The 63,374-nt window shown below is 47.7% G+C and overlaps 2 protein-coding genes across 6 annotated transcripts; both read right to left on the reverse strand.

Annotated features, from left to right (window-relative positions):
- Nucleotides 1-5,892: 5,892 nt before the first annotated feature.
- TPM4 (tropomyosin 4) lies at nucleotides 5,893-38,554 on the reverse strand. Of its 5 annotated transcripts, none has more exons than XM_006898288.1 (9): nucleotides 38,441-38,554; nucleotides 30,528-30,653; nucleotides 22,734-22,867; nucleotides 18,244-18,361; nucleotides 17,066-17,136; nucleotides 15,647-15,722; nucleotides 11,883-11,945; nucleotides 11,732-11,801; nucleotides 5,893-5,975 (listed from the first exon to the last, which is right to left on the reverse strand). In XM_006898288.1, the coding sequence occupies exons 1-9, from the start codon at nucleotides 38,552-38,554 to the stop codon at nucleotides 5,893-5,895; spliced, it is 855 nt and encodes a 284-aa protein (XP_006898350.1). The 5 variants fall into 5 exon arrangements, with proteins under 5 accessions (XP_006898350.1, XP_006898352.1, XP_006898354.1 ...); XM_006898289.1 differs by lacking the exon at nucleotides 5,893-5,975 and adding an exon at nucleotides 10,438-10,520; XM_006898290.1 differs by lacking the exons at nucleotides 30,528-30,653; nucleotides 38,441-38,554 and adding an exon at nucleotides 30,047-30,251.
- Nucleotides 38,555-52,479: 13,925 nt separating this feature from the next.
- On the reverse strand, nucleotides 52,480-53,421 carry LOC102867786 (olfactory receptor 1361-like). The gene has a single exon (XM_006898328.1). The coding sequence runs from the start codon at nucleotides 53,419-53,421 to the stop codon at nucleotides 52,480-52,482; it is 942 nt and encodes a 313-aa protein (XP_006898390.1).
- Between the last annotated feature and the right edge of the window lie 9,953 nt (nucleotides 53,422-63,374).

Below are 63,374 nucleotides of genomic sequence, written 5' to 3' on the forward strand. Positions count from 1 at the left end.
GAGTTCACTCCTCTCCTTGAAAAGTAAAAAAAAATTCCTTCATTGGTATACAGTCCCCCCACTCCATGCTGTGTACACACCACTAAGCAACCTTCATTCTGGACTCTTGTCATAACCATAATACCCAATCATTTATTGCTTTTAAACTGTTTTCTCCTTCATCTGTTTCAGTGCAGTATACATAATTTATCCAATTTTTCTCAGTCTCATCCCAACCCTGATGTCAGTCCTGTTTTATAACAGTGGCACTATACAGTATTTGTCCTTTTGTGACTGAGATATTTCACTCAGCATAATGTCCTCCAGGGTCACTCATTTTGAATAATATTGCATGCGTTCCTTAAAAATATGGAACACTTCACAAATTTGCGTGTCATCCTTGCGCAGGGGCCATGCTCTGTATCGTTCCAATTTTAGTATATGTGCTGCTGAAGCGAGCACTGGAGATATATTTTTTCAAAATCAGCCACTGAAACCTTTGTGGAGCACAGTTCTACTCTGATACACATGGGGTCGCCATGCATCAGAATTGATGGCAACTAGCAACTTCTTGCTCCTTGAATGCTGGTGTTCCACATGGTTCCATCTGTCCCAAGTCCCCTGTTGTCACACTGGTATCTCCATGCCAACTCTCAGTGCTTTGTCCATAGCCCAGCCATGCTCAAATATGCAACTGTTTTATGAAAACCTACCTCTGGGTACTGAGTATCCTGTGACCTGCCAGAAGAACCTGCAGATCCATCTTGGAGGAATGACAACCAGGGTGCTTCTAAGAGGCAAGGATAGTGAGACTCCATCTCACGTTGGGCATGCTGTCAGAAAGAACTAGTCCTTGGAAAAAAGACATCCTGCCGGGAAGGAGGGAGAGTCCGAGGAAGAGGCTGGATAAGATGGATTGACACAGTGGCTGTAACAGTGGGCTCGAGCATCTCAGAAACGGTGAGGATGGCGCAGGGTAGGGCAAAGTTCCCATATGTGTTCATAGGGTTGCTAGGACTTGTCTACTGGGCAGCCCCTAGCAAAACAAGCCTGTGGGTTTGTCAAAGACAGTCGGAACTTCACATGCCTATGCCATGCAGTGGTGGCTCGGTGGTGTTCATTCTCACCCTCCATGGGGGAGATGCGTGGTCCCTGACTCCCATGCACAGCCAGTCACTCAGCAGAGAGGCCTGCACGTTGCTGTGGTGCTGAAAAGATTAAGCAGCACGCCCGGAGCAAGATGGGCTAGGAAGAAGGCCTGGTGATCTACTTCCCCAAGTCAGCCCTTGAAAATCCCAGTCTTTGGGATTGCAGTACAGCTTCTTACCACTAGGCCACCAGAGCTCCGAATATATATAGGTTTCATAGTTCATCTATTTGTCTTTCAGTAGGAAATAAGCCATTTATGCATTGGTAGGTAGAGGTACAGACTTCAGAGACAATGTGTAAGTGCTTTTGTGGTTCGATAAACTACTACTCAAAAGTGCTGGACCCACTTTCTCCTGGTAGCAACATTAATAATGTGCACACATAGGGAGCTCTGGTGACCTAGTGACAAGAAGCTGCACTGCAATCCCAGAGATACGTGGTTCGAATCTACCAGATGCTCTGTTGGAGAACGAGGGGCAATCTTTTCCTGTACCAGTCAGATCTGATTTGACGGCACACACACAAAAAATAATAAAATAAAGAATGTGCACACAATACGAACAATATAATCAATTTCATCGATCTGTATATATATAAATTTCTAGTTAAAAAGGAAATTCCATTCGTTGACATCTTTCATTTTTCACATCTTGGAGCTACTAAATAGCTCTTCCCCACCATGCCCCTTGTTGTGTACTGTCGAGTCAGATCCGACTGGCATAGAAAAGATTGCTCCCCTTTCTCCAGTAGGGCATCTGGTGGATTCGAGCTGCATGGCTTTGCGAGTGCAGCACAACTTCTTGCCACTAGGCTGCCAGAGGTCCCTTGTCTAAATAGCTCTTGAATGTGCTTCTCCATTTCCATTGCCACAGTCACTCTGGTTTTCCTGCTGTCCCTCTAATCCAGCCTCCACCCTGCAGAGTGCTGACTGGAAAATACTCCTCTAACTGTGTCCATCCCTTGCCCAACATCCTTCAGCGAGCCCTGGCCACCACTCTTTCACCTAGTGTACACCCTCACAGTCTGGTCCTCACCTCACCCTATGATTCACACACACACACCTCATGGGACTGGGAACTCCCCAAGAGCTGAGACAGGTTAAACAAGCATGGGTCATTCATGTCAAGTGCTGAGGCACAAGGTGACGCAAACCATGTGATGACCTGTGATGAGCCCAAGGAGGGAGAGCACTGGCCCATCAGGGCTGACTTCGGCCAGTAATGGCCGGATGCTGAGAGCTGGGGCTGGATGGCACTTCATTCATTGGTATGCCCAGCATCTAAACAGGCCAGGAGCTAACCAAATGCCCACTGCCATTGGGTAGATCCCAACTCATGAAGGAAATCGCTCCAGTGGCTTTCTTCTTTTTGGTGGCCACGGTCTTTACAGAAGCAACTCACCAAGGTGTTCTTTGGTGAGGCTCAATGGGTTCAAACAGACCACCTTTTGGTTAGCTAAGCACAAAACGTTTGTGCCATGTCAGGTTAAAAGGAGGAAACTGTCTCTAATTGCCTCTGATAATAGACACCTGCTTGCAGAAGCACTTCCCCTTCTAGTCTTTCACTTCTCTGTGTGGTTCCCTCCTCCATTTGCCAAAGTAACCTGTTGCTGTTGATTACTACTCATTGCAACCCTACTGGGCGAAGCAGGGTTTCCGAGGCTGGAAATCTTCTGGGAAGCAGACTGTGATGTAGCCAGGGGAATCTGAATTGCCAGCCTTCTGGTAAGCAGTGGAGCACTTTAACTACTGCATCACCAGGGCTGCTTTCCCTTAAAGGAGATTGCAGGTCAGATGTCTTTGACATTCCAATTCCCTGCCATCCTCTGTGCTCAGCTTTGAAGCTGCGGTCAGCTCGTCTCTTCTGTTCATGGTAACCACTCAAAACAAAACACCACCTCACACTCATTTCATTGCTCTGAGACAGAACCAACTCCTAGCAGACCCTCCAGGAGGCTTTTGGAGGTTGTAAATAGCAGTGAAGAAAAGTGCTGGGTTTTTCTTTCACAGAGGTGCTGGTGGATTTGAACGGCCAGAGAGGGAGGCACCTTTGGGTTAGCAGCACAGATCCCAATGAAATACTGGTGGCTTAGTGGTAAGGATTTGGGCTGCCAGCCCCAAGGCATGTGGTTTGAATCCACCAGCTGATCCACAGGAGAAAGAGGGCAGTCCCCTCCTGTGTGACTAACTGCCTCTGAAAACCTGCTGGAGGCTCAGCTAGGAGTTGGTATCTCAATGGACTGTGCCATTACCCTAGATTATTCGAAACACCTTCTCAACTTTCCCCACCTTGCCCCATTGCTGGGCTTGTGTGGTCAAGTCCTACTCATGGTGACCCTGTGTGAGAGTAGAACGGGTTTTCTCCTTGGAGAATATGATGCTGGAAGGGTGGAGAGTTGGCCAAGAAGCCCCTTGACCAGGAGGACTGACATGGTGCTGCTACAATGGTCTGAGGATGTGAGGATGCTACAATTGTGTGAGGATGGCACAGGATAGGACAGTGTTTAGATCTTTTGTTCATAGGGTCGCTATGAGTCGTACTCAATAACACCCAACAACAATCTTTATAGGAGAATGCCAGGTCCTCCTCCTGTAGAGTAGCTGGCTGGGTTCAAACCACTAACCTTTTGATTAGCGCCCAAGCTCTGCACTACTAGGGCTCCCCACGCCCTCAAAATGAATTTCTTAATATGTAATTATGTGCTATTGAGTTGCCTGAGACAACAGCCCTAAACCCTGCTCTATCATGTGCCAACCTTATTATCTCTGACAAATCTACCCCCACCACCCTGGTGACTGAAATCAATCCATCTGAGGGTCTTCCTCTCTTGCGCTGTCCCTCCACCCTCCCAAGCATGATATCCCTCTCCAAAGACTGGTCCCTTCTTGCTACATGTCCAAAGTATGTCAGCCTGGTTTCACCCTCTCTAAGACAAACCTGTTTGTTCTCCTAGAAGCACATGGTATATTCAATAATCTTCTCCTCCAGCCCCACAGCTCCAATGTAGCATTTTATTAGTCTCCCATGCCTTTGTGCTCTTGACTAAATCCAATTAGATCTAGGCTCGCACCAGCCTGGACCCAGCCAACCTGCCAGCTTCCAGACTTCTGCAACACATCAAAAGCCTTGTCCAGGAGGCCTCATGCTTTCCTGACTCGGGCTTCATGAACCATCTTCTCTGCTCCCCTCTACCTACTGGGATTCTCATTTAGATAGCCAGGCTCAGTAATACTAAGGACAGAATAGTTCTTATCAGTAAGTCACGGCACAAAGCAAATAAATAACCTTTGCTGGATTCTTGGCAGTCATCTCCCCCCTCTACATCAAATATTGGCAACAAACTTGCCGGTGTATCTCATACCTCACACATTAAAAAACTGACACAAGCTGTCATTTATGTAAAAATTTATTTGACCAAAATGTAGAAAAAGAGATACTATCACATATGATACAGTTGCAAGAGTCTAAAGGAAAAGTGTGGGTTTTAATCAATTGCACGATTTGCTAGTGTGTCTCCTGGGTAGTGTGATGCTTAATAAATAGGAGTGAGGGGCAGGGGATGTGGAGAAGCTAGAAGCAGGGTGATTCTGGCCAGAATTGTAAACTCGGAGTTGGCCCCCATGCGGCTGGGGAATGTGGAATGTTTGAGCTCTGAGATGTTAACTGAGAAAGCAGAAATATAACAAAGCCAGCACGTGCAGCTGTCTACAGAACACTCCGTATCCAGTTCAGTCAGGAGTTTTGTCTTTTATCAACTTGGTCCCGAAGAAGGAACTGAATGAGTAACTCTTCAGCTACATACATTCCCTGAAGCATGGAGGAGGTGAAGTCAGGCCAATTACTTTTTCATCTTTATGCTGCTGCCAGAGAGGTCCCTTCTGCCTACTACTGTGGGTTAACAGAAAAATCTCTTTGGTCCAATCTGTTGGCGGCTAGCAGTCTCTTTGATAGGGAAGGTACCTGGGTAGGACTGGACTCCACCATATTCATTCTTGCTGAGTGGAAGGCCTCCTATCAGAGCAGACAAGCATGGACCACTATTGGAATAAGACATCATCTCAAAGGCCAACTTTAGAATGAAAGAAACTCACAGAAGAGCACAGCATCAAGCATCTTCCAGAAGGCGTCTGGAGTAGCATGACCGTCCCAGGCAGTCTCCTGCTGACTGCTCAGAGGATGTTTGCTCTGCCCGGTGGAGTGCGGGGAAGGGCCAAGGTGATTAAGCTTATCTGCCTGTGGCTTATGACTTCCCACTTCAGTCCTTTCTCACTTACTCTCCGTGGAAAATCCCTGCCCAGATCAATGTGTTGGTCTCTTGTCTCCTGTACTGTGACCCACTGTGGTCCAGAAGGCTTTGTTTTTCAAACCTTTTAAATCAATTCATAACTAGATATTCGAGTCTGTGCTCTTAACAAGGGTGGAGTCGCCTATTCTCCCAGGAACTAAATGCCCCTCCTCTGAAGAGAGTATATGCTCAGTATGAAACGCCCTGCCTATCTCAGGAGTAAATACAACTTAAAGGTAAAAATAGAGCCAGAAAAAACCAAAAGCTGGAATCATTTCGGGGAGGGGGGGGGAAGGGAAAGAAGCAGATTTAACTGGTGCTCAAAGCTTCTCTGATACAAAATATTTGGTCATGTGTTCATAATTCGCTTGCCATTTCCAGCAAAAAAGAAGACGCAATAACAAAAGAAACTTCTTAAAAAAGAAGAGAAAGACACAGAGCCCTGGCATTTTCTGTTGGAACAAAACTCTTCTGCTTTGTTCATATACAGTTAAGTTCATTTAGCGTCTGATCCAGTGTCTGATGTAAGCCCACGTTCTCTTCTTTGGCCTGGGCAAGTTTCTCTGGTGAGGGTTAAGAGAGGAAGGGAAAAAGAAATTAATATACATCTTTGTTAAAAGGGAAAAAACCCCCAAACAACTCTAAATCCCAAACTGCCAGAATGAAAGTCACATCAGAGGAGGAAGACTGTGTATTAGTTACAACACCACACCACGGGACACTAGAGACCAGGTTCAACGTTTGTGAGCCAGAAGGGCCGTCAGACAAAATACGGGGCACTCAAGGTAAATCCAGGGAAAACTGGTGGCTTAGCAGTAAGGAGTTGTGCTGCTGACCCATAAGACATGCAGTTCGGATCCACCAGCGTCTTCTCCTGTGTGATTTTTACTGCCTCTGAAAAACCTGCTGGAGGATCAGCTGTGAGTTGGTTCTGACTCGATGGCACCCAACAACAACAGTTAAGTGTAGGGTGCTCTGGTGGCTTAGTCCACTGGGAAGTGCACTGCTGACCCAGAGGCTGGTTGGAATTCACAGCAGCCTCGTAGGAGAAAGATGGGCAATTGCATCCTGTGTGATTTAGAAACCCGACGGCGGGTCACCTACTCTATGGCAAGGAGATGTGGGCTTTCCCCCTCAGTTAAATCTGAATTTCAGACAAACCAATGATTTCTTATTGTCATTATGTCCCAAATGTTGCTAGAGACACACCAAAAATTATCCACCAATTTACCTAGAACTCCAATGTCACTAGATAGCCTATTCCCTACCTCCACCCCGTGCCCGATTTGCTAAATCTGGCAAGTGCAGAATCAGGACACGTAGGTGTAAGCCTGGGTGATTCTCTGAAGTGAGCCATCTTAACCTGTCAAGGTCTCAGTTTTCCCATCCATCAAGTGGGGATGCTGAGACCAAAGTGTGATTCTAGGTCTATGTGGTACGAGGCACACATGAGAAATGCTACACAAATATTAAGATCTTCAGTCCCAGACGGGGGTCACTGAATATTCTGTTGACTTAATTCCAGCTCAGCCACTCCACACGCTAGAGACCACCTGCCCCTTGGCGTTTCCCAGGCTTTATGGGAATATATTACAGGGTCATTTCTCTCGCGGAGCAGCTGGTGGGTTTGAGCTGCTGACCTTTTGATAATAAAGAAATACTCCTGCACCACCAGGGTCTCTAAGCTATTCCCGCTAATGCTAGTCAATCATTCTCAAGCCGTGAGTAGGAGAATACACTCCCCATAGTCCATCTTTCTTACAGTTTCTGACAATGGCTGTTTGAACACATTCCAGTCCTAATTGTGCTGTTTTGTCTGTGTGTATGGTGCCATGAAGTCAAGCCCCAGGTCAATGCAACATGACTGGTATTGAAACTAGACTCTGGCCAGTGGGTTCAAGGAAGAAAGGGCTGGTAAACGGTTTCCAGAATGATTACATCCACAATGACCTCATGGAACACATTTATTCCATTGCACGTGGTCATCATGTACTGGAATGGAACCGATAGCGACGGAGTTGTTTTTTTTTCTTTTACAAGCATGTTATTAAGCAGCTGTTGTTGTTAACTGCCTTCCAATCGAGCATGACTCATAGCGACCCTATGAACGAAAGGCCTGAAGCCCCTCTACAACTACTGACATTTATCAAAGTTCATAGAGTTTCTGGAGGCATGTGGTTTAGGAAGTGGACGAGCTGATGAAATAAAAACAAAAGCAAAATGCCAGCTCGTGCCATGCGTGACCGAGTATGGCAGGAATCTTCTGTAAACTGAGAGATGACTGATAAGGGCCTCGGCCGAGACGGATTAAAATCCTGGAGGAGAGAGCTACATGCCTCATAAAATGTGATAGGATCAGCTAGGAAATTTCCAGAATGGGGAAAAAAAAATACAGAAAATAACAGCCCTTCTTCTGCAGCTACAGCCCCACTCACTTGACAAGGCATGTAAAAACAACCCCAAGAGTGATCTGAAAGAATTCATCGGAGAAAGACATTGGCCTGGGCTGATCAGCTCGGAACTGACCAGTTTTAGCATATGTGGGCCATTTTCTCTATTTGTTTTGTTTTTATTCCTTCTATTTTCTTTAATGCTCGTATAACCTGTAGTTTGCACAAAAGTATGCAGTTCGAATCCACCAGCTGCTTTGTGGGAGAAAGACGGGCAATCTCTTGTCAGATTAACTGCCTCCAAAATTTTGCTGAAAGGTCAGCTATGAGTTGGTTCTGACTTGACAGTTCACAACAACAGGACGCAGCTCACTCCACGCTACACACGATAACAGTAGTAGCGTGTGTGGAGTTTGGATTCAAACCCAGGTGTCCTGACTATGAATCCTGCCCCCACTTCCCTTTGCTATCTACATTCCCCGGCATCTACTTTGTTCTTTGCTATTCTTTGCTGTCAGGCTGGGTCTGTTCTGGTGACCCCAAGGGGGACAGAGCAGAACTGAGCTCCCTTCAGAAGCAGATCACCAGGCCTTGCCTTCCGAGGGACCACCGAGTGGGTTCAAAGCCCCAACCTTTCAGTACGCAGCTCAGTGCTTAACTGTCTGTACCACCCAGGGACTCTGGCTGAATTAGAACGATTTTCCCTTAAAGTGCTAATCGCCCATGTGAGTTTTGAGTTGTGAATGGGTGTGAGCAGGACTCTGCACAGACCTCCTCTCTGGAGAAGTCGCACCTAGGTGCTTACCGGGGCAGAATGACCGGACGGGCAGGGCTGTAGTTATGTCAAAGGGCGGAGGCTCAAATCGTCTCCGGAAAAAACCCCAGGAGCAAATATGTAGAGAGCAAACCACCCAAAGCACCCACCCACACACGGTCAGTCATTTTTCCCACACTCATGTGCACGAGGGCAGAGGTTCTGGATGGACAGTGAATGTCGGGAACATGGAGAGGTGGGGTGGGGTTGGAGGAGATGTACTTGGGAGGAATAACTATAAAGAAAAATTGGGACAGAAGTTCTCACCTAAATGAAAGGGGGGAAAAAAGGCCTAGGAAGCATAAGCTGCTGTGTTGCTGTTAGTTCCTGTTGGGTGGGTTGTATCTCATGGTGTCTCTGCGTGCAGAGGACTGAGCCATAGGGTGGTCAGGGCTGGGACCGTTCAGAAGCAGATTCCCAGGCTGTGCTTCTTGGGCACCTCTGGATAGGTTTTTACCATCACCTTTTCAGCTGGTGTTCGGGCACTCCATGTGTACCATTCATAGCCAGCTAGCTACCCAATCCCACTGCCCTCTGACGTGGCGACTCTCCCTCAGACCGCCAAGGATAGAAATCTCTGAGGGAGGAGACTGCCCATCTTTCTCCTGCGCAGCAACTGGTGCATTAGAACCACTGACCGTTCAGTCAGCAGCGAGCATGCACTACAGCATTGCTATCAGCTGGTGACTTCCGTGCCAGTTCTACCTACGGGGTTGGGGGGTGGGGGGAGTGTGGAAGACAGGCTTTAGGCTTTGTTTGGAATGTCAGTGTTTCTGGAACGCTGGGAGCTGCTAGTGAGATACAGAGGAAAACTGGCGAGGCTGGAATTTGGGACCATCTGGAAGCTTGACCATTAGCATCCACAGGTCAATTCTGAGTTGTTACTGAAATCAGTACAAGATCCCTGAGTATAGATGTTATGAGGAAAGGAAGGGGACAGAGCCTCAGTCAGCTCTGCCTGGGACTTGAGAAGAACCACCTTGTGTCCTTCTCTGGCACCAAGCAGCTCTCCCACTCCCTCTCCTTTCTCTCTCATCCTTTGGGGAGGCTTGTGTCAAGAGCAGAGTATAGAGTTGAGCTGCTGTGTGAATCTTCTCTAGTGTCTGAACATTCTGTGAACAGTGAAGACACAGGGAACCCCAGGGCACCACTCCCAGAGAAGGTAACATGCAGAAGACACACAAGACAAGGAGGAGTGAAAAAGGAGACCAGAATACCACTGCCGCTATTTGAATTCGCAGCCCCAATCTCAGTGAGGACAACCTCCTTTCAGACCCAGGCCTGCTGGTCTTTGCCAGTTTGGCTGAATCTATTACGCTGCCCAAGAAGTCTAAAAGGATGCGCTCCATTCAATCAATTTCTATTTAAGGAAAAACCAGTATTGGCATGCAGCTGCAGTGAGCAAGACACCTGGCTCACGCCAACTTGGCTTTTCTTTCCCAGTTTTCAGGAGAGCATCACGTGGGCATACTTTGAAATGTCATAAATGACAGCATTCTTCATTTGTGAGTGCAAGAAGGTGAATCACTCCAAGTTTTGTTCCGGCCATGGTCCAGGGCATCAGAGTTCAAGCTCAAAAGCGGCAAGTGGAGAATAAGGAAAATGAGAAGGTGTGAAGGCGAGAACCGCCTGTCTTTATTTCAGTCACACAGCCACAAACACACACACATCAGAAGAAGGCTTGAGAGAGCAAACCAGGAGGCAGGACAGCGCAGCTCTCAGCAGCCTTCAGGAACAGAGGCACAGAGAGAGGAGAAGGCCGGCTTCGGCACTGCCAGACCGCACCGAGCCCAGCACCGGGGGCAGCAAGCCCACGGGCCCTCAGAGAGAGGTCATGTCGTTGAGAGCATGGTCCAGCTCCTCGCTGATAGCTTTGTACTTCAGCTTCTGAGCATATAACTCGTCTAGAGCGGAGATTCGCCAGGGAGAGAGTTCAGAAGAAGAGGTACAGGGGACAGAATGGGAGAATGTCAGGACGGAGGGCCAGAGATGAGCACCATGAAGAAGGAAAAAAGAAAATAAGTAAAAATTAAGAAAACAAAACATGAACTGAGAGAAAGAGAGAGAGAGAGTTGTGTTCCACGCAAACAGAAACAAAAGGTCTGAGGAGTGGCTGCTGTGTGGTTTGAGGTTCGGCAGGGGATTAGCCGTAATGACACAGCAAAGGAAACTTGAAAAGTGCAGTGACCAGAAACGGCCAGGACTCCGCCAGCCCCCTTGTTTATTTTTGACTTCCAGTGATGTCACTCAGTCCAAAGGTTAGACTTTGGAATGGGGCATTTTGCTCTTATATGGAAACCTCACTTCCCCAAGCAGTGGGGCGTCGGCACTGATCTGTGGGCCCTTTCTGGGCGGGACGTGCCATTCGGGTGATTTGTCTGAACCCTAAAATTTTGGAATTTCCAGGCTAGTCCAGAAAGAACATGAGACAACCTTTTAAAAACTGGACATCAAGCTATCCTGTGACACGTGGGCACCCAACTTAGAGCCTTCATTCGCGTCTCTAACTACAATGAGGTGTTGACAAGTTGATTTCAATGCCAGGGGGCCCCATGTGTGCAGCCCAGAACTGCTCCGGGGTATTTTCAAGGCTGTGGAAACAGCTGGGCTTTCTTGCCAGGCATCTCTCGGGTGGGCTTGAACTGTTAACCTTTTCATTAAAAAAGCATTTAACCATCTGTGTTACCCAGAGACTATTCTGTATATTTCCATTTTCTCATCTCATGATCAGCTTTGATATCTCTGGGAGAGCTAGCATCTATTTAAAAAAAAAAAGGCAACGCATTGCTCAGACATGAGCAATCTAAAAGCATTTCTAAGGACTTATAGGGAAAATAAAAATAGCCATATTTGGGTCTCTGGACTCACATATGGAGCTAATTATACAGAGACGACTTTTTTTTACCTCCCGAAAACAGCAACTCAAGCCTGAGCTTGACATGCCCCTATCCTCTGTTCCCATGCTTCAAGCTTCCAGATGTGACATCATGCCATCCTTTACTTTCTTAAAGGGAAAGAAACCCAGTTCAGCCCGCTCCAGGGCCCTCCCAACTAACTGGGGTTCTGGCGTCTACAGAAAGGCCGAGCAAAGATATTTAGATGATTACGTTCATACCTTCCAGGTCATCAATGGTCTTTTCCAGTTTTGCAACCGTTCTCTCTGCAAACTCAGCACGGGTTTCAGCCTGGAGAAGGGAGAGGGTCACTTTTGATGCTTCAGGACCAGCGCCCTCCCCCCTCCGAAATCTGAATGTGACCACGCTCACCTCTTTCAGCTTGTCTGACACAAGTTTAATTTCTTCTTCATATTTATCCTCCTTTTCAGAATACTGGGAGAGAAAACAAAAGAGAGCTTTAGAAACAGGGGATAGAAGCATGCAGGTTCCAAATGCCTCGGAGAAAAGTGTCCTTCAGGCCCGTCAACATGCCAAGCGTCCCGAAGAAGCAAAGCAGACAGAGGCACTTTTCCAGGGAGAGCAGCCAGCGCATGTGACACTCGGGAAGAAATCTGTGGGAGGCGCCTCCAGAGTGGGATTGACCTGAAGATCTCTGCTGAAAACGTAGATGAAGAAAGTGGTACAGCCACTGTGGAAAGCGGTCCGTGGTCCCTCAAAACTGGTAGCCAGAACTAGCACGGGACTCAGCAGTGCCACTCGGAGGTGGACACTCAGAAGGTATCAAGGCGGGAATGCAAGCACAGAAATCCATACACCAATGTTCAAGGCAGCGCTAGTTACAAGAGCCAAAGGTGGGCATACGTGTCCATTGACAGGACCTACATATTGCCTGGAATACGACTCCACCGTAGTGACAAGTGACATCCTGGTGCATGCCACAGTGCGGACGAACCCTGTGGATGTCATGCGGAGTCAAAGAGGTCAAGTGTGAAAGGAGAAACAGTGTTATGATCTCACATGAAATAGGTACACATCCTTACAGAATACTTGCCAAACTCAAGATCTGGTTACCAGGAGTGGCAGGAGCTTGGTGGCTCCTAACAACGGTAAGTGTTTAGGCTGCTAAGCGAAAAGACTGGTGGTTTGAACCCACCCGACAGCGCCGCAGAAAGACCTGCCAACCTCCTCCTATAAAATTTAAAACAAACACAAAAATAACCCCGCTGGTATCTAGCTTATTTCAACCTAGGGCAACCTTCCACCAAGGTGCTGAGGCTATAAATATTAATAGGAGTAGACTGCCTATCTTTCTCCCTGGGAGCCGCTGGCAGTTTTGAACTGTCGTCTTTTGGTGAGTGGCTCAATGCTATGCCACCAGGCCTTCTTCCTACAGAAAATCCTGGTGGGCATGGGATTTTAGGGGCAGTAAATCACATGAGAGGAGATCGCCCTTCCTCTTCCTATGGAGCAGCTGGTGGATTTGAACTGTTGCCTTTGGGACTGCAGGGCAGCTTCTAACTAGTAGGCTATCAGGGCTCCCTACATTCATGGTAGGAGGAGGATTTGGAAAAAGATAACAAAAGGAATGTACTCAGTGTTACTAAACTAGAAACTGCTGAGAAGACATGCTATTGGGCATTTTTAACACAGTGAAAAAAATGTTTAAAAAAAGGTGTAATGGGGGAGGTATCTGAACAGAAAGGAGACACTGCTCAAGGCCCTTCTCATAGCTGCCCTGGTCTGTATTGGCAGCCTCATCTCTTTCACCAGTAGTATTTCAAAGACCAGCAGAGTCATTTGTTGTAGACAGATTCCAGTGGAATTTCTAGACTGAGGCAGACTAGGAAGAAAGGCCTGACGACTGACTTCTAAAAATTAGCCAGTGAAGATCCTATGGATCTCAATAGCACAGTGCTGACTCTTGCTTGGGACCCATCACCAGGAAGGCCAAGTTGCTGCAGGAGGACCTTGTGTCTGCTGAGGTAGAGGGGAAGGGCTGCTCCTAGTGAGATGGACCCACACTGGATAGTGTGGCTGTTGGAGGACTGGGCAGCATTTAGTTCTGCTGTGCACAGGCCATGATGAGTCACAGCTGACTCAGCCACAGCCAGCAAGAAATGAGGAGGGTTTTTATCAGGAGCAGGAAGGTGGTTTCAAGACTGAGCAAACAGCTGGAGGAAAGAGATGAGAAGGGGAAACACGGAACTTGTGTGAGACTGAAGCTTTCCAAAGCAGATGGTGGACTTGGGTGGGAAGGAAGAGGGAGAACACAGCGGCTGGGCAAACGGCAGGGTGGACGGGCAGTTGCTGAATTCAGCAGTGTCCATGGCTCCTGGCATGGTCTGTCTGGTAGGGATGGCTTTGGGGACAGCTTGAATCTAAAAAGCCCAATTCCACCTCTGATACCAGCTGAGGTGAGCCAAGCCAATTCAAACCCTGGGAGAAGGTACTTCTGAAGGAACCTGGGAATCAGATGACCGTGTATTCTGTACTCAAAGGATTGGGACCCCATCTTCCTAAAGGGGATCTCTGGTGGCCTAGTGGATAGAGAATTATACTGCTAACTTAAACATGGAGCCTCTCCGGCAGTTCGAACTCACCAGTGGCTCCGAGGGACAAAGATGGGCAATATCCTCCTGTGCAATTTACAGCCTCTAAAAACACGCTGGAGAGTTAGCTATAAGTCAGTTCTGACTTGACAGAACTTGCCTTAGTGCAACCACTATGGAAGGCCATATGGAACTTTCTCAAAAAGTTGGAAACAGAAATACCATTTGACCCAGCAATTACACTACTGGGAATACACCCTAAAGAAACCAGAACTGCCACCCAAACAGATTTAGGCACACCCATGTTACTGCTGCATTGTTCACAATAGCAAAGAGATGGAAGCAACCTAAGTGCCCATCAAAAAATAAATGAATAGAGAAAGAGTGGTGTATTCACACAATGGAATACTATGCAGCACTGAAAAATAAGGAACTCATGAAATATTCTACAAAATAGGTGACCCTGGAGGACATTAAGCTGAGTAAAATATCTGTCACAAAAGGACAAATATTGCATAATGCCATTGTTGTAAGGCAGGACTGACATGGGGGTTGAGGGGAAACTAAGAAAAGAGAGGATAAATAATGAACACTGCATTGGAACAGATGAGGAAAAGAACTGTTTAAAAGGAATATATGATTAGGCATCATTTGTATGACAACAGTCCAAAAGAAGAGGTGCATAGCAAAGTGGACTGGGGTGGGGTGGGAGAGGGAGGAAATTGTGCAACAATAAATTATTTTTTCCAAAGAGAAAAGCAAACTGGGGTTGGGGTAGAGAGGAAAAGGTACAATAATGAATGAATGGAAATCCAAGTTTTCAGTAAACTTTTGTTGAAAATGAATAAAAAATTCTATCTATAGATAAAAAACCAAGCCTACATTCATGAAGTTAATTTTGACTCATAGTAATATCACGTGTGTGTAGACCAGAACAATGGATTTTCAAGGCTGTGCCCTTTGGGAAACAGATTTCCAGGACTTTCTCCCAAAGACATCTCTGGATGGGTTTGAACTGCTAACATTTCAGTCAGTAGTCAATGACTGAATGATTTGCACCACCCCAGGGCTCTTTAAGCCAAAACCAACTGACAAAAAAAAATCCAATTAAAACTGCTGTTTCCAAGTCAATTCTGCCACATGGTGACTGTATACATGTTAGAGTGGACTGCACCTCATGGAGTTTTCAGGACTGTGACCTTTCAGAAGCGGATCACTAGGCCTTCCTTCCGTGGCACTGTGGGGTGAGTCTGAACTGCCCATTTTTAGGTGAGCAGTTGAATGCGAACCATCTGCCCTGACCAGGGGCCTATGTGCCAACCTCAGAGTTCATCTCCACTCTAATTTGAGGTCGAGATAAAAGATGGTGCCAGGACCCCACAGGAGAAGCCCTAAGAGTCCAGGTGAGAGATCAAGCCACCGGGTCCCTCTCTGTACTGGAAAGAAATTCAGCTGCTGGGCACCAGAGCAGCTGTTAACAACTGAAGGTCAGATTCCCGATACACCTTGTCATGCTCACGTGTCCCTCCGGGGAAGCAAAGAACAAGGCCAGCAAGTCACCCCCAAACCCAAGCTGCCACCAACCTTTTCTGAGGCTGCCTCGAGTGATTTCAGATTGTTTGTGACATTCTTGAGTTCTTCCTCCAGGTCGCCACATTTTCTGTACAAAGACAAGGCATCTGGGTTTGTATGTGTGTGTGGGAGGGAGACTCGTCCACCCTTAGAGCAAGCAGCAGCACCCCCCTGCCCCCGAAGAAGTTTTCACAAAGGCGCCTTGGAAGGAATGTGGGAAAACATTTTTAGTGGATTCTTCCAGGAGGGCAGGCTGTGTACTTATCACACTCGAGCCATACCAGGGCGAGGCACGGCGGGCCTGGGAGGATCTGAGAGGTTCCTGAAGGGCTCCTGGGCCCCTGCCAAGGGTGAGGCCACACGGCCTTGTGAAATCTGTGATTGATGAGGCTGGCTCCGGAAGGTGGAGGAATGAGACCGAGGGCAGGGGGTTGGGAGACAGCACTCGGGAGTTTACACGGGCCAATCAGGCTGGATCAGTGAAACAAGATCTCTCCTGGCTCTGTGGGAGTCTCTCAGACCTGGATTCCTCAGCCATCGCCAACAGAGGCAGCTTTCCAGTTTTTTTCAGAAATGCTTTGGATCCCGGTCAAGCTCCTCACCTCTCTCCTCCCCAGGAACGTGTCACAGCCAAACACTGACATCAGGAGCTGAGCATTTGGATGCCACGGGGAGGCACTGCCTCCCTGGGAAAACGGGACCGTGGGATTCTCCCCACCCACCCCTCTCTCACAAGATTCCTGAGGAGGGAACTGTGTCCCCCACCTCAAAGAAATGTTGGAATTCTGATCCCTCTGTGTCACTCTCATCCCATTTGGGGGAGGGAAAGAGTTGTTTTTTTTGGGGGGGTTGTGTTATTTTATTGTTAGGCGCAGGATGGAGGCCATAACTGGTAGAAGTCCTGACTGAAGTCAATCTCTTTTGAGAGAGAAAAGGACATCAGACCCAGAAGCACTGATGGAGAGATACATGCCACATGGAGATGGCCAAAGACCCTCGGGACAGATCTTAAGGAGAGACAAGGACCTTCCCTAGAGCTGACAGAGAGCAAGGCTTCCCCTGGAGGTGGCAATCTGACTTCAGACTTCTCGCCTCCTGGACTGTGGGACAATACAGTTCTGTTTCTTAAGCCTCCCACTTGTGGTATTTCTGTGACAGCAGTTCCAGCAAAGGAATGAACACATACACACATACTACCCCTCCCCCCCCCCCCCCCCCCCCCCAGTCTCTTTGTAAGGCACAGTCCACATGTGGTCACCATTTCCCAGAGCAGGAAGGACACACAGGCATCATCTGTCTTTTGTCTCCCAGGACATAACGAGGAGGGACTGAGCAGGGCGTCTGTCCCAAGTGCCCGACTCTGGGGGCAGAGCTGCTTCCCGCCTCCCCTGAGCCCAGCTGGGCCCCAGCCCGTCTGGTTCTGCCACTCACAGTTCAGACACCTCGGCACGCTCCTCCGCTCTCTCCAGCTCACCCTCCAGGATGACCAGCTTACGAGCTACCTGCAGAGACAGAAAGGTTGGGCTGAGCCTGACCCTCAACACCCCAACTTGTAGGAGGTCTCCCTGCAGACAGCATAGCCTCAGGCCCAGACCATCTGCAACCAGGATGTCTTGCTGGTTCCTCAACTCAGGGAGTCCTGGGGCTGGGTCTCCCCCAGCCCCATCCTTTGTTGCATTGCTATCATATTTCCCTTGAGGTCTGAAGTCATGGCAACCCTATGTGTGCAGGGTAAGACTGCTGCATCAGCTTTCCAAGGCTGTGACCTTTTGAAAAATGGATTGCCAGGCCTTACTTCCGTGGCACTTGTGGGTAGGTTTAAACTGCCAGTCTTTCCGTAAGCCCAGTGCTTTAAACCATTTGCACCACCCACGGATTCCCTTCCATAGGGCTTTTAAGGGGCTAATCATTTGGAGTACTGATTGCCACATCATTCTCTGAGCTGCCTCCGGGGAACCTGAAACCTCCAGGTGGCGGCCAACCGCCTGCCATCACTAGGGACCCTTGGAGAAAATGAAATTCTGGCCAAGGGAGAAGAGCTTGCCCAGGGAGGCACAGGAAGAGGGGCTGGGTTCCTGGTCTGCAGATTTGTGGCCGAGGACAGGGTGTCTCAATTTCCGTCACACTGTGCTGTCAGAAGAAGATCTGTGGGTGCAAGCGGTTTGTGGTCAGGTGTGAAGGTGAAGGTAGGCAGTTTGAACCCAACCAGAGGCTTGAGGAAGAAAGGCCTGATGATCTGCTTCCATAAAGCCAAGAAGACTCTCTGGAGCAGTTCTCCTCTCGAATACATGGGGTTGCCATGAGTCAGAATCAGCTGGATAGCCCCAGTCTGGTGTCTTTGGTTTGGGCTGTTGAAACCTCCCGCTGATGCACATGAGTGATCTGATCAGTTTGTTTTCCCTAGCAGACAGAGAGCTGCCCCGGACCTTTGGCCCCATGGAAGGTACAGTTTTCCAGCCAAGAGGCTGACTCTGGAAAAACAGATGTAGCCGCAGAAGGACAGCTGACCTCATCAAGAGCTTCCGACAAGAGGCCCAGGCGTTCCCTATCAGCAGCCCCGTTTCCTCCCCACTTCCCCGCTGTCCCCGCCATCTGCTGGCCCAGCGCACCTCCTCGTATTTGCGGTCAGCCTCCTCGGCGATGTGCTTGGCCTCTTTGAGCTGCATCTCTTGGATCTCCATCTTCTCTTCGTCCTTCATGGCCCGGTTCTCTATCACCTTCATGCCTCTGCAAGAAGCAAGTTCATCAAGACCACGGCCACCCCACACTGCCCGTGCTCCACAGGCCTGAGAGCCAGGCGTCCACTTCACGTTTGCTGTTTATGGATTGAATGGTGCAATCCCCAAACATGCTGGATTCCTTCCAGTTATGCCTGTGGATGTAACTGCGTTTGGAAACACAGGGTTTTCTTTGTTACCTTAACAGGCCGCATCAGAGATTGTATTAGGGTGGGTCCTAAATCTCATCAGTCCTGAGTTGTAAGGAACAGCACTGACCCTTTGTTAGTTATTGCTGAGTCGGTTTAAGTCCTCATGACCCTACACGTGAAAGAACAGGACTCTGTTCTGTCAGGTTTTCAGGGCTGGGACCTTTCAGAAGCAGACCATTAGGATGATTTTCCAAGGTGTCTGTGGGTGAGTTTGAACTGCTGACCTGTGGGCCAGTAATCAAGTGTTCACATGTTTATGCCAACCAGGGATATTCCACAGTCTAGACACAGAGACAGGCTAATGGGGGGAAGCGAGGTGCTACGTGAGATCACCAAAGAAGCAAGAAATATGGGGGCTTCAGGACCTCCCCCCAGTACAGAGACAGGCCTTCCCCTAGAATGGGGGCCCTGAACACTGATCTCGATCCTCCAGAACTGTGAGAAAGTAACTTTCTCTAAGACCAGTCATTTGTAGCATTTGTGTGACAGCAGCACTGGGAGACTGAGATGCTCACCACTATCAGACACTGTTTTATGTACCTTCACTGCCACTACCGCCCTGGGAGAAGGCACACTGGCTCCATTTCACAGATGATCAAATTGAGGCTCGGGAAGGTTACCCTCAGGCCTTGTGGTTGTTGCCAGCTGCTGCTGAGTTGGCCTTAACTCCTGGCAACCCCATGGAGACAGAAGAAAATGCTGCCCGGGCCCGAGCCATCCTCTTCATCGGTCTTGAGCTCGACCTTGGGGTATTTCATCACCAGACCTTACTTCTGATGCACCTCGGGGCCTGCTTAAACTAACAATCTTTCAGCTTGCAGCCCAGCCCTAACCACTTTGCCACAAGTGATGCCCCTTCAGATAGCATCAGAGAGCGCTGAAGAGGCTAGCCTATCAGAATGTGTGGAGCACAGAGCACAGGAACACACACTTCCTGCCATCCAGGACGTCCCTTTGGGCTGTCACACAGCGCTCAGGAAACTGTCAGCACACCCTCTGGTCTGGCACGAGGCCTCACTCTGAGAGCAAGCGAGTAAACACGCCAAGATGTCTGTTCTCGACAAGCCCTTTGCAGGGCTCAGATATCAAAGTGGTCTGTCCACACAGCAAGCAGTGTGGGGTGCTTGAATCTCAATCCGCCTCTTCCAAGTGCAGCATCCTTTGTACCAAACCCATTTTGCCATCATACCAGTTCCAGCTGACAGCAAGCTTCTATATTCCAGAACAGAATAGCTCCAAAGGCTTCTTATCTTAATGGAAACAGAATGTCAGAACCTTCTCCCGTGGAGCCGCAGAACGGGTTTGAACCACTAATCTTTAGAGTGGCAGCCAATGACAAACCATTGTGCCACCCAGGGACCAACTGAAGACAGCAGTCTCCAACACAGCTGTGTTCCCTGTGGTGACAGTGTGCAATTTAGTGAGTGGCCTTCCTAGGATGTCATTGGGATATCCTTCGAGTGAGACATTTGGCTGGACCTGTTGGACTGACACCATGGCCAGCAGCTAGGATACCAGCCAGCACAACTGTGACCTCCCTGTTCTTGGGTCCTCACATATTAATTGCCAGGCTGCCCTGCTAGCCACCATCTCCCTCTACCGAGGCGCTGAAGCGGAATCTGCACTGGGGTTCGGGTCCCTTGCCCTGGCTCATTCACTATAGAAGGAATACTTTATTTTTTAAAAAAATTGTTATCGGTTGAACTGTGTCCCCAAAACATTTGTTCTAACTCCTCTATCTGTGGAAGGAGCCTTGGTGGCACAGAGGTCAAGTGCTCCACTGGCACTCACAAGGCTGGTGGCTCAAACTCAACAGTTGTTCCAGGAGAGAGACTGGCAGTCTGCTGAGGTAAAGACTCGCAGCCTTGGAAGCCCCATGGGGCAGTTCTGCTGTGTCTTTTAGGACCAGAACCACTCAATGGTGATAGTGACTGAAGAGATCCCATTTGGAAAAAGGGGCTTTTCTTTGTTATGTTAGTGAGGTCACATTTGTGTTGGGAGGGCCCTAAGAATCCATTAGACAGAGAGAAATGGGCACAGAGTCGAGGTGCGTGCACAGAATTGAGGAACTCTTCCTTTTTAACAGCTGAAAGCGACAAGGGCCTGCCCTTAGATCTGATACCTTGAACAGGAATTCCCAGCTTCCTGAATTTGAAGTACATAAATTTCTGTTCAACAGGCCACCCCCCTTGTGGTACTTCCGTTACAGCAGCACTAGGAAATTAAGACACCAGGGGAACAACTCCACCAGACTCCAAGAGTCTCTACTTGCTCTTTTATCTCCAGCTTACAATTCCAACACCACAGTCAGAAAAGATTCCTTCCTTCTAGAAGAGGTCAGGCTTGATGAATTATGTCTTAGAAAAGGGGCAGCACAAGCGCTCCCTGGAGGCAAGGATGGCAAAGCTTTGGAGAGGCTATTCCTTGGAAAAGGACATCATGCCTGGAAGGGCAGAAAGTCAGTGAAAGAGAGCAAGACCTCCATTAGTGACTACAGCAATAGGTTCAAGGGTATCTATCAGAGATGGTTAGCCTGGCACAGGATAGGACAGGGTTCAGATCTGTTGTTAATAAGGTCTCTATGAGTCTGACTCGATTCAATGGCCCCTGACAACAGGCAAGGTGACTGCAGAGACAGGTCCAATGAGAAGTGTGGCAGGGTCGCATTTCTGTCAAGTCCTCATACTTCCTGATACACAAGAGCATGCTGCAACAGTCACGTCAATCCACTTGGCTCAAGGGTCTTCCTCTCCTTCGTCAACCCTCCACCCTTCCCAGCATCATGTTCCTTTACAAGAAATAGTACCTCCTAGCAACACGTCCAAAGTATGTGAGGTGAAGTCTCATCATCCTTGCCTCCAAAGAGCATTTCGGCTGCACCCTCTCCAAGGCATATCTGTTTATCTTTTTGGCCACAGGGTCACATAGTGGATACAATTTGCTACTGGCTGGCCCACATGTTACCACACAAGGACCCCACTGACCACCAGAAACAGTTCCCACTTACAATGATCTTAGAGGACACAGCTGAACTGCCCCACATAGTGTTTCCAAGGCTGCCATCTTTAAGAAAGCAGGCTACCACGCTTTCTCCCAAAGAGCAGCTGGTGGGTTAGAACTGATGATCTTTTTGGTTAAGAGTCGAGCGTGGAACCACTGCACCACTTGGGCTCCTTATGGTGTAAACCCGGCCCCAAAGAGGTGCTTGTAAATCCAAACTTCTTCATCTATGGATGCAACTGGCATCTGAGAATATGATTCTCTTTGTTATGTTAACAGTGATGCCATAGCTGTTCGGGGCATATTCTAAATAAACCTCATCATTTCTGGAAAAGGAGCAGAATGGACACAGTAAAGAGTAAGCATAGACGGAATGCCTGATGCCTCTGGGAGATCAACAAGGGACGAAGGAGGAGAAGCGGAAAAAGCAAAGACCTTCCCCTAGAGCCGAGAGTGAGCCTTTCCTCAGAGCCAGTGACCTGAATTCAGATAGCCAGCCTCCTGACCAGTGACAAAAATAAGTCCAACAACTTTGAAGTCACTTTAAAATTTGTGTTATTTGTTACAGCAGCACTAAGAGCCTGATCCATTCATTGTCTAGCGGCCTAAAGCCCAGCCCATGTGGAAAGTTTTTCCCTCTTTGCTTTCAAGCCAAGGAGCATCAGTCATCACACACTTAACCTGTTGTCATTGAGTAATTCATGAAAACCTCTTTCACTGTTACCAACACTGTGGATGAGTCTTCTGTGTACAACACAATGAGGTGGAATGGACATTAACACCCATACCTTGGTTGGGATTCTCATCTCAGCCACCTGGTGTTTACTTGGGAACCAGACTCAGCCTTGAAGGCAGCCCATGTGTGTGTGTGTGTCAGAGAACAAAATGTAGATCTTACCAACTTTCATTCTGGTCAGCCACACCAACCCAAACCTTTCCATCAAGTGGATTCTGACTCACAGCAACCCTCGATCAAGTTTCCAAGGCTGTAAACCTTTTCAGAAGACTGCCCATCCTTCTCTCTTGGAATGAATGATTAATGGATTTGAACCACCAACCTTTTGTTTAGCAACCCCATGTTACGCCTTATGCCACCAGAGGTCCTTAGATCAGACATATGATTCGCATTTTCTGAAAGCAAAGAAGCCACTGGATCCCAAGGGGTCTTACCTCTCACTCTCATCAGCAGCCTTCTCTGCCTCCTCCAGCTTCTGCAGGGCTGTGGCCAGGCGCTCCTGAGCCCTGTCCAGCTCCTCCTCCACCAGCTGGATGCGTCGGTTGAGAGCTGCCACATCACCTTCAGCCTGGGTGGGAGGAAGGCAGCCAGTTAAGAACAGGACAGTCAGCAATGGAATCCCTTCTACCCTGGGCAAATTCGCTTCCTCCCCAAAGCCCATCCAGCAACCCAGGCAGTCACACTCTTTTCTAGAAAGAGAGTATGAATTTCCAGAATGATTATCCTCCCCAAATGCCAGGAAACATCTGTCATTTAAACAACAAAAGGTGTGTCCTAGTACAGGATGGGAGGTCAGGTCAACAAAGAGAAAAACAAGGAGCACACCACCGGCTCAAGACAACAGTGCTGACTTTTCCAGTAACTTGTAACAGACTCAAATAGCGGTCATTTCCCTGTAAAGTGCATGGTGGGTACAGTGTTCCTGGGTCCCTGGAGAGCAAATCCATTGGCGATCCAGTTTACCCTGCCATAGAGGGTCTCTTCACAACTATTTGAAGGACAAAGCAAATGAAAAAATATGAGATCCTTATTCTATAGAAGAATTCTGACCAAAAGGGTGGAAATGCGGAACAGAACCTCATAGTCTAATGGAATCCAGACTTCCTAGAGCTATTGAGGCTGGATAAACCCCCAAACTAATTCCTAAGGGATTCTTTCGTTTTAAATGGAAAGATTTTTATCCCTTGAAATCATCTATAAACCAAACAAATAGTTTAACTGAATTAGAAAAGAATGTCTGTCGTGAACATTACACTCTCTTAAAGAATCTACATGAGCACAAAACTTCGGCAACAGTAACTTGAGAGGTCAGATGAGAAGCTGACAGGAGCAGTGAGTTTGTGCTGATGATGGTCAAACAATTTGGAATAGGATGACAAGTGGCATAACTTAAAGAAGGAATCAGTATCAGGGAATCACACATGTAGAAATTGCTGAGTTGATGTATGCTCTGCTGCGTGTATTTTCATAAAATAACCAACCAAAAAAGATCATTGAGTGGTTAAAAAAAAAACAAACATTATGGGAAGCTACTATGAGATACCACTGAAGGCGTATCAGAGTGGCAATGATGAAAAAACTAACAAAAACCAGTGGAAAATGGGAGTCGATGAGGTGGTGGAAAAACCGGGAACCCTCGCCCGCTGCTGGTAGAAATACAAAATGGTGCAGCCACCACAGAAAAGAGGTTGGTGGTTTCTCACACAGCAGAACACAGTTATCATATGAGCTAGTGATCTTGACTACCCAGAAGTGAAGGCAGGAATGCAGACTGAACCAGGCTCCGCCCAGGGTCAACGCAGTGCTTGCCACAAGGGCCAAGAGGTGGACACAGCCATACTGTCCACCGAAGGATGAACTGATGGATAAACACAATGCAAAATACTCATCCAATGGCATATCACACAGTTGGACAGAACAGGAGTCCTGCTGTTGACCCCACACGGATGCACGGAAGGCATTACACTAAGTGAAGACAGTCAGTCGCAAAAGGACGTACAATTTCACGTACATGAAAAAATGCAAATAACCAGAATCCAAAGCTTATGAGTGGTTTTCAGGAGTGGAGGGAGGGCTGCAAGGAAACACTTTGTCGCTGAGAAGGGCACTGCATTTACGAAGGAGAGTCGTACAGCTCGGAGGGTGTAATCAAGGCCACTGGAGCGTGCAGACCCCATTCCATTGGCGAGTGTGCTGTGCACCAAAATAAAACTGGTGTCTCAGTTAAATCTTGGCCATCGGGGGCCAAGAGGAGAGAGGTGATGAGACAAAAAAAATAGACAAAGGAAAGACAGCCCGTTCCCAGGCGGAGAGGAGGTATCTATCTGGTGTCTGGAGGGTGTTGGTTGGTCAGATGTTTTCACCCGCAGGATAGACGACGCGGCAGAGTGCACCAATGCAGAGACATGGATCAGGACCCTGGCGTGGCTTCTCTGAGCCCATGTGGCACTGGGCACACTGTTTTTGCTTGAACGACTCTTCTTTCTCAGTAGAAAAGGCGTACAGTGGAAGGCGTACTATGGTGCCTGGTCCACACTCAAAAACCCCCCAACAAACCAAACCAACACACACACACACACACAAAAGGCGTACAGTGGAAGGCGTACTATGGTGCCTGGTCCACACTCAAAAACCCCCCAACAAACCAAACCAGCTGCCAGCAAATCAGCTCTGACTCATCAGCAACCCCATATGTGTGAGCACAAAAGTGCGTTCAACACGGTGTTCCCCGGTGTCATCTTCTCGGAAACAGACCTTTCTCCTGAAGGGTCTCGGGGTGGTCTGGAACTACCAATCTTTTGCTTGTTAACTGAGTGTTTCAGTGACTGTACCACCCAGGGATTCTTCCTGGAACACCAAAGGCAGTAGCTCCTATCATCAGTGTTATAGTTCAGTTCACGTATCTCACCCCTTTTGCAGACAGGAACAACTGAAAGACTCAGCTAAATGAAGGGGTTTGTTCACGACCACAGAATTGGTCTCCTGCTACCCTCAGCTTAGGGTGCCTTTTTCTGAACCTGCACCCTGAGTTTGAGGGGGTTTGAGACTAGATGAGTTAGCCACAAAAAAGATGGAATATTAGGTATTAATCAAACGAGAGTCCGCAGACATGAGAAGAGAGGGTTCTGTTCAAGTCACAGTGCCCATGGCCATCAAGCCCACTCTGACTCATGGTGGCCCCACCCACGGGTTACAGAGGACAAGGGAGCACCAGGAACTTTACGGATGCACATTTCCAGGCTTTTCTTCCATGCAACATGGAAGGGTGTATCGTACATACCAACACTCTCCCCCCAAAACAAACACCACACAAGAAAAGAAAAACAAAAACTCCAGACCAGTTTGGCCAACAAGGTAACTATTAATTCATAGAGGTTTGAACCCCCAACCTTTAGGCTAGAAGGTGATTTGAAATCATTTGTACCACTAGCTTTTTTTGTATCAAGACAAGCAAGAATCTCTCACAGATGAGTGAGGAAACTCTTCTCTCACCTGCCCTTTAAATTTATAGAGCCCTCCCCGCAAAATAGCATGGGCTCAGAGCTGTTGAAAACCAAAGGTGGAGAATCAGGGAACTACAAGTCAGAGGACAGGTGTTCTGAATCAAAAACTCCTCGAAAATATCCATTCGGAAACTCCATTAAAACCACCGGCTGACATGTAGCCAACCCAGGGATTCCTTCCAATAAGGGTGAAGGGAAATTTGGGCCGCTGATGGTCAAACAGCATGGTGAACGCATTTAACGTCCCTGAGCCGTAGTCAATGAGGACCACTGAAATGGTCAACGTTTTGTTACCAGTGGCCTAGTATGAAGAGCTGCCCTCCCAACACAAAGATGGGCAGTTCAAATCCACCAGCTGCTGCTTGGGATTAAGATGGTAAATCTCCTCCCTTGCAATTCACAGTTTCTGAAAACCTTCCAGAAGACCAGCTATTAGTTCCAACTCCACAGCAGTAAGTGTGGAAGACCAGCTATTGTAAGAAATAGCCCCCCATTTCCTCCTGCTGATGAGTGAGCGCCTTTTAAAAAAAAATGATCCTTAAGTCTGCCCATTCAATTGCACCATCAGGGGGCAAGAATTCATTTTTCTCCTTCCAGAGGTTTTTGGTATAGCCACAAGGTTGTGCAACCACTATCGCTATCTAATTTCAGAACATTTTTACCACATTAAAGAGGAAGCTTGTCCTTTTAGAAACGGATTCTTAAGATCACACACTAAAGTGCTTGATAAATGAGTTATCTTAAAAAAAAAAATAATTTTAATGAGCATTTACAGAGATTTTGGATTTCCATTCATTCATTGCTGCACTTCTCTCCCCGCCAAGCCCCCCCAGCCCCCAGTTCGCTCCTCTCTTTCAAAAGTAAAAGAAACACTGCCTCCCTGGTACACAATCCCCCCGCACCCCTCCGACCGCCCCAAGTACATTCCACTATGCACTTAATTGTGGACTCTTGTGATAACCATAATACCCTATCATATATTGTTTTTAAATTATTCACTCCTCATCTGTTTCAGTGCAGTATACACAATTTATCCAGTTTTCCTCAGTCTTACCCCCACCCTGATATCAGTCCCATTTTGCAACAGTGGCACCATACAATATTTGTCCTTATGAGTTATCTTTAAAAAAATAAAAGGGAGCTACCTCTTCTGGAGGCAATTCTGAGGTTTGGCAGCTCTGTTTTTGGCATATTTTAAACCGTCTGCAATCTCTGAGATGAGTGTGTGTGTGTGTGTGTGTGTGTACACTTGCGCTGCTGGTACAATTGTTAAAGAATCTGACCACCTACCAAAAGGTTGGCAGTTCAGATCCACCCACTTGCTGAGGCACAGAGAAGGATGTGGCAGCGTGCTTCAAAACACACACACAAACACACACACACCACTCACAAAACAAATAGCTATTGCTGTGTGCCACCAAGTTGGAACCCACTCATTGCTGACCCTTCAATGTCTTTTTAGAGGCAGGAAATCGCACAGGAGGAGACTGCCCATCTATCTCCTGTGGAGCAGCGGGTGGATTGGAGCAGCGGATGGATTGGAACAACATGCCTTTGGGATTGCAATGCAGTTTCTTACCACTAGGCCACTTAGATACCCTAAGGCCTCTGTCCTCCAGGTTCGCTATGCATTGGAATTCACTAGATGGCAACAGGTTTTGTAGGTTTTAGAGAGAGAAAGTGTGTATGAGCGAAGCCTGTGAAAGCCAGAAATTGAAGAGACTGCCTTGTTTTTCCAAGTCTTGAAACTTTCCTGTCACTCTCTATAGTAGAAAATACTTGTTTTCTTTCTATCTTACCCAGGCTGGAAGGCTCTACTCTAGAAGTGTCATCACTAGATACCACTGAGTCAACGGTGACTCACCAGGACCCCAAATGAATAGGCTAAACCTGCTTGACTTTTCAGGGTTCTGACCCTTCAGAGGTAGACCTTGGTACCTTGCCTTGGGAGGCGCATCTGGATGGATTCGAACCGCTAACCTTTCCGCTAATAGTCAAGTGCTTAACCATTTGTGCTGTATTCTCACACTCTCCCCTTCTTCTCAAACTGTACATATATGTATTTGAGAAAAAATGCTTGTCACTGCTAGTCACTCCAGGCCCCGCCTCTTCCTGCAATCAAAGCCTTCCACAGGCTACAAAGGATTTCCCTTATAAGGTAAAAGAGGCTTGCTAGATACATGTGGCAAAGGAACAGGAAGATGTCGGTTAATCACACAAAAATCTAAACGAAACCAGCTGCTGGGAGGCCGCCCCAGAAGTCTGCCACACGCCGGCTCACAGGGGTTTTTTTTGCCTCTGGCCTCAGTTCCTTTGCCCAGAAACCTTCTCCCAGCTTCCCCTCTCCTGCCCAGAAAAAAGGCGTCTTTGTAGAAGGAAGTTTTTAAGAAGTCCTAAACTTTCCAAGCACTTCTTTCCTCCCAACTGGCCTGTCCCATTACTGAGCTTTGGCACACAACTAAAGGCCATTTTTAAGCTGAAGTAATTGTCCTCCAGCGACACAGCTTGGGATGAGATCAGACGGACGCTGTGTGTGTGAGGCCAAACCAGCTACTGTTTGGAGGTGCAGATGACTTTCTAAGGCCTCTTCTCGCCAAAACGGCCCTTATAGGATTAACTGCCCAATAATTTTGGGAAGAGAGGATTTATGGCCCTCTGCTTTCCCAAGACCTGTCCATACTCCTCTGCAACGCCCATTTTCCCTTCCTAATCCCTACCAGGAATTCCAATATCCCATTTCCAGGGCTTCTAGGCTTCCAACTTCCCAGCTTCCTTGCTTTTGAAAGCATTGCTTGAGTCACTCCCTTGACTCAGCAAACTCCTAGTCATTCTTCAAAACCCTACCCCAAACGCCCATTCTGAGACCTCTTTTCCTGTTTTGGTCCCATAACAGAGCTTAGAAACATCCCCTAACATTAACCACACCCCAAACCTCATCTGTGCACCCCTCCAATTAGGTTGTGGGCTCTGAGGTAAAAAAGCACTACCTGAGCATCTACTTGTACCTGCCCCCAGGTATCTATGGCCCAAGAGGTAGGCACCCCTACTTTACAGGAGGGGAGCCGAATATGATGTGAGGGGAGGATACCAGATGGGGCTAACACCCAGCTATGTCTCCAGCACAGGTATGACCCTCTGTGTAGAGGGACAGTAGGAATAGTGAGCAGAGGTCGAGGCCCCTCACTCAACCCTTTTCGTCTCTGGCACACAGGAGGGGTTCAGCTGAGCGTGGGTGGAGGATCCCAAGCTAGTTACTGAAAATCCTCCAGTCCTAGTCCCCGCAGGGACAAGCCAGGAGGGGACAAGCTGGCTGGTTGCTCGGGCAGGACTTCCGCCCCCCTCCCGCCAGCCCGCGGAGGACACGTCGCCGCCGCCGCGCCCAGGAAAGTTCCGCGGGAGCCGAGGCGCGCGCGGGAGAGCCCGAAAGTGAGCCGCCCCCGTGCGCTGAGGCCGCCCAGCCCCACACAATGGCGGCGCGGCGTCCCCTCTCCCTCCACCCTGCGCCCCAGGCTGGGAGGGGGGATCCCGACGCGCTTGGGGCGTCCCTCCACCCCGATCATGCATCCCACCCCTCCCCCCACTTCCCGCCGGCCGGCCCTGCCCTGCCGGACCGCGGCGCCGGCACCCTAGGCCGGGAGTGAGAACTGTTGCGGACTAGGGGTCTCGCTGCGGCCCTGATGGGCGGCTGCCGCGGGACTAAGGGGCCCGGCGAGGCCCGGGGTGGGGGGAAGAGCGCACAAGCTGGCGGTGGGGGGTGAGCGCGGGAATCGGGCGAGGCCCGGAGAAAGGAAGAAAGCAGGGGCGTGGGGTAGAGCGTCCCGGAGCCAGGGCAAAAGGAGTCACCAGGGGACAAGGGGATCTGGAAGCACCAGGCTTCGGGTGCATGAGGGCACTGGGAGGGGTCCCAGGTGGGGGCATCGGGCGGTAGTTGGTGCTCTGAGAAGGGGTCCCCAGGCACAGAGAGCCAGGGGGTGAGGAGTGCGCGCAAAGAGTACGAAGGGAACACCAGTTGGGGGCGCCAGGGCGGGGATCGAGGGGCCCCCGGCCCGGAGGCTCCAGGTGGGGAGCGCAGGGTTGCAGACGCAAAAAGGGCGCAGGGACGGGATCGCGGGGTCCTGGAATGCGCGGTGCACCGAGGCCTGCGGGGATGGAGGAACCGGGACAAGGATCCAGAGGTGGTAGGGCCGGGGCCGGGGTGGTGGGACCAAGGAGGGTGCAGGGATGCCGGAATCCCGCGCGCTCACTTTCTCTCTCCGCTCGCGTTCGCCGTCCAGCTCGCGCTGCAGGCCTTGCGCGCGGTCCTCGGCCTCGTCAGCCTGCTGCTGCAGGGCCTGGATCTTGCGCTTCACCGCCTCCAGAGAGTTGAGGCCGGCCATGGCGGGACGCGGCGGGACGAGGGGTGCAGGCTGGGCTCGGCGACGCTGCAGCACCGCCGTCCCGGCCGCCAGCCTTTGCAACGCCGGCCACCCCCGCCCGTCCCCGCCCCCCGGCCGGGCCGCCGTCGGGGTGAGGTCAGCGCGGCCGGGGCGACGTCACACCGCGGGGGCGGGCCTGACGTTTGCACCGCTGGCCGCAGCTGCTGGAGAAGGCCCCGATTCGGGACATATTTGGAGAAAGCGCCGGGAAAGCTCCTCCTTTCCCTCGGGCGCGCCCTCCAGGCCTGGCCCCGGCCGACCCTGCCGCGCGCGCCCCATTACTGCGCGCGCCCCATTACTGCGCACGTACGTCGGAGGCTTTCTTCTCTGTCAGCTCCAGCTTCTCCTGAGCGTCCTTCAGGTTCTCGGAGTACTTGTCCAGCTCGTCCTCTGTCCCCTTCAGTTTCTTCTGGAGGTGCGTCAGCTCCTCTTCCACCTGGTAACAGATGGGGGAGCGTGTCAGGCGGGGGGACAACTCTCTGCCGCACAGAAATGTCCCCCATGTTCACAATCCCCCAGTCTCTCTCACTGGGCCTCAGTTTTCCTCGTCTGTAAAACAGGGAATCACAATAGAATAACAATAACAATTGATTGTTGCTGTTAGTTGCCTTTAGAGTGAGCCTAATTCTTACAGACCTCACGTCGCCAAGGACAACTGTGCTGCCCAGTTTTCAAAGTTGAAAACAGGTCCCCAGGTTTTATTTCCTCTAGGTACCTCTAGGTAGGTTTGACCCGCGAGCCTTTCATGTGGTAGTGACACGCTTAAGCACGTGTAGATCTAGGGACTCCTACTTAGTCTGTGTTGTGACTCAAATCAATTTTGGCCCTTAGTGATGCCTGTGACAGAGTAGAATTGCACCAGAGTTTTTTCTTGGCTATAAATTTTATGCAAGCCAATCACTAGGTCTTTTCTTCCTCAGGGTCGTTGGGTGGGTTTGAACTGCTGCCTTTGTTGGCAGCATACCTATTATGCCACCAAGGCTCCTTACAGTAATGTTTCTCAAACTAAACCCACTGCCATCCAGGGATTCTTTCGCTTGTGAGCAGCCTGGTGGATTCGGACTTTGGACTTTTTGTTAGCCCCACACAAGCCACCACTGGCTCCATGCAATAGTATCTCTTGCCAGCTAGGTGCCATCCAATCAGCTCAGACTCAAAGCAACCTTGGGTACAATGGAAAGGAGCTCTGCCCCAAACCTGTGCCATTCTCACAGTCTCTGCTGTGCCTAAGCCCATTGTTGCACCCCACTGTGAACTAGTCCCTGTTAATCTTATTTTTCAAGCTCCCTGTTGTTGTTGTGTATCATAGAGTCAGAACCGACCCATAGTTGACCCTTCAGTGAGTTTTCAGAGGCAGTTAATCACACGGGAGGGAGGAGATTGCCTGTCCTCCCACAGAGCAGCTGGTGGTCTTGAACCATGTGACTTTGGCATTGCAGCACAGCTTCTTGCCGCTAGGCCACCAGAGCTCCCTAGGTATCAAAAATTGTTTGATCTTCACTGTTGTTGTTAAGTGCCATTGAGTTGTAGATGACTCATAGCGACCCTATGAACAAAAGACCTGAACACTTGTATAACTTTGTTTCTCCAAGTTCATAGAGTTTCAGGAGGCAAGCCATTTCAGAAGAGGATGTTACTCCTGCTTCCAGGCTTCTTTTAATCGGGGAGCTCCACCAAACACTGTCCACTGTGGGTAACCATTATCACATTTGACACTTCAGTGTCACAGTGTTTAGTATCACAGCAACCATGAGTTACCTCTGTACAGCAAATGGACAGACCAGTGCTATGCCACTTAGGAGAATGTTTGACTAAAAACAATTAAAAGGACCACAGATTAAAATCACCCACCTTTGGCTTGATAGCATCACTTTCTGTCCACTAGGCCAACAGAGCTTTCACTATGTTGTTGTTGATCTCCACTGCTAACTTAAATTATCAGTTCAAACTACCCAATGGTACCCTGGAAGAAAGGCCTGGTGATCCACTTCCATAAAAACCCTATGTGGTGTGATGTGGCTGTGGGGACTGATGGGTTGTCAATGTGGTGAGACAGTTCCATCATCTCACCCTGCCGATACTGCCATGTAACATCCTTCTGGACAGGCAACCGCACAGCTAATTAATCTTGGCACACCTTGACTCCATTTTATTCTAAGGATATTAGTTAATTTCAATCGTGTGATTTTTGAATGAGGACGTGATGCCAGAGGAGCCTTTGTCCTTTCGGAATGATATAAACGCAAACGATGAAGGCAAGGAGGGAGCGCAGACCAACACTCCCCAGCCTTTCAGAAAACCAGTAAACCCTGAGGAGTATTCTGCTCTGTAGCCCTTGAATTGTATCCATGGCAACTGACAACCACAGAGTAATAATAGTTTCATCATCCCCATCTTTCCTGGTCCTATGACCTGCGCACCAGCTCTTATCCTTTTCACCCATTTCTAGTGAGTTGGAATCCACCTATTGCTGACTCTCTGTTGGATTTCTGAGACTGTAAATCACACAGAAGGAAGTTGCCCATTTTTCTCCCAGAGAGACACTGGTGGATTTGAACCGCCAGAGAGGCACAGCCGTTGGTTAGCAATGCAACTTCTTTGTACAATTTTGGGAGACGTAACTGAGACCCTTACACATTTTCTGAAAATGTTAAGTTTTGTATTCCAGTTTGGGAGAAGGAAGCAGCTTCTACGTGATTTGGGGTTCAGCAGAAAGGAGGATTTATTTTGGAACCCTGAACCTTGTCTCCCCATTTTTATCTCCAGTCTATGCCCCAATAGGCATGCCCCTGTTCCCATCTCACCCCTCCTCTTCTATCTCTCTCTTTTACACACACACACACACACACACACACACACACTCACACTCAGACACTTTCTAAATAATATTTTTATCCATATATCTGCTCTTTCTCGGCTTCAAACAGACGATCACCCTCAGGCATTCATTCTGACTGGCTCCAGATTACATCAAAGGACTGAGAGGCTTAGACCTCAATACAGGGCTGGGGTGGGGGGCTTGGTTAGAAGAGGTCTACCCCTCAAAGACCACTTTTTTTGAAGGCCCTGGTTAATTTTTTTAAAATCTTTGTGTATTGGCCTGTGTTGAAATGAAAATGTTTCCTCCCTCCCCTAACTTTTTAGCCTTCCGATAAACATTTTGTTTATCCAAAGGGTCTGCCCCTTTTTTTTTTTTCTTTACCCCTCTTTAGGAAACTCACGTTTGAGGGATACAGATACCAGAGCCCATCGCCCAGTCGGCTCCACCACACAGGTTAAAAGTCAGCTCAGGGAGCCTTCCCCACCCTTGTGGCCATACTTACTGGAGTGATCAAGCCCAAGTCCAATGTGGCCCACCTGCTCTAGCTGTGACTCTGGTGGTCTGACCCCTGGTTCTCCAGGGTGGCAGTCAGCCCCCTTCAAACTCCTCCTGCCTTCTCCTCAGCAGGAAGCCCAGAGAAAAGTGAAGCAAAGTGACTTTCTGAGGTCACACAAGGTAGGACTTGAACCCAGTGCTCTGAACATCAGCCTTTGGCCCATCCACACGCCAGGCCTACTCTCCTGATTCCGCCCTTGCTTGCTTTATTCAGTCCTTACCCAAAGGGGCCTTGTGCCCGAGACATGGAAACCCAACTCTGAGTCTGGGTTGTCCATTGACCTAAGATGATATTCAGGTTGTGGTAGGTGCAGGGACCAGGCTAATGTACTAGGTACAGAGTCCTCGATGCAGTGTGCCCGGTGCTGTGTGACTCTGTGAGTTGGTGCACAGACTGGAACAGATTCTTTAAAGGGTTCCTCCCTCAGAGGAGCCTGCCACGTGTCCAGCTGAGCTAGAGGGTCCAGGGGTGGCAGCTGAGGCTGGGTTTGGGGTGGGATTCAGCTAAAGTCATGGAGATGCCCCCTGATAATCCCTAGCTAGGGTGCCTCAGATAGTGAGGAAGGCTAGTCTGTCCAGAGGCCTCAAGGGCCATCTACCCTCCTGTTCCACGTACAGTTGGTGGCTGAGGGGAGTGGTAGGCCCAGCTCAAGGAGAGCAGAACAGCTCATGCCAAAGTCAGAATCTATGTGGTCTGACATTGACCTCTAGTTGGGGGCCCAGGGACCTGACTCCCCACTTTGCCTGTCCTATCTTGTGGCCTCAGTTAATACACACACATACACCTACACACCCTCACACCCCCACCACACTCCCCACCCCCAGCCCCTCAGCTGTCTCTAAACACCCCCTCCCCAGGACACATGAGCCATTTCCTTATAGGTGCTCTCAGGCCAGTTGACTCCCCTGACGTCACCTGACTGTCTTCCAACGCTGTGGGAGTAGCCCTTACTCAGCTCAATATGATCATCACCACGTAAGGGTGAGGGCACGCTTGTCAGCAATGGGCTTATCAGGGTAGAAGCATGGGTTGGGGTCTTGGAAATTTTTCTGGCCACATTTGGGCAGGGACGTTGGCCTGGGCACTGGGATGGATGGGATGGGCAGGGTGTTACGAAGTTTTTAAAATGAGCCAAACCCCAAAGCAAACCCACTGCACTTAAGTTGACTCCAACCCATGGTGGCCGCTTGTATGTTACAGAGTTAAGACTGCTTCATGGGGGTTTTCTTGGCCATCATCTTCCCAGACGTAGATTGCCAAGTCTTTTTTCTTTGGCACTGTGGGATGAGGTTGAAACACTGACCTTTTAGTTATTGTATGCTGTCAAGTCAGAATTGACCTGTAATTGACCCTCCAGTTACAGTTACCCTCCTGGGTTTTCAGTGGAATAAATTTCACAGGAGGAATTTCTCCATCCTTCTCCCGTGGAGCAGCTGGTGGATTTGAACCGCATGCTTTGGGGACTGCAACAGTTTCTTACCATTAGGCCACCAGAGCTCCCTACAAGTTAGTAGTTAAGTGCAAGGAAAATACCAAATACATTAAGATACTGTCTTCCTGAGCCTCTTGGAGGGACCTGCCCAGAGCCATGATGATTGAGGATTTGATCCCCCGGCTGACAGACCGCAAAGCTGGTTCTCTTGAGTGTTACACATGGTGTGTCCACTGTTCCCTACTTTCTGCTGAGGGGGTTCCTACTGACCCTGGTCACCCTGGCCTCAGCACCCCCTGCCCCGGGCAGAGGCCTCACCACTGCTTGAGGCTGCCCGTGGTCCTCTGTCTGTCCCCACCCTGACCACTGAGCTTGGGGATACCTGTGACTGACTTCTTTAGCCTTGGGGTGCTGAGTGTTGGGCCCAAGGCTGAGGTTCACAGCAGGCACATTATCACCCAGCATGGGGCTGAGTCCATACTCAGAGTGGGAAGTTTGTCAGATGAGTAAGCGCCCCAGCCTCTAATCCATCAGTGAAAGCAAGCCAGGCATGGGAACGAAGGAGAGTGGCGTGAGTCAGCCTCCTGTCTGTCACCTCTCTCTGAGTCCTACGCGCTGGGTGTACGCTGCTTGGAGAGCCTGGCCCTGGAAGTGGGGGAGACCTGGCCTGGGAGGTGGAGCCTGGCCCTGACTCTCAGAGAGCTCAGTGAGTCAGTGTCAAGTCACTGTCCTTTGGATCTCAGTTTCCTCATCTGTAAAATGGCCAGGAGGAGCAGACCACACACGCCTTTGTCCTTACAAATGGGGCCTTTGGGCTGGGCTGTGGCAGGATGTGTGGTTAAAGGCCAGTGGGGACAGATATCCCTGGCCAGGAGGGGAGCGGCAGGAAGGGTGAGCTGGGCTTCCCGTGCCGTTCCCACACTGCACAGGCAAAGTTGGAATTGGAACACTGCTTCAGAGTCCCCGGGGGTCAGGCTGGCTGCTGCAGAGAAAGGCTCTTACTGCCTCCTGCCTTGTTTTCCAGCCAGGATGGGCCACCTGATGTTGGAAGATGAGCCCTCTCTACTTTGTGCTTTGGACCCTACCGTTTTGAGTTCTGTCCTAGTGGTCAGAAAGGACCATTTGCCCCCATTTCACAGATGAAAACACTGAAGGTTCATTTCTACTTAGTTTTATGAAAAAGAGGGACAAAATGAAAATACAGCTGGGGGTTGGAGGACCCTCCTGCCTGCCCCTCCTTGGTCATATTGCCAGTTGAAGGCTTTTGAAAAACCTTCCATTCTGAATATGCAATAGGCGTGGAAGATTATATCGGCCACTCACATTTTAGTGAGAATTACTTGCTTTCCTCTAAATCTCTAAGTCAGTCATGATGACTGAAAACTGGCAGCTCTGGTCCCCTACAGGATGGGCGTCTGTGCTCACAGGGGAGGGAGGGGAATTTGTGGCAGAGTGCTGGGGCGGAGCTGGCTGGTGTGAATGTGTCACCAGCCCAGTGCTTAGGGCAGCCTCAGGACATTGGGGGATGGAGAGGCCCAATAGGGAAGTCAGGTGGGGCAGGAAACAACTCTGGGTTGATTGAGTGCTCACTCTGGGCCAGGCTCCAGGTGTGGAGCCAAGGGTTCCACCTGCAGCAGGGCCACCCCTAATCCCCCCACTCAACTGGGGAGGTGCCTCTGTCACCACTCTGCACTCAGAACCACACAGAGGCTCTGAGACATTGTTCCAGGTGGCCTGGTGGCAGAGTTGTGCTTTGAATGGAACTTGCTTGTGCTCAGAGCTTTACCCTGAGGGTTGGCCTGGCGCCCGGCTGGGCTGGGCATCACTGCCACCAACTGGGTGTCTCCCAGGGCTTATCTGAGCCCTGGAAGCCCCTGAGGGCTGGGTGCTTGGCTCCAGTGTGTGGGGAAGCCTGTGGGGAGCAGGGAGCTAAAGGACAGGCAGGATTCCCTGCATCCTTCCCCCTGGCTGCTCTGGTCATCTAGGCCCATGACCACTGACTTCTGCTCAGCCCAAGTCTCTCCCTGTGCCCTCCATTAGCTCCCTGGAGCCCTGACTGCCAGTGCCGGAATCTTAGCCCTGAGCTCTGGGTTCAAGGCCTGTGAGTTTTTATGCCATAGGTCCTGGGGGACTGAACTCCTGCCCTCTGCCTTCCGAGGGTATCTGCCTCCTCCGCAGCCTGGCCCCTGGCCCCTAGGCCTCCATCTTCATCTTGACACACACACAAACTCATCTTACCACACACAGACGCTGTGAGCACTCCCATACAGACAATACTCCAGCAGACACATGCTCATTCCAACACACACACACACACACACACACACAAACACACACACAGAAACTCATCACACACAGACCCTCACATGCCAGTGGATACACACACTCACCCACCATGCATACATACTCACTCAACACTCATCGACACCACACACTGCAACACGCTGACTCATCCTAAGACAAAAACACACAGACATACTTCACCAGAAATGCTCCTTTACCCTGACACAACACCACTCACTTCAACAGTTATACACCATCACATATGCCAACACACACACTTACCCCACAGACACGCTCACGCATGTGCCAATAGACGCACAGGCACACAACACTTGTGCTCACACGATTCACACACCTACACACTCTGACGCACACACTCACTTTGTTCTAAACAGGTGACATTCATCCCAACAGACACATCTGTTCCAATGGATGCTGCAACACAAATTCATTGACTTCAAAACACACACACACACACACACACTCTTTCTCTCTCCCTAACAGAAGCCTACACATACCCACACATGCCAGCACATACATTCATCTTGACAGACACTAAACACGTACTCTGGTGCCAATTTTGCACACATATGTGCAAACACAAATACCCCGCCTTTTCCTTCTGCATATGCATAAACATCACTTGTCATTTGCCCTCTGTCACCTCTCCTTGTTTGCGTGTTCTCTGTCACCTTTACCTCTCCACACTCTGACTCTTCAGTTTGAACACACACACCCCAACTTGAGTGTACAACCCCCCAGCTAGTCCCTTCACCCCGACACATGCAAATGTCACTCATTTGCACACCCACACACAGACAGACACACACATACATCAACTTGAATGTGTACCCCCTCCGACTGGTCCCCTCACCCTGACACACGCTGTCTCTCACTCACTTGCACGCCCACAGACACCCCCCTTTGCTCCCACAGTGCTTCTCCATCTCTCATTGTCCTTTTTCTCTCAAACCCATTTGGCTCCCCTGGTTCCCAGTGGTGGCAGCACCTGTTGTCCCCTCTCTCAATCTGCAAGGCTTGGCGACTCTATGCCCCTGACTAGTCATCCTGCCCGAGTCCCAGGTGCCCAGAGAGGGGGCTGAGACCCCGCGGTGGCCCAGCTCGGCTCACCTGCTTGCACTTGTCCTCGGCGGCCTTCTTGTCGGCCTCAGCCTGCTCGGCGCGGTCGATGGCGTTCTCCTTGTCCAGCTTCAGCATCTGCATCTTCTTCTTGATGGCCTCCATGGCGGCGGTGGGGCTGCGGGCCGAGTGTGAGGTGAGGGTGGAGGAGCGGCCTTTTAACCCCCTTGGGTGCCGCCTCCTGCCCAGCCGGGCCAGCCACCACTCGCCCGCCCAGCAGCCCAGCAGCAGACTTGGCGGCTCACCGGCCTTCCCAGCCCTCGCCTTATTTGGGCTTAGGATTTTCTTCAAGGGAAAAAAAAAAGAACATAAAGGCCCAGCCGTTTCTATTTTAACCTGGTGACTTGGCCCCATAAGCTTCAGGGTGGCCTTGGGGAAGGGGCACGTGGCAGGATCTGGGGTGGAGGTATGAGGGGGAGGGCCCTGGAAGGTTGAGGGTCTCCTGTGCTTCTCACCCTCCCACTCTGCGGTCTCCCCAGACCCCTCCCATCTTCTGCTTCTGCTCAGATCTCGCTGGTCACTCTCACCTGGTGGGTCTCTCTCACCTGGTGGGTCTCTCTCACCTGGTGGGTCACTCTCACCTGGTGGGTCACTCTCACCTGGTGGGTAACTCTCACCTGGTGGGTCTCTGCCTCTGTCCTCTTCTCTTGGTCTTCCTCTGAGTAACTGTCTTTCTGTCTGTCTGTCTCAGGTCATTCTTTCTCCTTTCATTGCCCCTGTGTTGCTGTGTCTCTGCCCGTCTCTCTCTCTTGATTTTTCCTCTCTTAAACTCTCACCAGGCCTCTTTGTGGCTCTGTCTCTGTCTCCCTGTCTCCCTCCCTCTGTCTCTTTTCCCCTATAGCTCTTCAGCTCACCCTTCTACCCACTCTTTCTCTCACCATCTCAACATCTCTGTCCCTCTCCTCTCTCCTGCCCCTTATGCCTTTCATCCCATTGAGCTCACGGGGTGACAAAATCAATGCACTGATTGAGTGGGATGAAGAGGAATCCTTGGAGGCCAGGCCAGACCCAGGCCCCGACATCCTTCCCACCTGCTGAGAACCACCACTGTCTGTCAGCACCTACGGCTTCTCTCACTCAAGCCTCCTGCTAATACCCCCCCCCACACACACACACCTCACCCTTATGTCAGGGCTCCTTCCACCGTTCCCCAGTCATGAAGCTACCATTCCTACCGCAGGGCCTTTGCATGTGCAGCCCTTCTGTCTGGAGCACCCTCTAGAGGAGCTGACATTAGAGTGTGCATTCACTCCCTCATTCACTCAGCAGGCACCAAGGGGCTCCACAGGCTCAGCCTTTGCACCATCTGAAGAGTACGGGCACTGCCACAATTGTAGTTACTCTTATTGTTTTCTCTCTCAGCCTAGAGACTAAGGTGCATCTAATCCAGGCCATGGTCTTCGCAATTACTTGCCGTGCATCAGTGAGCTGGACAATGACTAAGGATGACAGAAGAAGCAATGCCTTTGAGTTGTGGTGCTGGAGAAAAGTATTGACCATACCATGATCTGCCAAGAGAATAAACAAGTCTGTCTTGGAGAGGGTGAAACCAAATTGCTCCTTGGAGACAAGGATTTTGAAGCTCTGTCTCACATGCTTTGGACATGTTGCCAGGAGAGACTAGTCCTTGGAGAAAGACATCATGCTTGGGAGGGTGGAGGGACAGCACAGGAGAGGAAGACCCCGGATGAGACAGACTGACACAGTGACTGGGGTCCTGGGGGTCAGTGTGTCAGACACAGTGAGATTGGCTCAGGATAGATAGGGTAGGGTTCACAGGGTCACTATGAGTCGTAGTCGACTCAATGGCGGATAATAACAACCTTGCTGTCCCGTTGGAACTGACTTCATAGCTGACCCTCCAGTGTGTTTTCAGAAACTGTAATGTGCACGAGAGGAGACTGTCTCTCTTTCTCACGTGGTGTGAGTTGTTAGTGGATCTGAACCGTCAGAGAAGTGTGGCCTTTGGGTTGGCAGCACAACACCCCGTGAACTGCACCACCAGAGCTCCGACCGGTGGCTGTCGACACAGTGGTGGCCCCATGCACAAAAGAGTGAAAACTCCCTGGGCCTCGTACCATCTTCACCGCTGCTGGTGTGTGTGAGTCCACTGTTGCCCCTGCTCTGGACTTTGAAAGACTTCTGGCCTAGGGCACTTGCCTTCCAGGCCTGGATGAATAATTGTGGCCACCAGGCCTTTCTTCCTAGTCTTCATAGTCTGGAAGCCGTGAACCATGGATGACTCAGTTGGTATTTGAAATCCTGGTGGCACAACTTGCAGCATGACACCAATATGTAAACAATTGCAACATGACAACCTGATAGTGGGTGATTTATTATCATTATTAAATTATTGTGAATGACTTGAGGCTGCTTTGGGGCAGATTTCTGTCATAGTCTTCTCTATGAATCATGAAATGTGCAAAGTGGACTGGGGGAGAGAGAAGAGTACCAAAGAGCAACGATGTCAGTCTGGAGACTAAGGTGCACCTGATTTAAGCCATGGTCTTAATACACAACTCAAAGGCATAAATTCTTCTTCTGTTATCCTTAGTCATTGTCCAGCTCTCTAGCTGTGAAGATCATGGTATGGATCAGGCGCTCCTTAGTCTCTAGACTGACATCGTTGCTCCTCAGTACTCTGGAGAGGTCCTTGACAGCAGATTTTTTTCCAATGAAGTTCATCTTTTGATTTCCTGACTGCTGGTGCCAAGAGTGTTGATTGTGGAGCCAAGCAAGCTGTAATTATTAACAATCTCAATCTCTGCTCCATCTATCATGATGCTGCCAATTGACCCAGTGGTGTCTTTTTGATGTTGCACTTCAATCCATATTGAAGGCTACAGTCTTTGACCTTTTGCAGCAAGAGCTTCAGGTCCTCCTCAGTTTCAATAAGCAGGGTTGTGTCATCTGCATAATGTAGGTTGTTAATGAGTTTTCCTCCAATCCTGATGCCACACTCCTCCTCATAAGTAGATAAAATTAATAAATAAGATGAGAAATTTCCACCCACACACAAAAAAGATGCTCCTTTGTCTAGGAAACATCTACTCATCTTTATTTTATTAAACTGATGTGCATACAATAATTCTTCTATGTTTTATTTAAGTCATGTATATTGTGTTTCATATAGTGTTTCATTTACACTGTGTTTTATACAGTCATTGGTGCTTTTGAGCTGTGGTGCTGGAGAAGAATATTGAGAATACCATGGACTGTTAGGACAACAACCAGATTTGTCCTGGAAAGGGTTAAACCGGGTGGCTCCTTGGAGGCAAGGATTCTGAAGCTCCGTCTAACATACTTTGGACATGTTGTGAGGAGAGACCGGTCCTTGGAGAAGGACATCATGCTTGGGAGGGTGGAGGGACAGCGCAGGAGGGGAAGGCCCTCTATGAGGTGGATTGATTGAGTGACTGGGATAATTGGGATGGGAGTGTCGGAGACAGTGCGATTGGCACAGGACAGAGCAGAGTTTAGGGCTGTTGTATGTAAGGTCGCTATGAGTCACAAGCGACTCGACGGCACACAACAACAACAAACAACATGCCTATTATTATGACTTGATGGCCCTTAACAATATAGAGACCATTTGGCCTAGTGGACCGAAAGTGATGCTACCAAGCAAAGGTGGGGGACTCTCAGGCCTGTTTTTCATTGTTTTTGGTCAGACATTCTTCTAAGTCGTATAACCCTGGTGTGTGTCCACTTGCTGTATGGAGGTAACTTGTGATTGCTGTGAAGCTGACACTTTGACACTAATGTGTCAAATGCGATAATGGTTACCAATGGTGGACAGTGTTAGGTTGGGCTCTCCTATTAAAACAAGCTTGGAAGCAGGAGTGGCACCACTTCTGTAAATAGTTTGCCTCCGGAAACCCTATGAACCTGGAGAAAGGATGAAAGTCACACAAGTGTTGAGGACTTTCGTTCATGGGTCGCTATGAGTCGCCTATGACTTGATGGCACTTAACAACAACAACAACAACAACAACAACATGCCTATTATTACCCTGTACTTTCAAGTTCCTGTTGAATCTTTTCCTTCACCTCCTCCTCTGCCCACTAAACTCTGCTAACCTAGTGATTTCCACGCTTCCCATTTCCCATCTCTTTCCCCCTTTCTTTTTCCCCTTTTGGACATTTACATACATCTAATTAGTCATCCTTCTATTTTTAAAATAATGATTTTATGCAGTATTTGCCTTTATGAGATCGAGCCTGTTCATCCAGCATAATGTTTTCCAGGCTCCCCCATGTTAGATAGCATTTTACGAAATATGCTTCCTTAGTGCTGCTTAGGATTCAGTTTGTGTGAATGTCCCACAATTTAAAGGCCTATTTGGATAAGATCTCCCCCAGGAAGCCTTCCTGGTCTCCCCATCCAGCACCAAGGCCATAAACATCTACATTCCAGTCATATCAGGCCAAGGTAGAGGGTCCCCACTGCTTCCTCTCCTGACCTCCTGTCCTTCACTCCCCCAAACCAGCTCCGTCTTCATCACCGTAAGAAGGTAAAACCCTCATTTTCTTAGGCTAAAAACCCAAGAAGGCACACACAGAACATACCAGAACATCTCTTCATCTTCAAGAACACTGACTTCTCTCCAAGTCCAACTGTAGAGGAGGCCCCAGTCCAGCCTCCTCCCTAACTGCTCTCCCTCCACTCTGCCCTCTACTCATTCCTCCCCTAAGTCTTTGCTTTAAGGCTCAGTTTCCTTTTGTGAAGAAGGAGAGTAGAATTATTGCATCTTGACGCATGTCAGCTTAGAGACAGCGCGTGAAGTTCTCTCTGCTGAGTGCCTGCCAGGTGTCTGAAGCTGTGCGAAGCACCTCCCACTCACAGTCATAGCTCGTTCAGCTTCCCTTAAGCCTAGTGGTAGAGAATTTTTTAATTTCCATTACACAGATAGAGACACTGAGGCTCATCCTCCAAACTGTATCGCTGATCATGGCCCACCAGTGGGATGGCTTGAACCAAGGCCATTTATCTTTACACACACTTAAAGATCAACTGTACCTTTAAAGACATTTCCCATTTTGTCATTGTTATTAGTTATCATCGAATTGCTCCCATTTCATGGCACCTATACATGCTTTGGGACATCGTGCTTGGGAGGGTGGAGGGACGGCGCAGGAGGGGAAGGCCCTCTATGAGGTGGATTGATTCGGTGACTGGGGTAATCGGGATGGGTGTGTCAGAGGCAGCACGATTGGCACAGGATAGAGCAGAGTTTAGGGCTGTTGTACATAGGGTCGCTATGAGGCGCAAGTGACTCGATGGCGCATAACAACAACAGCAACAACAACAACAACAACATGCATACAACAGAGGAAAAACACTGTCCATCCCTGCACCAACTCTGTGATCATTCGTGTCTGTTTGAGTCCTTGATCTGTGGAGTTAAAGCATCTCATGAAGGGTCTACCTCATTTTACCGTCCCTCCACTTTACCAGGTTCATCCTGGAGAGGATGAAACGAGGCTGCTCCTTGGAGGCAAGGATTCTGAAGCTTCATCTGACATACGTTGGACATGTTGCAAGGAGGGACCAGTCCTTGGAGAGGGACGTCATGCTTGGGAGGGTGGAGGAACAGCGCAGGAGAGGAAGGCCCTCTGTGAGGGGCATTGATTCAGTGACTGGGGTAATCGGGGTAGGTGTGTTGGAGGCAGTGAGATTGGCACAGGACAGGGCAGAGTTTAGGGCTGTTGTACATAGGGTCACTATGAGTTGCAGGTGACTGGATGGCACATATCAACAACAACCACCACCACTTTACCAGACGTTATGCCTTTTGTTAGTCTTTCCTGTTAAAGAGCTCAAAGTAAGTGAGACAAAAGTCTCCCCTCTAAGGCCTTTCTGGTCTTTTTCATCTAACATCGGTTTGTTTGTTCTGGCAGGTTATGATCTATTCAGCGTTCTTCACCAACCCTTCAACCTGACTGTTGTCAATTCTGCCTTTCTTTCCCACTCTCTAGCTTTTGCATTCAGTTGAGACAATTGACAAGACCTGGCTTGAGTCAGATGCACCTTAACACATAGGGAAACTGAGGCACAGAGCAATTTTTCTCAGGCTCACCCAGCTTGTGTAGAGCAGACCTGGCAGCTGACCTGGCTGAGTTGTGAATAGAGTTAAGGTGAGTTCTGAGATTCCCTTTGCTTCCCTGTCCCCTTTAACCTCTGTCTTACTCTGGAGCAGCTGAGGTCAGCCGCTGTTGCTCCTGCTGCCCCCAGAGACCCCAGCCCAGCCTCAGCACAGGTGCTGTGGCTAATTCAGGTCCTGACACTACTGTCTGCGGAAAAGGATCCCTCCTGCAGGATCAGCCGGCTCGCTCTCTGGCCTTGTAGGGCAGCCTTGAGGCCTTGGACTGGCCTCCTGGGGGTGGAATCTGATGCTAGGAGAGAGGAGAGGGCAAGATGTGATTCCAGAGCCAAGATGTACTCTCCATCAGGGCGGGGGCCCTATGGTGCCTCAAGGACACCCCAGGAATCCTAACCAGGCCTTCATGGTCATCTAAGTTTTCTGGCCCCCAGGGTCCTGGCCCAGCTGTTCACGCAGCGTAACCTAGTATATGATGCTGCCATTTATAGCTCAGAAAGAACGCTCTCCTGTTCCTCTTATATCTCCCTCGCTAGGGGCTTCCGAGGATGTGAGAGGAGGGTCGGGTCCCGCATCCCCATCCAGGCCACCTCCCGGTGGTGAAATGCAAGGTCTTCTGTAAGTGGACATTCCTGGAATATCTGATCATTGAATGGTGCAACTGGTGAATGTGTTTGGCTCCTAAGATTGAGGGTTTAAAAAAAAAAAGATTGAGGGTTTCAATCCATCAGAGGTGCTTTGGAAGAAAGACCTGGTGATCTATTTCTAAACAAATTGGCTCACTTCTACAGTTCTCCTGTGACACACGGGCTCCTGTGACTCCAGGCTGACTCAATGGCGACTTCCCCTCCCCTTCCTTGAGAATCCCACACCAAGCCACTGCAGTGCTAGGTGGCAGCGGGGGTGATGCGCCTTCTGGGAACCTAGCTGGTTTAGGGGTTTGGTTTTGTGTGTGTGTTTTAAAATTTTCTGCCCACTTGGCATTCCTATAGTGGTGTAAATGATGAATACCTTGGTTCCTAACTGAAAAATTGGAGGTTCAAATCCACCCAGGGCTGCCTTGAAAGAAAGTCCTGATCTGTCCCCAAAAAAAAAAAAAAGGCATTGAAAACCTTATTGGAGCAACTCATCTCCTTCATTTTCAACAGCCCTCAACTTTGCCAAACATGATGTCCCTTTCTAATGATTGACCTTATCCTGGTGACACGTCAAAGTAAGCAAGCCAAAGTCTGGCCATTCTCCCTTGTAAGGGGCGCTCTGGCTGTCTCTCCTTGCGTCGGTTCCCCTTTTGATCTGCCTTTTTCGTTGTTCAGCCTTGACATATAGTATGAAACAACTGAAAAGACTATAGCTTGGGTCAGGCCACCTTAGTTATTAATCAAAGTGATAGCTTGGCTTTTTAATTGACAGACATATTATGTAGGAGTTCAACACATGCCTTGTGGGGGACATAATGCAACCTGTAAGAGGAAGGCAGCAAGTATAGGACGTTCTAGGAAGCTAGTCCCCAGCATGCACAACCTGGAGTCCAGTCACCCCGGGCACTTCTGGGAGGCAGTGTAGAGTGGTCCCAAGAATGGTGAGCTGTTGATGCACCAGTTTCTGTCACCACTGGAAATTACATTCTCATCTTCCCTTTGCAAGGTCAATGCCAGTTTCGGCAGCTGGAGGAAGCCCCTTTCCCGTCCTGCAGCAGAGAGATTTGGGGGCTGGAAAAAGGAAGTCCTTGATGTAGAAGAGAACAGTGGGAGCTGAGGACACCTGGATCAGTCATGTCAGCTAATGAATGGAATGTATAATGTGGGAAGCTTGAGTGGAGGTCAGGGAGGGCTTCCTAGAGGAGGTGGCATTAAGGTGAGGTCTGCAGGATAAGAGAAACTTGAGGTGGGGCTGGTAAATACAGACCCTCATATGTAAAGGCAGGGGTGGCTAAGAGGAAGTGAAGGGCTCTTGAGGGCAGAGAGAAGAGAGCTGTGGTGAGTAATGAGGCTTCAGGGACCAGAGGACAGAGTGGCTTGGTGACTGCTAACCCTGCATATGTCTTCTGGGGTCTGGAGCGCGCCAAGAGGGGACACAGTGAATTTACCAGTGTTGGAAAAGAGCCAAGACATTCTTAGCTTGACCTGTATGGATCCTTGCTTGTTAAATAACAGCATGACAGTGCTCATAAAAGTGGACTGGGTAAGACTAACCTGGAGGCATTAGTGATTGTGCCTTCAATGGAGGAGACTGGGTTCAGTATCCAGCCAGTGCATCTCCTGTGCAGCCACTGCCTGTCTGTCAATGGAGCTTATGTGCTGCTCTGATGCTAAACTTTGAACAGACAAGCAAGAAAGGCCGGTGAGCTACTTCTGAAAATTAGCCAGTGAAAAATCCTATGATGACAGTGGTCTGGTCCGCAATCTATCACTGGGATGTCACAGAATGGGGAAGTGCGTTGTTCCAGTGTAGGTTAGGTCACCATACAGGCCATGGTCTTCGCAATCACTTGTTATGCATCAGAGAGTTGGACAATGACCAAGGAGGATAGAAGGAGAATTGATGCCTTTGAGCTGTGGTGCTGGAGAAGAGTATTGAGAATACCATGGGCTGCTAGGAAAACAAACAGATTTGTCCTGGAGAGGGTTAATCTGGGTGGCTCCTTGGAGGCAAGGATTCTGAGGCTCCGTCTAACTTACTTTGGACATATTGTGAGGAGAGACCAGTCCTTAGAGAGGGACATCATGCTTGGGAGGGTGGAGGGACGGCGCAGGAGAGGAAGGCCCTCTATGAGGTGGATTGATTCAGTGACTGGGATAACTGGGATGGGAGTGTCGGAGACAGTGCGATTGGCACAGGACAGAGCGGAGTTTAGGGCTGTTGTACATAGGGTCGCTGTGAGTCGCAAGCGACTCGACGGCACATAACAACAACAACAACAGGTTAGGTCACCAGGACTGAGGGTCTGACCTGACAGCAGCTACTAACAACAACAAGAATCACTCAGGGAGGTTCATGTGCTAGGTGTGGGAGTGTTGGTGGAGGGGCGGAGAACAGGAGTAATTGATTCTTTGTCAGATTTTTTTTTTACAGTATTTGCAAACATTACCCCCATTAAAAAGAAGCCCACTATTGCTTCCCCAAAGTTACACTAGTAGCATGTGACAAACACAGGACTTGAACTTTTGTTTGTCTAATTCCTGGAGACTATAAAGTCACTGACATCGCAGCCTTGCTGCCACATTTATTACAAATCAATGGAGAAGCCAATTCACGAGGTGGAGAAAATTATTTGCAAATCTTCTCCAAGTAGTAGTGAAGAGCAACGATGTCAGCCTGGAGATGAAGGTGCGCCTGATCCAGGCCAGTCTTTGCAATTACTTGCTGTGCATCAGAAAGCTGGACAATGACTAGGGAAGATAGAAGGAGAATTGATGCCTTTGAGCTATGGTGTTGGAGTTGAGTATTGAATATACCAGGATAATGAACAGGTCATCTTAAAGAGGGTCAGACCAGGCTGCTCCTTGGAGGCAATGATTCTGAAGCTTCATCTGACATACTTTGGGCATGTTGCAAAGAGGGACCAGTCCTTGGAGAGGGAGGGTGGAGGGACGGTGCAAGAGAGGAAGACCCTGGATGAAATGAATTGATTCAGTGACTGGGGTAATGGGGGTAGGTGTGTTGGAGGCAGTAAGACTGGCACAGGATAGAGCAGGGTTTAGGGCTGTTGTACATAGGGTCGCAATGAGTCTCAGGTGACTCAACGGCTCACAACAACAACAACAACAACAACAACATCTAATAAGGGACTAGTATAATGAACCCCTCCAACTTGTAACCAAGAGACAAACAATCCAATTAAAAATGAGCAAAGAACTTGAATATATCTGAAGAAGAAATACAAATGGGGGAAAAAACCCCACATGACAAGATATTAAATATCATTAAGCATTGTTTTGTTGTTAGGTAATGTTGGGTCAAATACCATTTGTAGCAACCCTATCCTGTGCCATCCTCACAATCTCTGGTACACGTGAACCCTTTGCTGCAGTCACTGTGCCAATCCACCTGGTTGAGGGTTTTCCTATCTTTTGTCATCCCCCTACCTTCCCCAGCATGATGTCCCTCCCTAATGAATAGTCTCTCCTAGCAACATGCCCAAAGTATGTGAGGCAAAGTTTAATCATCTTTGCCTTCAAGGAACACTCTGGCTTCACCTTCTCCAAAACATATGTATCTGTTTGTTCTCTTGGATGTCCATGGGGTGTTCAGTACTCTTCTCCAACACCACAGTTCAAAGACATCTTCTGTCATACTTTTTCACTGCCCAGCTCTCATTGGTGTAACAAAAAAAAAAAGACCATGGCCTGATTAAGGTGCACCTTCGTCCTCATACTAACATCATTGCTCCTCAGTAATTTGGAGAGGTCACTGACTACAGACTTTCATAGGGCCATACGTCTCCTAATCTCCTGACTGCTGGTTTCAAGTGTATTGATTGTGAATCTAAGTAAGATAAAGTCATGGACAGTTTCAATCTCTTCTCCATTTATCCTGTTGTTTCCTATAGTGCCAGTGGAGAGAATTTTTTGTTTTTATGATGTTGATCATTAAAGAGATGTAAATCAAACCCACAGAGAGCTCTTACTTCATATCCATTCAGCTGACTACTACAGAAGAGGTGCAAAACAACAGGTGTTGGCAAGGAGGTAGAGAAACTGAACCCTCCTTGGTTCTTGGTGAGGATGTAAAATCATGGAGCCACCCTACGTTGGAAAACAGTTTGCAAGTTCTTCTAAATTGGAACAGAATTGCCATGTGACCCACAAAGCTCACTCTTAGGTATATACCTCAAGAAAACAAAAAGCAAGGACTCAAACAGGTACTTGTTACCAGTGTTTATGGCAGCATGATTCACAATAGGTAAAAGGTGGAAACAAGCCAAGTGTCCCTCAACAGGCGAATGTATAAACAACATAATATAGTCGGTCCATACAATGGAGTATTATTCAATCACAAGGAGAAATGAAGTCCTGGTACGTGTTACAACATGGATAAACCTTGTAAATATTATGCTCCGTGAAATAAGCCAGATACAAAAGCACAAATATTGTATGATCTCACTTATAAAAAGGATTTTAGATGGGCAAGGTCCAATGGTAATTAATTTTATAAAGCATAATGCATGAGAATGATTGTATGAAACACAATATGAATGAAGAATGGTGTGCAACACAATGTATACAAACTTTGGGGGTTTTTTTCCAATAAGGTAGCATAATTTAATATCAATATAAAAGAGTCAGATTCTTCTACAGTTATAACAAGAACCCACAAAAGGAAATAAGGAAAACAAAGCCATTTGCAGTAACTACTCAAAAGACGCAAGTACAGGACTAAACTCAAGCAGGGATAGAAAAGATCTGTACAAAGAAAACTATAAAGCACTACTACATAAAATCCACAGTGATCTCCACAAATAGAAATATGGCGTTTTCTTAGGAAGCTGAAACTATAAAACCCTGTTCTGAAGTATATATCCTAAAGAAATAAGAGCTTTGACAGGAACTGATATACGTGCTTCCATAATAATTTCTGAATTATTTTCAATAGAAAAGATGTGGAAAAGAGTTCATTAAAATATGGATGGATAAAGTGCAATTTGGAGATTTTTCTACTTCTCAAAGTGAGGTGGGTGGGTGTGTAGTAGGGGAGAAAGATAAGATGTATACGAACTTTGTAAGCAAATAAAAAATATTTAGACTAAGTAAAGACAAGGACACATAGATTATTGGTTCTCAGGGACTGACTGAAGGGAGAACAGGGAGTTATTGCTTAAGGGGGTACGGAGTTTCTCTTTGGGGTGATAAGAATGATTTGAAATGAGATGTTGGTAATGTTTATGCAATATTGGGAATGGGATTCATGTCTTTGACTAGTACACTTAAAAGTGGTTAAGATGTCACACGTTATATACATATTACCTCATTTTAAATTTTTTTATTTTAATGCAAGTTTACAGAGACTTACGGTTTCCAATCATTCATTGTTGCACTTTTCTCCTTGTCCACCCCTCCTCCCAATTCACTCTTCTCCTTGAAAAGTAAAAGAAAAACTCTTTCACTGTTATGCAATCCCTCCCCCCCAAGTCCACTCCACTATGCAGCCTTCATTCTGGACCCCTGTCATGACAATAATAATCATATATCCCTTTAAACAGTTCTCTCCCTCATCTGTTTCAATGCAGTAGACATCATTCCTGCCCTTCTACTCTGTCTTTCCTCAACCCCGATGTCAGTCCCGTTTTACAACAGTGGCCCTAAAGTGAAGTGTCGTGGAGGATGGGTGTGCAAGGTTAGAGGAGGGAGCAAATTTGCCCAGCTCCTCCCCCAAGGCTCTGAGATCCATTCAGGGAATCCAGTCCATGAATGTGGAAAAACGGGCCTGACCACAAGCTTTATGGCAACCATCGTGCTAATTAGTAATAATTACAGTTAACACTGTCATGGCCCTCAATGTGCCTGTGCCTTTCTAAGTGCTCTACGTGCATACACTTACTTAATTTTTATAATAACCCTGCAAGGTAGGGGCTATTAACATTCCCACTTTTATAGAGGGAGAAACTGGGCCACAGAGAGGCCAGGTGACTTTCCCAAGGCCACACACCTAAGATGTGGCAGAGCTGGGATCCACACTCAGCCTCTCTGACTCTAGAATCTACACATTGGACGTATCCGTGCTCATCTGGCAGCTCCAGTTACCCTTGCCAATAGGACAGCCAGCCAGAGCCCATCAGGATGTCAGTACCACTGCTGTGGGAGAATTCTCCATGGGACTCTTGCCTTGTGTACATCTCGTGACCTGAGAACCTGACAGCCTTAGTTCCAGCCATCCTTTTAGGAATGTAGGTACACAAACCCCCTACCCATCTGCCAGTTTACCATAGTGGTTGGCTTATGTGTTGCTGTGATGCTGGCAGCTACTCCATCAGCATGTCACATACAAGCAGGGATCCCCTATGCAGGCATGTCTCAGTGGAGCCTCCAGATTAAGAAAGACTAGTAAGAAAGGCCTGGCAACCTATTCAAAAATTTAACCAATGAAAAGTCCATAGACAACAAGAGAATACTGTCCAATGTAGTGACAGAGATGAGCCTGCAGGTTAGAAGATGCTGAGAATACACAGCAATGTCTTGCTTTGACTTGAACTTGGCTATGATCAGGAAGAGGGCACAGGACCAGCCAATGTTTTGTCCTGTTGTCCGTGGGCTTGCCATGAGTAGGACTTGACTCAATAGCAATTAACAACAAACACAACCACAATCACAAAAATGTAATGGATGCTTAATAAATAGCCATTGGAAGACTGAAGGAAGAAACGAATGAATGGATTGAAGGAAACAATGGAGATTGAGACTTGGATGGGACTTCACTACAGTTGGGCACTGTCTTTTTTTTAAAATTTAAATTTATTATTAAGTTTAGTAAAATTTTACAGAGACTTTGGATTTTCATTCATTCACTGTTGCACTTTTCTCCCCTCCCAACACCCCCCCCCCCAGTACACTACCGTCTTGGAAAAGTAAAAGACAAATACTTTTATTGTTTTACAAATCCTCCCCCAGGTCCACTCCACCATGTAGCCTTCGCTCTGGACTCCTGTCATGACAAAAATACCTAATCACATATCCCTTTTAAACAATTTTCTCCCTTATCTGTTTCAGTGCAGTATACATTATTGAACCCATCTTTCTCAGTCTCCCCCCAACCCCAAGGTCAGTCCTGTTTTACAGTGGCACCATGCAGTATTTGTCCTTTTGTGACTGAGATACTTCATTCAGCATAATGTCCTCCAGAGTCACCCATTTTAAATAATATTGCATGAGTTCCTTGTTTTTCAGTGGGCACTGTCTTTGGACACTCGGACCACCCGATCACCCCACTCCACGGTCACCGATTGAAAACTGGCTTCCTGCTGATGAGGCCCCCCAAGGCGCCCTTCATGTCACTGTTGCGCAGGCTGTAGATGAAAGGGTTCAGCATGGGGGTGACCACAGCGTACATCACCGCAGCGAGGGTGTCCTTCTGGGCCGTGTGGGAGGACATGGGGCTGAAATAAACCCCAATGAGTGTCCCATAAAACAGGGACACCACTGAGAGGTGAGAACCGCAGGTGGAGAACGCCTTGCGCTTCCCTCCTACAGAGGGGATCCTCAGCACGGCTGCAAAGATGCGTGTGTACGAGACCAAGATGCCCACAAAGGGGGTGATGATGGGCAGGGCCCCCACTGTGTACACCATCAAGTCATTGAGGAAGGTGTCGGAACAGGCCAGCTTCAGCAGAGGACTGAGGTCACAGAAGAAATGGGGAACCTGGTTGTGACCACAGAATGAGAGGTGTGTTAGCAGCACAGTGTGGGTCAGGGAGTTCCCAAAGGCTGCAGTCCATGAGGCCACTACCAGCAGGCCACAAAGCTGTGGTGTCACAGACGTGGTGTAGTGCAGAGGGTGGCAGATGGCTGCATAGCGGTCGTAGGCCATGGCGGTCAGCAGGAAGCTATCGATGCCAGCAAACCAGATAAAGAAGAACATTTGGGTCAGGCAGCCAGCATATGGGATCCCCTGGCGTCCTGACACGTGGTTGGCCAGCATCTTGGGGATGGTGGTGGACGTGAAGCAGATGTCCACAAAGGCCAGGTTGGCGAGGAAGAAGTACATGGGGGTGTGGAGTCGGACATCGGTGCCAATGGCCAGGATGATGAGCAGGTTTCCCAGACCTGTGACCAGATACATGCTCAGGAAGAGGCCAAACAGGAGCTGCTGTTGCTCAGGGTCCTGTGAGAGGCCCAGGAGGAGGAACTCAGAGACCCTGGTGAGGTTGGCTGCTTCCATGGTCTTCCTGGATCAATGAGAAATGAAACGGAGGAGCTATCTACAGGTCTATCAGAAGGCCAACCAGCGGATGGTAAGGCTTGCTCCTCCTATCAATTCCTCCCAAAGCAAGTAGCGTTTGCTCCACTGAAAACCTCGAGTTGGTGGTTCAAAGCTTCTTCCAGTGGTACCATGGAAGAAGAAGCTGAGAATCTGATTCTGTAACGACAACAGCTAAGAAAACTCTATAGGGGAGTTTTACTCTGTAAGATATGAAGTTGCCATGAGGCTAACTGGACTCAGTGACAACTAACAACTACAGTCTCCATTCCACCAGGTTCTGACATGACCTTTCCTATCTTTCGGCCGTTCTTTCAACAGTTGTGGTCTCGACTTAACCCTCCCCAGACACACCCCATGTGGTTTCCCATTATAGAGACCCAGTTGTGATTGTGTAGTTGCCTGGGTGGCACAAATGGTTTAGCTTCTAACTTTTAGCCTAATGATTGGCAGCTTGAACCCACCTAGTGGTGCCATGGAAGAAAAACCTGATGGGTTTTCAATAGTATGTTTGCAAAAGTAGGTCTTCCTATCTGTCTTTGTTCAGAAGCTCTGCTAAAACCTGTTGAACATTACAGAGACACGTACACCCCCACGTACAGATGAGTGATGATGGGACAGGTGTGTGATGATAGGACATATGGGCGATGATGGGACAGATGCATGATGCACTTGAGGTGCACCCACTGGGAACTTTGAACAGTGTCGTCCTTTTGAAAGGCCAGAATTTCACCATGAATGTCGCCTCTAAACACTCTATTTGTGTTAAGAGTCTTGACACAGTACTTGCTTCTGGGAGAACTAAATCAAGACACAGATCTTTCCTCCCCCCTTTAGTTTCTATTATCTGTGAACCATTCCACACATCCTCTCGGCCCTGCCCTGTTCTGCTCATTTTTGGATGCTTCCCAAGAGCATTGCCTGTCTCTGCATGCCAGAGTGACCCTGACCTGGCAGTGCCAAGCTAAGGCTAATAGAATATGCATCCATGCCATTGTCCCATTGTTTCCTCTCTGGGAATATTCAGCACAGGCTGAACCAAATATCTGAATAGAACTTCAGGACAACAACGAGATGAGTTAACACTGTGAATAATAATTCATCAACACTGTAATAATAGTTCTTGTTAAGAGAAGACCCTCTAAATAGATTAGTACATACTAGAATGGCCTCATGCGTAGTAGCAATGGTGAGGATGGAGCAAAGATCAGGCATATTTCTGCTCAAACACATAAAAATAAAATCGACCACATCTGTGGAAAGAGATTATGGGGAAGCTCACTATTATCAGTTGGAACCTGATGAAAGTTTGTGGAACAGACCATCAGTTGCTCATATCCAAGTTCAAATGGGAAGTTTCTTCATTTTTGAAGAAAATAAAAATAAGTTCCTTAGTGTCAAATTACAATTACCACCTGGATTTAGAGACCAGCTGAAGAACAAATCTGATGCATTGAGCATCAATGACTAAAGATTAGATGAGTTGTGGGACGACAAGAACATCATACATTAAAAAAGCAATATGTTATTTAAAACACAAAAAAATAAAGCAGAGACCAAATATGGATGTTATAAGAGACTATGGGACATATAAGCTAAAAGAAAAAAAGGTGAGTTCATTGCCACTGAGTCAGGACCGATTCCTGGCTGACCCTTCCTAGGGTCTGAGGTTGTAAATCACACAGAAGGAGATTGCCTGTCTTTCTCCTGTGGAGGGGCTGGGGGATCTGAACTGGCAGAGAAACACAGCCTTTGAGTAGCAATGTAGCTCTCTATGGGACACAGCACCAGAATGCCAACTTAAAGATGCTGATTTGAAAGGAAGGAATGAGTAAGAAAAGTGAGTAGAAGATTTCAAAGGGTAGTTTGAGAAGACAAAGCAAACTATTATAATGAATTGTGCAAAGATCTGCAGCTAGGAAACCAAAACTGAAGAAAACGCTTGGTATTTCTCAAGCTGAAAAACCTGAAGAAAAATTCAAGCCTCAGCTTGTAATACGAAAGGATTCTATGGGCAAAATACTGAATGATGCAAAAAGCAATGAGGACGACGGAAAGAATTCTCAGAGTCACTGTACCAAAATGAAGTTCCTGTTGTTTGCTATCAAGTTGGAACCGACCTGTGCACTTTCAAAAGCAGTAAATCACGTGAGAACTGACTGCCTATCTTTCCCCAGAGCAGCTGGTGGATTCAAACGGCATACTTTTGGGTTGGTAGTGCTGCTCCTTACCACTAAGCCACCAAGCTGGATTTAGAAGAGGCTGTGGCACCAAGGATATCATTGCTGATATCAGATGGATCCTGGCTGAAAGTAAGGAATGCCAGAAGAATGTCAATTTGTGCTTGATTTACTATGCAAAGGTGTTTGACTGTGTGGATCATGACAAGCTGTGTCTGACATTGAGAAGAATGGGAATCCCAGAGCACTTGATTGTGCTCATGAGGAACCTATACCTGGAGCAAGAGCCTATTGTGCTAATGGAGCAGGGGAGCACTGCATGGTTTGGGATTTGGAAGGGAGTGTGTCAGGGATGTAGTCTCCCTCCATACCTGTTCAATCTATATGCTGAGCAAATTATCCAAGAAGCTGGACTGTTATGAAGAAGAGTGTGGCATCAGGATTGGAGGGAGACTTATTAATAACTTGCATTATGCAGATAGCACAGCCTTACTTGCTGAAAGTGAGGATGATTTGAAGCAGTTGTTGCAGAAGAGCAAGGAATGCAATCTTCAGTATGGAGTGTGTCTCCATATCAAGAAAACAAAGATTCTTACCACTGGTCCAATAGGCAGCGTCATGATGAATAGAGAGGAGATTGAAACTGTCAACAGCTTCATCTCACTTGGATCCACAATTAACACCTGTGGTACTAGCAGTCAGGAAATAAGGAGATGCATTGCACTGGGAAAATCTGCAGTTAGGGACCTCTCCAAATTATTGAAGGGTAGGAACGTCAGTTTGAGGACTATAGATTTGTCTGATTCAGGTCGTGGTCTTTCTGATTACTAGCTATATGTCTGAGACCTGGACAATGAATAAGGATGGCAGTAAAAGAACCGATGCCTTTGAGTTGTGGTGCTGGAGAAGAGCACAGAACATTCCATGGACAGCCAAGAAAACATATAGATATGTCTGGGAGAGGGTGCAGCCAGAGTACTCTTTGGAGGCAAGAATGATGAGGCTTTGCCTCACATACTTCGGACATATTGCTAGGAGGTGCTGTTCCTTGTAGAGGCACATGATGTTGGGAAGGGTGAAGTGTTGACGAAGGAGAAGACCCTCAACCAGGTTGATTGACAAGGTGACTACTGCAATGGGCTCTTGTGTATCAGGAAGTGTGAGGATGGCACAGGACAGGACAAGGTTCAGATCATTTGTTCATAGGGTTGCTATAAGTCATACTCGACTTGATGGAACCTAACAACAACAACAACAACAGTGGTCTCTTGCTCTGTTTGCACAACACTCTCCTGGTCTAAGTATAAGCTTTGCATAGGCAAAATTAAGTGTTCTTGTACATAGATCACTAAAACAAGAGGATACTGCCTGGTTTTAAATCAAGAAAGGCACGTACCACTGCATGCTTTTACCACACTTGTTCACTGTGCATGCTGGGCAAATACCTTAAGAAGCCACACACCTATACACAAGCCCCCCCCAATAATAATAAACAATAACAATGCCAACTTTTTTACTTTCCAGGAGACTTCACGACCATCTATTTGAACCCGTCCCCACTTTCGTCTTTCCTGTCTCATTGTAGCTTCATTGACCAGATCATTAATAATTCAAATTCTGGAGTCACCCTTGACCGCTCCTCTTCTCCCCACCCTACTTACAGTAAGCCTCTAGCAAATTCTGTTGACTCCACTTTCAAAATCTCGTCAGTGTCCAAACAGGTCTCGCTGCTTTTCTACTCCTACTCGAGGACCCAGCCACTGTCCTTGCCACCTGCTTCCTGCAACAGTCAGCCAACCAGTCCGTCTGCTTCTACCCTCGCCTGGGTCCGTAATCAACACCCTTGGTACCAGCAGTAGACTTGTCTCTAGGAGAAACGTCTGCGTGTGGAAGCTGGAGGCAGCCATTTCTGTTTGATTTTTCACATTCTGTTAGCAGTTGTGATAAGATATATACGACAATTGTCACATCAATCATTTTCACATGCTCAATTCTGTGACATTAATCACTCTCCCCTTTTTATTTTTTAGAACCATTTTCACGATCCATTTTCAGGTTTTAAAGATCACCTTTAACAGAAACTCAGTGCCTCTTAAGTAATAGCATCCCTTTCCCCTTTCTCTCACACCTTGTTGCCTCTAATATACTTGCTTTAATCTTTAAACATCTCCCTCTTCTAGATAGGCCACATAAGCAGGAGCATAAGGCTTGTGCTTTGTGATTGACTTCTTTCACGTAGCTTTATCTTCAAGCTTTATCCATGTTGTAGCATGAACTTCATTCCTATTTATGGTTATGTGTGGATGGAGTTGTTGTTAAGTACTGTCGAGTCATAGTGACTCATAGCAACCCTATGAACAATGTGTCTGGACCCATCTTCACTGTCTCGATTATGCTTGAGCCCATTTACTGTCACTGTGTCAATCGACTTCCCTTTAAGTCTTCTCGTTTTTCACTGACCCTCTCTATCTTTCCCAGCTACCTGTCTAAGGACTGGCCCCTCCTTACAACATGCCCGAAGTGTGAAGTGAGATGAAGCACCCCTATTCTCACCTCTCAGGAGCATTCTGGCTGCACTTTCTCCAAGACATACTTGTTTGTTTTCTTGGCAGTCCATGGGATATTCAGTACTCTCCTCTAACAACAGAACTTAAAGGCATCAATTCTTCTGTCATCTTGATTTGTTGTCTGACTTTCAGATGCATAGCAAGAAATTTAAAAAGTCTATAGTTTGAATCAATTGCACTTTAGTTTTTAAACTAATATCATTGTTCCTTATCAATTTATGGAAGTTCTTGACAGAATATTTTTTCCAATGCGACATGTCTTCTGATTTCTTGATTCCTGGTGCCAGGGGTGATGTTTGTGAATTCAAGCAAGATGAAATAGTTGACAACTTCAATCTATTCTCCATCTGTCATGATATTGTCTATTGGTCTAGTGGTAAGGATTTTTGTCTTTTTGATGTTGGGAAGAAGGCTTGATACTGAAGGCTGCAGTCCTTGAATTTCTGCAGTAAGTTCTTCTGCAGAATGTTCTCTTAATAATTGGAAAGCAAAGTTGTGTCATCTGCATAATTCAGGTTGCTAATGAGCCTTGCTTTGATCTTGATGTCACATGCCTCTTCATAAAATCCAGCTTCTTGAATGATTTTCTCAGCATACTGATTGAACAGGTATGGAGATAGGATACAACCCTGACACACACATTTTTAAAAAGGGAACTTCTTGATTTTAAAGCATGCAGTGTTCCCTTGCAAAATTTGTACAACAGCTCTTGGCCTATGTATAGAGTTAATTGGACATGAACACAATTACATATTATGGGATTCCTCTTCTCAATATTAGCCACACTTTGTTATGATTCTCACAGTCAAGTGACTGTGCATGGTCAATAAAACAGAACTACACATCCTTCTTGTATTCTGTGCTTTCAGCTACTTCTCTGTCGAAAAACACTTGGGTTATTATCACCTTTTAACTTCTGCGAATAGTGCTCCTATGAATATTGGTGTACAAGTCAGGGGATTTCTTTAAAAACTTAAACCAGACCTCCTTAACCTTCTATTAAAAAACTTGTAGTGGAGAAAAAGCCAAACTCCTTCACTTTGCATGCAAGGTCCTATCAGACAAGACCCAACCATCCCTGCTCTCCTTGCCCATTTTCAGCTCATTCTGGTGTCTTGACTGCATTTTCCTAAGGACTTTTGCACTTACTGTCCCTTCACTTGGGCCACTCCTATCCTCAGATATCCATGCAGCTCTGCTTTCATTCCTGACATTTACAGTAACTTCTCAAAAGCAGATTGGAAGGCCTCTTGCAAAAGTAAACCAGAGCTTGTTCTCTTTGTCTTTTCCAATAAGAATTAGAATAAGATTTTCAAACCCTACATAATCTGGTTCCTTCCCCATGTAAACTCATCACTGCCCCCTAGCCTGAGTGCAATGCGTTTCCTTATTTCCTGACATCCCACAGTACTCTCCCAGGACTTTTGTCTCCTGGGCCTGCGTTACACAAGGAGAACCTTCTCCCTGGCCCCTTCTGCCTGCTGTCCTACTTGTCTTCTGTCCCACATGGGGAAATTGACTGTCTCCATTCCATGTCTCATTTCTTTATTGAGTATTTTGGATGAGGACTTTCTCATGCTATTGGCAGGGATTCAGAGATGGTAACTAACACAAGATCCTTATCAGGCGATTGTTATGAACAAGCAAATGACAGAAGAGGCTTTTCAGATGGTTATTTAAAAAATTGAAAACATACTCAACATCACCAACATCTGGAGACTAGAAATGACAGGAAGATGCCACTTTACATCTACTGAACCAACTAAATGATCTGACATCATCAAATATTCACCTAGCTAAGAAGCAACAGGAACTCTCAGGTAAGCAAGGGGCTTTGCCTATTAGAGCAGCTTGATGCTATCTAGTGAAGTCAAGAGAGAGCTCTGGTAGCCTAGGTCATAGAGAGTTGCACCGCAAACCCAATGATAAGCAATTTGAATCTATCAGCTGCTCCGAGTGAGAAATTTGAGCAGTTTCCTTCCACATGATTTACAGCCTCTGAAAATCCACAGGAGACTCAACTATGAGTCAGTTCAGACTACATGGAAATGCGTGGAAGTGTGTTTTGAATGAAGCTGAATGTAATCAGGAATAGTTCGGTGGTAGGATTCTGGCCTTCCATGTAGGAAACCTGGATTTCATTGCTGGCCAATGCATCTCATGCTTAGCCATTTGAGAGTGATCGGAGAAGAGGAGCAGGTGTGAATAGTTGTTGTGATGTGCTGCCAATGCAGCGTGAAGGATTGAATGTTGTTACGGTGTTGAAGATGTTTCAGTGGCGCTTTTAGATGAAGAGACCAGGAAGAAGACCCAGGAATCTCTTTATAAAACTCAGCCAACAAATCCTCTGTGTATCACAATGGGAATGGTGTATGTCTGATCATGGGGACGCCCAGGACCAGGCATCTGTTTTTTCTATGTTGTGGGAGATCACTATGATTTGGAATTAATCTGATGACTACTAGCAGCAAAAACAGTAACGCTGAAGTCACATGTTCTTTTGTTGTTAGACGCCATTGAATCAGTTTATTTTTAATAACATTTTATTTTATACTGGTTTACTTACAAAGTTTGTATACGTTGTTTTGCACATTGGATCTTTCCAGTTTCTTTTACCCACTCTTCCCTCCTCCTATCAAATTGTGTGACCCTATGATTTCGCCCCCTGCCCGTCCTCACCCCTCTGCTCGTCCACTCCTCTCCCTTGAAATCTCACGCAAGCTTTACTAGTTATCTTTCTATTTCTACAGTAATTGTCTTAAACAGGATTTGCCCCTATGAGGCTGAGTTAGTTCAACTAGCATAATGCTCTCTAGTCCCTCCCAAGGTAGGTGGTGATTTACAAAATCATTGCTCCTGCGTGCTGTGTGGTATTGAATCAGTTTTAACTCATTGTGACCCCATATACAACAGAAGGAAATACTGTCCAGTACTACGCCGTCCTCACAATCACTGCTATGTTTGAGTCCATTGTGGCGGCCACTGCACCGGTGCCTTTCACTGAGAATCTTCCTGTTTTTCATGGGCTTTCTTAGGACCTGGCTCCTCCTCACAACGAGTCCAAAGTACATTAGATGAAGTCTGTCCATCTTCTTCTTTTTTTTTTTTTTAATTTATCTTATTTCATTATCTGACAGGTACAGGAGGAGATTATTCCTCCTTCTCCAGCAGAGCATCTGGTGGATTTGAACCATGGACCTCTAAGACTGCAATTGCGGCTTCTTGCCACTAGGCCACCAGAGCTCACCCCATCTCTACTTTTTTTTTTTCCCCCCATTTCTACTTCTAAGGAGCATTCTGGCTGTACTTCTTCTGAGATAGATTTCTTTGTTCTTTGGTTTGATGGATAGACTTCACCAATGTCATAATTAAAATGCACTGATTCTTCTTTGGGCTTCTTTATTCAGCATATGCATATACATGATTAAAAATACCATAGTTTGAATTGTTAATGTTATGTGCTGTCGAGTCACTTGCTATGTACAATAGCTCTGAAGCCAGCCCTGTCCCCAGCCAGTCTCACTGACTCCGACACACCTACGCCCCACTGCCCCAGTCACTGTATCTATCAATCTATCTCATCCAGGGTCTTCCTCTCCTGCACTGTTGCTAGACTCTTCTGAGTATGATGTCCTCCAGGAGTCAGTCCCTCCCGGCCATGTGCCCAAAGTATGGGAGATAGAGTTTCAAAATCCTAACCCCCAAGGAAAACCTTGGTTTCATCCTCTCCAAGATAGACCTATTTGTTTTCTTGGCAGCCCATGGTATGTTCAAGACTCTTCTCTAACACCACAGCTCAAAGACAGTGATTCTTCTTCTGTCGTCCTTAGTCATTGTTCAGCTTTCTGATGCATAGCAAGTAATTGTGAAGATCATGGCCTAGATTAGGAGCTCCTTAGTCTCTAGATGGCATTGTTGCTTCTTAGCCCTCTGGAGAGGTCCCTGACAGTGGATTGATCTCATGCATTTCATCTTTTTGATTTCCTGACTGCTAGTGCCAAGACTGTTGATTGTGGAGCTGAGCAAGCTGTAACTGTTGACAACCTCAGTCTCTTCTCCATCCATCATGGTGCTGCCAATTAACCCAGAGATGAGAATCTTAGGGGCACCTTAGTCCTTGAGGTGATGTCTTTTCATTGTGACATTTTAAAAAAGGTTTTTTACAGCAAGCTGATTTGCCCAATGCAATACTTCATAGGTAAAGGATCAGTGAAAAGGAGGAAGACCCCCAGTCAGATCAGCTTACACAGTGACTGCAGCAATGGCCTTAAGCGCAGCAGGGACGGTGCAGGATAGGACACGTTTCTATGTTCCTGTTGGATCGAAGGTCATTGTGACTCATCCAATATGACTGCATTTAACACCATAAAAAAAATTAATCCGCTTCTCTTTTGGATTTCCGTAAAATGAAAACCTGATAACTTAAATCTTTTCTCAATTTGCCATCAAGATGTTTCTTATGGATCCAGTTACGAGGAATTTTGTTTTCTTTATGTTGACATATAAACCACAGGGAAGGCTGTGCTCTTTGGCATTCATCAGGAAATGCCTACATACCTTCACTTTCAGCAAGCCAGGCCGTGTCATCTGCGTACTGTAGGTTGTTAATGAGTCACTCCAGAAGAATGCTCTTGAATGTCAACACATTTGAGAGTGCTTGGAGAGAAATGCCAGCTCATTGAGACCCATATCAACCCCTTGTACAACAAAACAAAGCTCTGCCCCCAGCGCCTGTCAACTGCACAATCATTGCTGCTTGATCCCATTGTCAGTGGACTGCTTAAATCACTTGAGACCCAATAGACGTTTTGAGTATTTAAATAGCCCTAGAAATTAGCAGAGTTTGTCACTCCATGGAACAACCTAGGTGAATTTCAGAAACATAAAGATGATGTAAAAAAAAAATCATAAGGGTATGTGCACAGAACGATGACACATCTATAAAGTTTAGTAATGTGCAACAGAGCTCCATATATTGTTCGGGTGAGAAATTTAAGTGCGAATGATGTCTGCTAAACTTGAGATACTGGTTATCTCTGAGAAGATGAGGGAAAAAAAGGGGGGAGAGAGGCAGAGATAGAAGAAAATAGAGAGAGGAAATGAGAAAGAGATAAAGAGAGAAGATGTAGGGAGAGAAGAGAGACAGAGAACACAGGGAAAGGAGAGG

The sequence above is a fragment of the Elephantulus edwardii genome, unplaced genomic scaffold (genome assembly GCF_000299155.1).
Source record: "Elephantulus edwardii isolate Elephantulus edwardi_28Jun2011 unplaced genomic scaffold, EleEdw1.0 scaffold00226, whole genome shotgun sequence".
Taxonomy (NCBI): Eukaryota; Metazoa; Chordata; class Mammalia; order Macroscelidea; family Macroscelididae; genus Elephantulus; species Elephantulus edwardii.

Coding starts and splice junctions, on each gene's coding strand:
- LOC102867786 (XM_006898328.1), bottom strand. CDS start 53,421: ATGGAAGCAGCCAACCTCACCAGGGTCTCTGAGTTCCTCCTCCTGGGC.
- TPM4 (XM_006898288.1), bottom strand. CDS start 38,554: ATGGAGGCCATCAAGAAGAAGATGCAGATGCTGAAGCTGGACAAGGAG. Junction 30,654..38,440: donor CCGAGGACAAGTGCAAGCAG/GTGAGCCGAGCT, acceptor ATCTGTTACCAG/GTGGAAGAGGAGCTGACGCA. Junction 22,868..30,527: donor CAGAGAAGAAAGCCTCCGAC/GTACGTGCGCAG, acceptor CCTCCCACCCAG/GCTGAAGGTGATGTGGCAGC.